A 72,089-nucleotide genomic window follows, 5' to 3' on the forward strand; every position below is an offset into this window, starting at 1 on the left:
TTCAGGCAAGATGGGTGAGGGGATGGGTAAAGGGAGACACTTCTAAGAACTTCTAAAAGTTTATCTTTAGCTATAATGTCGGGGATTTTAAATGAAAAGGTAAAAAAAATATATATTTCCATTGACACCAAATTTATTCATGCTGAATGTTCATAAAGGTCTTAAAATCATTGTCAAAATCAGTTTAAATGGATGACTTTTAGTGTGTCCACTGCAGTGGCTGATGAGATAAGGGTTTAAATATACTTTTCAATTATGTTTCCACTATTTATTAAATTTGCCTGGTACTATTAAACCAACTGACCACCTTAGTCATCCGCCCAGCACTAAACATTAGATTCAGATTCAGATTCAGATTCAGATTATATTCATTCTTTATTGTCCTCTAGAGGACATTTGCTTTCACAGTCTGTACACAATCAAACACTCAAAACAAGTAACGCTCAAAACTGGGTATAAACAAACAAGAACATCACAACAACACAAGTCTGTTACAGTGTGCCCAGGCTATTTAAGGCACTGATTGCTGAGGGCAAAAAACTCCTCCCAAAGCGTGTTTTTTTTTGCAGAGCAGTTGTCTGTATCTGCGGCCAGAGGGGAGGAGGGTGAAGCGTGGGTTGAGGGGGGGGCAGGGGTCGTGTGCTACGGTCAGTGCTCTGCGAGTGGTGGCAGTGTCAATGAGCGCTGGCAGTTTAGGAGTGGGGAGGCCAATTATTTTAGAAGATATGTTAGTGATTTTCAGGAGCTTGTTTCTATTGGTGAGGGTGAGCATGGTGAAATAGCAGGTGGCGCAGTACAGGAGGATGGATGGAGCAGGAGGTGGGGTTTGACTGAGAGAGCCCTAAGTTTGCGGATGGCAGAGAGTCTTTGTTGGCAGCGTTTATGGATGTCTGTGATGTGGTGATCAAAGCTCAGTTTATTGTCCAGGATGATGCCGAGGTACTTAAAGCTCTTCACCATTTCCACTGGCTGGCCGTTGATGGAAGTGGGGCAATGAGGGGTGGTGAGTTTATTGAGGGTGTCAAAGATGAGCTCCTTCGTCTTGGTGACGTTGAGGAGGAGGTGACTGTCTGTGCACCACTGGGTGAAATGGGCAACATTAAAAATACATTAAAAATACATCTTCGAACATCTTTAAACCCCATTTCTCTTGTGTCTGTTTGCTGTCATTCAGTAGGAATTGGAGCTGTTAAACTCAACAAAGATGGCAGAACCAGCCTGTGAAGTTTAATCCCTGTCGATCACCAGAATCCACAGACCGGCTTCACGCAGCGCACTACATGATTACCAATCAAGGTTGTTGTTGTTGCGCCTCTTTGATACTAAAGGTTAATATAAAAGTTTCCTTTGTGGAAACATTTTCTAAGGTCTTTAACACCGAGACATCTACCATTTGCTGACAAAAACACAAGGATATATCTTAGAGACAAATGCTCTTGTCTCTCCTTCTCACTTTTCTGTGCTGTGTACTAATGAGTTTCAAGTCATTGACCTACATTTCTGCAGCTAAAGTGTCTGTCAGCTGAAAAGAGGGGAGCCTGTCAAATCCTCTAATCTGCTTTGGCTTTCCTTCCTGATCAGGACCTCTGGGCCGGAGGTCAGCGAGGAAGATGAAGGGGTGGAGAGGAGGGTGGATGGATGGGAGGCTGGAAGGATATGTGACAGTGTGGGCGGATGGATGGAGAGCTGGCTGGCTGGCTGGAGGGAGGAATTGAAGAATGGAAGGATGGATGGAGACCTGGATGCCCAGATAGCTTGATGGATGCTTGGATGGGTGGACAAATGGAGTGGTGGATAGATGAAAGAGTGCAGGGGGTTAAGGGAGCATGGGGGGAAGACTGGGAAGAGCACATGGAAGGGCACTCTCATCAAGCGAGGTGGAAGTAATTGTCGCTGCATTGCTGAGGCACTCCTTGCACTTAGCTGTATGCATAAACTGTCAGGGACGGAGTGCCTTCCCTACCACAGTGTACATTACTCAGTATCTAGGGAAGCAGCACATAGCAACACAAAGGAGACAGGATACAGTGCTGCTGAGGACTTCAAAGTTTCTCCTTTTTCATTTTCTCTGTTTTTTTTCTGCTACAGTCGGTGTGTGTGTGTTTAAGTCTTTGCATGCATATGCTTGGGTGCATACCCACTTGCTGCACACTGCACACCCAACCAGCGTATACAGGGTGCACATCAGTAGGACATTTGCGACTGGAAGACAACAAGTCCAACCTCAGCGGAAGTACACACAGTTTCTTTATTTTGACAGGCTGACTGCCTCATGTGGGCTGACAACAGGAAACATTACACACGCTGCTTTAATGGTGCACACATCAGTTGGATCAGGCAAAGTGAGTCCTGTTCTACAAGGAGTACAGGGGCGATCAGAAGTTTATTTCTAATGTCAACTAGCATCTGCGCTCTCTGTGTGAGGCCTTGGGCTGTGAACTTCCCCCTCCCCACCTCCCATACCGTCCTTCATCTTCTATCTCTCTCTCCGATCTCCTTCTCTCAATCTGTCTGTCCACACACACACACACACACACACACACACACACACTTAAACACACACACACACACACGGACAAGTTATTATAAGTTTCCACCCCCCTCTGTGTTTCCTATTGCACTAGCTGTAATGGTATGGACCGCTGTTGTGAAACATCAGCGTATGTTCAAAAATAGCTGTAATAGTCCTTCTTATCCCAGTGGGGCGTTTGGAAATTATGGGAAGACACAGAGAGAGAGAGAGAGAGGGGGGGGGGGGGGGGGGGATATCCTTTCTGAGGACAAGGAGTTAATCAGGTACTGGGGTGTGATAGAAATAACTCACATGCATAATGAATAGATTTTTTTCTAGGCTTCCCATTGAGGTTCATGCAAATGTGTTTCAAGACATGCATTTTTCATGTGCCCAAATGTGTATGTGTTCTGTGCATACCAGACTTAACCTAGTTAACTTCATATGTAGTGAATGCACTGCTCATGAATATCACAAAGCACTCACTACAGGAACCAAGACACAATGAGCTCAAATGTAATTATATATGAATTGTGAGCATAGTAAGCAACAATCCTAGAGAAATATTAATATAAGTTATCTATTTTTTAGAGCCACTTATGGTGTTTGCTTTGGTATAGGTCCTCCTTGGGGGCAAAGTTGTCCAGCATCACGATTGGCTGTCACTTGACCAATCAGAGCCCATATTCCCACTGCACGACTCTTTTCGCTTCGAGTGGCAGCCGCTCACTTGTCAGCTACAAGTGAGCGGCTGCAGTGAGAAACGGTAGTTAGTTTATTCTTATAGTTTATTCTCAAATTTGTTATCTATAAATTAAAGTGTAATCAGCACAATGTCACTCTACAATCGTGCATCTTGCTCCCACAACTTGTGTTTGCCTTAGAGCTCCGTAGTATTTTTTTTGCCTATTTTTAAGCGAGCCACTTAAAGCGGCGGTTAGGCTTGAAATAACTGAGGAGAGACATTGTGGGTGCTGTGTGGGTGTATGTGTGTCTGAGTGTGTGTGTGTGTGCATATGTGTGTCTGAGTGCATGTGTGTGTGTGTGAGAGAGAGAGAGAGAGAGACAGACAGAGAGACAGGTTGCCTTGGGTCTTAATTTTAGTTGTTTGTGTGATGCTGTCATCTGCTTAGCCTAGATGTTGGGAATTATTTGAAATTTTGAATGTACAATATATGTACGATATATTTGGGTTTGATACTTTAAGCTGTTCTGGTGGTCAGCTTCACAGACAAAACAGGTGGTGAGCTTGAAATGAGCACTAAGCTAATTTTCACTTGTTTTAATGACAGAAGGGAACATAGACTGATAGACTGGATGGACTGGATGTCAGTAATGAGGTTTCTTCTTCTAGGAAACTTCTTGATTTGTGAGCAGTAACAACCTACTCGGACTCTTCCATGCCCTACAGGCTGTGCAAGGAAGTCCAGACACAGAGCCACTGGTGAAGTAATTTTAGATTTGGTTCTCTCAGGTTGTAGCGCTAAAACTGTTCTCATTTAGTTACTTCATTTTATAAAGGAATCAGTTCTGAACATCGGGCCCATACTGGTTTATGTTTTGGAGAAATTGCCACGGTGGTATGTTTCTTGCTGTAATGGTCTTCCTGCCAAAAGAATATATGAAAAACACTGCCCTGTACCTCCTTAATCAAATTGAAAAAAACAAAAAAGAACAAAACATTAAATATGATTAATTTTATTTTGTTTTTCCTGCCTGCACTATACATTTCAATTGACTTCACCAAGCAATTTTGTTAGGTGTGGGAACCATTTGAGCAGATTCATTTCAGAATTTGAATTGAATTGAAAGGAAACAGAAAACTGCATGTCAGGCTGCAGAATGCTCCCATGATCTATTTCTCATTGGACGTCAGCAGTCCATGTTCACTCATCTTGAGAGTGCTCGGCCTTTCACTGGACTATATTTCACTGAACTGAACTGGGCGTTCGTAGAGGCTTTACATTTATAGGATTTCATTGATTGTTAGGATCTTGATGGGTTTTTAAGCCTATAATGTTAAACTCTTCAGGCACCTTTGTGATAATTTAGACAGTCAAAAACATTGTGGATTGCAACTTTAACCCAGGTGCAGACTGTAAAATGTACTGTGAATGTGATGCAGCAAAGGCAGATAAAAAAGCACGCATCTAGCACCTACAGTAGCCTATTGTTGGGTGGTTCAGACACTGGAGAGCTTGAATATAGCCTAATTAACTGTGATAGCACGTACCTTTAAGATATTATTTAGCTATGAATATTGCAGTCAAACTACCTGGCATACAGGTCATTTTCAGCTGCCCCTAGTGAATCTCATGTTTGACATTGACTTTTTTTAGAGTGTGGTTAAATTTAGGAAAGAACAAAAACTGTAGTGAGAGTTAGGGACGAGGAAAGAAGAACATTTTTACCTTGGGAAATGTGATTGAAAGTTAAAAAGGACCTGTTAGCAGTTGAAACGTTACAGAGATATAAAAAAACTCACATGGTTATTTCCAGTTCCAGAGTCAACGAACCCATTAAGATGTTTATTTTCAGTGCGTCTCATATTCCGAGTTTGGCACATACAGTAACATTTAACATTAACGTCATTTATTTTTATTCCTTTTGATATAGAGCTAGACTTTAATCAGTTTATATTGTATGTGGCCGTGAGTAACAGTGCCGAATATTTCAACTCTGTAACTTTTTAAATATGTGATTCTTTACAAATCTCAGATATTAATATAAGTGGAAATCAAAACATGATTAAAGAAATATTTCATAAATTGTTTGGAATATGTATAAATCATTATCTAAGAAATACCTCACACTATTTCACACGTCCATAAGAAACGTGAAATGAAAGACATTTGTTCTAATCCACAGCCAAATTATGTGTTAAAACACATTAAACTTCTGCTTGGAAAGCCATTTCTAAAAGGCTGGCATTGCTTAGTGACTCTCACTTTGATTCATGCTGCCACTAATGTTAATTCAGAGGATTAATGCTCATCAGTCCTCTGTGTTTGGGATACGAGCCAAGATTAGCACAAGTTGGTTAGAGCCTGGTGGTATAATGGATCAGGTTTATAAATAACAGCATTCACACAGTCCTCAATGGTTACTGATTACTTTTGGCAACATATTAGACACGCCATTAATATCGATCATCAACAGTTGCTTTGGCACAACATTAGGCAACGCCTTTTTTCACATTAGCTGTTAGAGTATCCTCACTGTGAGGACTCCTTATGCCACATGCATACTCAATGAACACTGATATTGAATGTGTGTATATATTAATAATCTGTTCCTTTCATTTCAGGGCGTTTCATGTGGCACATTATGTTTTGCATCACAAACATTTAGATCTGAATCCTGTGTGTCCCAGCCTTTTAGACATTTGAGACAGAGCCATATGATAATTTCACTGCAGTTAAAATGCCTGCTGACAGTTCTTTATGACGCAATTGGACCTCAATCATAAAACAGCATGCAGCAGTGACAGAGGCTCATTTTGTGCAAAGACGGTGAACGATTACCTGGAGAAGAGAGAGCGGAGAACAGCAGCAGCAGAAAGCAGAAACAGGATATTTTGGTAGGACAGATTATTGGACAGATTATTGGTAGAGGCCTCCTCAAAGAGAAGGAGGTTCTTCTCTAGACATGGAGTGCAAAGAACAACTCCACAATGAGGACACCATGGATCCCATCGAGCTAACCAGGAAGCTGAAGGTGTGTGAGGCAGAGAAGGCGGGCATCCAGCGCAACTATAAGGACCTGCTCTCCGAATACGAGGACTGCACACATGAAAATATGGGCCTGCAGCAACAAGTGAAGGGACTCAAGAAACAGATGGCCCAAAGCAGATGCGGGCGGCCTAAGACAGACAAGGAATATGAGTTCCTCTGCCAAGAGAAGGAGGAGCTCCGCGGGACAATGAAGGAGCAGGCCATGAAACTCCAGGCCTGCGAGAAGGAGAATATGGCCCTCCAGAATGAACATGTGCGGGCCACTAACCTTCAGGCAGAGAAGGAGTTCCTCTGCAGAGAGAACGAGGAGCTCCGCAAGGGAATTAAGGAGTGGAAAGAAAAGCTCCAGAGTGCCCATGAGCAGGAGAAGGCACATCGGCAGGAAATGGAGGAGATGAAAATTCTCCAGAGAGAGATTGCCTTGACCACTGAAAAGCTTGCAATCAGGTTCAAGGAACAGATTGAGGAGAAGATGGCCCTCCACCAGGAGAAGAAAGCCCTCCAAGAAAAAATGGAGCTTAAAGAAATGCTCGATAAAGAGAAGGCTTTGAGCCACCATGAGCAGACCATGAGGATCAAGGAGGTGGAGAGTCTGGTGGAGGCACTCCGAACACCAGCTGAAAAAGCACCATGCAGAGGAGGCCATGACCACCCAGAACCTCTCCATCGAGCTCAAGGCAGAGAAGAAGGAGAAGGAGGCCCTACGCCAAAAGATGAAGGACCAGGTCATCCAGCTGAAGGCCAAAGAGATGGAAAAGGAGGCCTTCAAGTACAACAACAGAGAGGCAGAGGTGAGAGGTTTTTACATTCAAGTTCTCTTTTCAGTCCAGTGAACAGAACTTAACTACATTTACTTCCTAAATTCACTCTCAACACAGGATTCCAGCTGAAAAGATGTTGGTATCACATGTCCTTCATGGTAGCAAGGACCATGGGTGATCAACTCTCCAACTAAAGAGATTTCTGTGACTAGCAGTTTGCATTTTGCCTTACTACCCAGTTTGGTAATTAAACAAGCAGACCAGACCGTGTACAGACCCATGTACATGTGCGTATGTGTTCAATTCAATTCAGTTCACTGCACTGAAGCATTATGACACGGTCATCGGTTAAATAATTTCACTAACGTCACTTACATACCACAGGTAATAACGTGACCTACCGTTAAGGTTTGCAGGACAGCAGAAGATGTGGATGTCTGTAAATTGACGGTGAAGAGTGTGGCTCTGTGTGAGATCCAATATGGCATTATCAGTATGGGACTGAATGTGGCATTTAGCCAATAGGCGAGAGGCCATCTCTTAGTCAAAGACGCCCTCTAGAGGCTGTCTCACGAAGCGACATCTTACCTGACTGACTGACTGACTGACTGACTGACTGCTTGACTGCCTGACCTGAATTTGCCCTGTGATGCCCTTGGCTGCACTGTGGGAAAAAAAGTTACTTGATGATAACAGCTACCTGCTCTCTTCATGACTGGATTTCTAAAACACAGTGTCAAATCAAGCCCTGATGCTTACTGCTTGCTTTAGGAAAAGCGTTAAAAACATCATGACAGCTCATCATCATCTATATTTACAGCGATGTCAAGGCGATTCAGTTTATCTCACATATCTGCCTGCTATTTCCCCTACACATAATAAACAGGGTGATACACAGACAGAGGCTAAGTCATCCATTTTCTTGAATGTGCCATGTGTTTGCCAGGTTTTCAATCACTGGCCTATAGGATTGAGTTGATAGTGTGACTTTGTCCTTCACACAGCTTCAAGACACTATCTCAAAGTGAAATTAACTGCTCTCCTTTAAGAAAAAAAAAAGAGTTGGCTCTTTGACATACATATGGTGATTGCCGCCTCTATAAAAACTTTATTCGTGTTAGCAATTCATCCTGTTTTTTTTTTGATGAAGACAGCAATAGCATCTGCTCATAACTCTCTCATTAATTCTGTGAACCAGGCATCAACATGAAGACAGATCGCAGCAAGCAGTGGTGCTATTTCGGGGGTAATTTATCTGTTCTGAGTTTGCCTCTCAGGCAATTTATCCAGTTTATTGTGGCGCTGGAGAAAACTAATCGCTGGTCTGTAGTTTGAGGCTCCCTCCTCATGGACTGCTTGTTAGATTTTTTGAATAGAGCTGAACTCCAGATGCGAGTTGGACACTTTGCATATAGTATGAAACATTATGTTAATTAAGATTAGTTCATATACTGAACTGACTCCTTTGCGACAGCACTTCGTGAGTTGGATTACAAGCTTAAAAGCTTATTCAGGCAAATCTTATTTTTAACACACACAGCTCCTGACCCTTCACAAAAGATTTTTTTATCGTTTCAAAAAACTGTAATGCCTAGGAAGTCAAGTGTGTACAATACATACACAAAGTAATCATTCAAGTTAATGATTGCAAAGTGAATTGTAAAGTGTGGGCTCAAACTTGGGTCTTCCACCTGGGAAAACACACACACACACACACACACACACACACACACACACACACACACACACACACAAACACACACACACATATACACACACACACAGTTGGATGGTCCTTTACAGTCTTACACAATAGGGCTACACTGCTACACTGGCAGCATGCAACATACTTCCCCTCCCTCCACACACACTGCCTGACCTGTCAGAGGTCGTCTGGGACCAGTGGTATCAGTTGAGCCTTAATTGGCCTGTCTGTCACCCTGGGGTTTCCATTTGGTTTCATTTGGTCAAAATGGGTTTCCTCAGCCCAGACTGGTGTACTGGGGACCACAAGATCCCAGCGGGGCTCTCCGGGGAAATTAAACCCCCCTCACATGGCCGCTTTGATGTTCCTAGACCGACTCTATCTCTCTGATTTTCTGCACTCTTTCTCTCAGTCCCTCTGTCTATCTCTGGCTTTCTCTCTCTCTGTCTCCCTCTCACTCCCCTCCCCTCTCTTTTTGGGAGGAGGGATGCTTGTCTACCATCACACTACCATCAACCTGCTCAAGTGATTGGGAGTGAAAGTTCAAAGAAGCCAAGATTTCATTCCTTTACTGCCTCAAGAGCCCACAGTGATGGCTGCTTCAGAAGAAAATACAGTAGAAGGATGGAATAGACAGTTTAATTATGAAGGTACAAATTGGCAGTCCTATATTTATTACAGTTTTAATAACCCTAATAACAATCATGTATTGTAATGACAATGTACTGTAACTCATCTTTGGTAAAGGAAAAAAACATACTGGGACAATTTTGGGCAATGATGCTGAACACTTGCATCAACACTTGCATCCCTTGCATTGTTTGTTTACCTTTAAATAAGTAATTGCCCTGTTGTATTGTCCATTTTATTACAGCCTTGCAGCCATTACCCCAGCCTTGTTACTTTGCTATTGAATTGTGGAATTGCTTAAATTGCACTCTTAGCTAACAAAGGCTCAGTTAATCTGAGGCTGGTTTTACTGGCTGGTGCTGTATGCCATTTCACACAAGTTTATCAAAACAAATCAAACTGAAACGAAACAAACTCAAAATGAACTCAACTTTGCCATGCTGGGCTGTTTACCCATTCACTGCAGTTTCAGGAGCTGTACAGTATGAAAAGGAATCACCAGTGCCAGCACAGTATGGGTGCAGGTCATCCCTGCTATGTGTAAAGGTGAAAGCGAGGATGAGCTGTCATGCTATTTTTATCTCTGGGCTTTGCGTCCTGACAGTACCGTACCTTCAGAAAGTGTTCAACTACCTTGACTTTCTCCACATGTTGTGGGGTTGCAGCCTGAATTCTAAATGGATTATATTAGTGTTGTTTGTCTATAGACAATAACCCATAATGTCAAAGTGGATTTTTTAATTAAAATTTTTAGCCCCGTGTCAGCAGGGGCTCTAAGGATCGCATTGTCGGTTGGTCGGTCGGTCGCACTGTTCACCATTTTTGGTCACGTGGGAGAAAGTGTGCCGCTGGGAGTTAGATTGCAGACTTAATGCAATGTCATGGGGCTGTTAGACTCTTAGTCTTGCTTATAAATGAATTAAAAATGAAAAGCTGAAATGTTTTGAGTCAATAAATATTCAGCGCCTTTGCAGTTACACTCCAAACTGAGGTAAGGAACATACAAATTCCTTTGGATGTCTTTGCAGCATCTCTACAACCTCATTTTAGAAAAGTTGTTGCCAAACAGCTCACTGCTGTTCTGAATGCACACAACATTCTTGATAAGTTCCAGTCTGGTTTCCGTCAGAAGCATTCCACTGAAACAGCTCTTCTCAGAGTCTCCAATGACATCATGATGTCTTCTGATGTGGGTGAATGCTCCGTTTTGGTGCTGCTGGATCTTAGCGCAGCTTTTGATACTGTAGATCACTGCATTCTGATCGAAAGGCTTAGGCAGTGGGTGGGTGGCTCTGGGAGCGCCCTGGACTGGTTCTCCTCCTATCTCTCGGATAGGAGTTTTTCTGTGTCGGTTGGTCCCTACATGTCTGAAACTGCTGCCCTATCCTGTGGTGTGCCCCAGGGTTCTGTTTTGGGTCCTATCTTATTTGCTTTATATATGCTTCCCCTAGGACTGATTATTAGCAAATTTAAAGGTATTTCTTATCACTGCTACGCTGATGATATTCAGCTGTACATCTCTTTTAAGCCAGATAAGACTGACAAACTGTTGTCTGTTTTGCACGATTGTCTGATTGCCATTAAGGACTGGATGGCCAACAACTTTCTACAGCTTAACACAGACAAGACTGAGGTTCTTATTATTGCTTCAGACAGTATTGTTTCCAAGGTTGCTCAGTGTATTGGGTCCCTTTCCTCAACTGTACGGTCTAACCATAGAAATCTTAGTGTTATTTTTGATCAGGCTATGTACTTTGATCAAAATATTAAGTCATTGTCCCGTACATGTTTTTTCCATCTTAGAAACATTGCCAAACTCAGGTCTGTTGTGTCACAAGCTGAGTTGGAGATGATTATTCATGCCTTTATATCATCCTGCCTGGACTACTGTAATTCCCTTTTCACATGCCTCAGCAAGTCATCCCTGGACCGTCTACAAATGGTCCAGAACGCTGCTGCAAGGCTGTTGATTAGGTCCAGCAGGCTCACATCACACCCATCTTAGCTTCCTTACATTGGCTTCCCATCAAGTTTAGGATTCAATTTAAGGTTCTTGTAATCACATATAGAGCCCTGCATGGTCAGGCACCTGTGTACATCTGTGACCTACTCCATCCCTACATTACCAGCAGGTCACTTAGGTCTTCTGACCAGGGCTTACTGGTTGTCCCTCGCTCTAGGCTCAAAACAAAAGGTCATCGAGCCTTTGAAATTGTGGCACCTAAACTGTGGAACGCTTTTCCACTGGACTTAAGATCTGCGGTCTCTGTTGACACTTTTAAAAAGCAGCTAAAGACTCATCTGTTCAGACTGGCCTTTGTCTAGCCTCTTGTGTCTGTATTTCTGTGTGTTTTTATGTCCTTTGTTTTTATGTTTTATTGTTTCTTACTATTTGATGGTCTTATTTTAACTATTTTACTCCTGTGAAGCACTTTGTGACTTTGCTCTGTGAAAGGTGCTATATAAATAAACTTTACTTACTTACTGATTAGAGTTCGCCTGTGGCCAATTCAATTGACTGGCTGATTTAGGACAAATCACATACAGTATGTCTATATAAGGTCCCACAGTGCACTGCAATGCAAATTGCTATGGGTGACAGAAACAATCGAACACAATCTTTACCTTGAAGCAATAGTGGTGGCAGCATAACTCTGTTTGCTTTTCAACAGCAGGGACTGAGAGACTTGTAAGGATAAAGGAAACATTGAATGGAGCCAAATACAGGCAAATTCTTGAGGAGAGCCTGCTTCAGTGTGACAAAGACCTTAGTTTGGGACAATTGACAATTTCTGTTCCAGCAGTACAATGACCCTAAGCATAATGCCAAATCAACACTGGAATGGCTTCAAAACAAGAATGTGAAAGTCCTTGAGTGGCCCAGCCAAAGCCCAGACTTGAATCCCATTGAAAATCTGTGCAATGAGGTGAATGAGTGTTTACAGATGTTCCCCATCCAATTTGACCGAGGTCGAGCAAATCTGCAAGGAAGAATGGGAGAAAATCCAGGTGTACCAAGCTGATACAGACATATCCAAGAAAACTATTTGCAGCCAAAGGTGCTTCTACAAAGTATTGGCTCAGGGGTTGAGTTATCATTTAAGTGAGAAATTTTTGTGTTTCATTTTCAAATATATTAACAAACAAAATTCTAAAATCTTGTTTCACTCTGTCATGATGGGGTATTTTGCGTAGACTGTTGACAAAAAAATCTCAATTTAATCAATTTTGAATTCAGGCCGCAGCAACACAAAATTGTAGGAAAAAGACAAGGGTATTGAATACATTTTGAAGGCATGTAGCTATTATTCCACATCAACTAATGGGAAGACAGTGTCTGTAAGAGGCCAAAAAGGTTCTCTGCCTTGCTTTTGCCCAGACAGCACCCATTTGCATATTGTTAAAGGTCTTCCCATTAAGAAACATGACCTTCTCCTCATTTCTCACTCCCTTTATCTAAAGTTTAGACCTTCAGCCTTTTACAGAAAGGTTCATTAATTCCCTTCATCATCTCTTGTCTCCCTCTCTTTTTCTTTCTCTCCCTTCCCCTGTCTAACTGACTTGTTATCAGTATGAATTCCAATCCAGAGGTATTGAGTGTAACCCTCTGCTGGATATGAAATGAGAGAAAAGCGTTTGAGACGACTGCATCATGCTTCTGTAGGAACTATGGGAAGCCTGCTCATTCCTTCCCTGACCTAAAGGTGTTGACTGTGCTTAACTTGCACTTGTGATGAATGACGAATATGACTTTTTACATTTCAAGGAGAGGGCAAAGACAGAGAGAGAATATTCTGGTTGTGTGAACTGTACCTGGGAATATCTACCTTGGATTTGATGGCAGGTTGTCATGAAAACAAACAAGAAATCATTAAAAATACAACTATCTTTACCTAGAGAGTCCAATGTGAAGAGATACATTTTTCGTTAGTCTATACATGGCAAGGCAAGGCAAACTTTATTTATATAGCACATTTCATACCCAAGGCAAATTAAATGTGGTTCACATAAAGCACAAAAAATACATAAGTTGTCTAGTAAAATTACATTAAAAAAGAAAGAGAAAGAAAGATAAAAAATAGCTAAGTAAGGATGAAAAATAGAATATTACCTCACAATGATCAACTCATAAAATGACATTAATAAAGAAAGAAAGAAAGAAAGAAAGAAAGAAAGAAAGAAAGAAAGAAAGAAAGATGATACAATCGGTAAGGATAATAAGAAGACATATAAATAGAAGACATAAACATAATAACACCTGTTACATGTACACAAGTCCCTAAATCCAAAAGCCAGCTGTTATGTAACAGCATGCAAAGATTGAGGATGTGGGATTGTCTGCTGGACTTCCTAATGAGTTAATGATACAAATCAAGAAAAAAGGAAAATGGAGGCAACACTCCACACCACAGAGCTTGGGCATCAAATTGCCTCCACTGTACTGTCTATGTAAAGCTCTTTAATGTGTGTGCTTGGTGCTATGTACTGATGGTGATGCTGTTTAGAGATAACAGCAGCATGGAATCCAAGACAGATTTACCATGGCAACATTTGTTTGAAGTTTGCTAAAAGTATTTCATGAATTCATCCATGCATGAAATACTTTGTCAAAAAAACATTAGCGAATCATGCAATGTATATAACCCTCTATTTCCCAGCAAAGCCGCACCAGTGTCATTTTCCTCTCTAGTGCATCATTCTGATATCCAATTGTCAGCAAATTTATTTTTAAAAAACTGGTAACACTTTACAATAAGGTACACAAAATTGTGCGTAGTTACCAAGGAACGAGTAGGGAACAAATCAGGAACGAACTGCTAGTTAACAAGGAGTTCCTGAAGAACTCATAATCAAGTAGGCCTACTATAATGATAATACTTAAGAACAGATTGTTAGATACCATGTTAACGAACCAGTATCTAATGATTAGTTCCTGGATAATGATGAATCCAGTTAATGACCACTTACTTAATGAATCGTTCCTGATTAGCTCTGAATAAGGTGCTGAACGGCATGTAAACAATAACAAATCATTACTTCCTTATTACCCCCATATTAGTTACTATTTTTGTGTCCCCTCAAGTAAAGTAGTGCATCATACTGAGTTGTTACTTGGAATGTATCATTACTTCATGATTATCTTACCGTTAGTTACCATTTTTGTCCCCAAGTAAAATTGAGCATCACCTTATTAATAGAATAAAGCACCAACTGGTCCTCACCAAAATAATGCAGTCAGTAAATCGTGAGCTGGATAAATTTAGAACTAATTGGTTACTAAGTCATAACTTTATAAAACCAGTTGTCAAGTCTAATTGAATTTCTTACTGTCAACAAATCCTATGAAAATAACAAAATCAGCAATGATTTTGTTATCACACAGGAGTTTACCAGAAGAACAGGCACACTGTCCAGCGACAAAAGGCACTACACATTCCGCTCTCTGTATGAGCTGAAGGAGGTAGGTGGTCAAGTATGTGGTAGCTGCTGAAGAGTGAAGACATAACATTGGCTGAATTCAGGAGTTTCACTGACGAGATGATTTGTCTGATTTTCGGTTGGAATTTGCTTAGTTTCCAAAAATAGGAGAGCCTGGGTGAAGAGAACAGGACTGAGGCTGATGATAGCAGAGAGTTTGTCGATTGAAGGAAATGCTTCAAATAGATGCCAGGAAGAGGATTACCCCCAGTGAAGTCCTCGCCCATCCATTTATTACAATGAGCCACCTCAACGGCTCCCGCCACAGCTCTCAGTAAGTGTGTGTGTGTGTTTCTATGTGTGTGGCGTACGTGATGATTGATCAATTGGTTCATTAATTGACATACTTTGTTCAGTGGTAAGCCCTGTTTCCTGAGTATAACAGTGTGAGTTTGCTGTTTGGTAGCAGTGAAGCTCTGCCCCCTGCTACCACCATGCAGAGAGACATTAAAGACATGTATGGGTTAGTAGTAGTAGTAGGGTTAATACTCCTGTCAGAGCCCCTGACCAAGGCACTGGCAAAAGAACTGGAGTTGGTCCCCGGGCGCTGTACTACGGCTGCCCACTGCTCCTAGTGTGTGCATAGGATGGGTTGAATGCAGAGGATAAATTTTCCCACGGGGATAATAAAGTATACAAATACAAATACAGTGAGGCTGTGGATGAAAAGCAGTCTCAGCCTGCAGCACTGCAACCCAGCAGGAGCCAGGCCCAGACCAGATCCCAAGAAACCAGGAAGAAGACCAAGGCTGATGATTGGTAGGTGTTGGTCCATCTTTCCATTTGCCTGCTGGTGCTAGAGGATTGTGTGGTAGAGGCCACAGCTGCTTTATTATCAGATTCAAACCTTTTGATGTTGCTGAATCTAATGCTGAATTGCTGAATGCACCTGAACAACAAATTTGAGGGAGCAGTATATGTTAACTATGTATTCATTCATCAGCACTAGGGGAACGTCCACAACACCACAGCCAGGTGTCATGTTAGTTCGCCCTATGTCCTCCATGAGCAGCATGCAGGAGGATGGGGCTACGGAACAGCAGAGTGATAACCACCAAATTAGGTAAGATTATTTCCTCTGGTCACTCCACTCATGCCTCAGATAAGGGTGGAAGAGGAGGGAAATGGTCAAGTTAGGCCCTAATGTGAGCAGATCAGGGAGTATGTGCACTTATGCATGATTGTTATAGGGCGTTGTGACAAATAACATTTGAAGGAATAGTATGCTAACAGTGCAGTTGTTTTGTTCACCACTATCAGGGCAAGCATGTACACTAACAACAAGTTACTCCTAACAAGATGAGATCATTTTCCCTCTACTCTGGTATAGTGCTGCTCTTTAAAACTTCCAACAGTGACAGTGTGTGTGTGTGTGTGTGTGTGTGTGTGTGTTTAGCCGCCAGGCAGTTCTGAACAAGACCTCCAGCTGTCCGGAGATTGTGGATGATAGCGGTCTCACGTTGGAGTCTCTCAGTGAAACTGCCATGGCTTCTGCCATAACTGAGGCGACTCCCTCACTGAACGCCACAGAGGTAGGAATCACCGCTTGCTGAGCATGATTTATATATTAGCATATTGTACAGTAGAAAAATGGATTCAACCAATAATGAATGTGATTATTGTTAATAATAAGAACTTCCTCTCAGGTCGGAGCTGCAGCTATTCCAGCTGTGGACTCTGCCGCTGTGGACACATCGGTTGCCCTGAGCAGCCACCTGGTCAACACAGAGTCCTCTCACACCACATCTGGTAGGAGATATTCACCTCAACTTGTGTCTGATTTGTCCAGTCCATCCACACTGAAGTTAATTCCATGAAGTTAGGCTGAGGCATTGACTGTGCTCTTTTGATTTTCAGAGCTCAGTGAGTCCAAGGAGAAAAAGAAGAAGAAGAAGGGGATCCGACGCTTCTTCTCCAGGATGATGAAGGCACTTCGCCGCTGCTGTGTGCCCAAGGACCAACATGTGGAGTGAAGTTTTCTATGAAGGTTTTTTTAGCTACACACCTGAGAACTTGCATGACGGATTTTACACTTAGAAAATATTCACATGGGGCGTCTCTCTTCACTATAGAATCAAATTAAGGCAAAAATGCCCCAAAAACCAAACTGTTAGTGTTGTAAGGTTTTAGAGGCAGATATAACTGTGTTGTCGGCATAACTGTGAAAATGTATGTTGTGTTTGCGAATAGTACGTCCAAGTGGAAACATAAATTGAAAATAAGTAGCCAAGGGCTACGTACACACTGTTATGGATAAATTGACGCATCTGGTTACTGGTGTTACTGGTGTCCAGTAAACTGAAAATACAGGCAATGGTAGCTGCCATATTGGTCTGAAGTAAACGTTACTATGGTTACAGACATTCTTTACAAACACCGTGAGATCGGAAGAGTGGAGTGACTCCTGTTATCCGTACATACACAGTCTGGTAATTTTACTCCGCTCCGCTCCAGTGTGTACCAGACATATGCAAATTCACTCTCATTCATAAATTCGGTTGTCACTACCGAATTCGGGCAGCGTGTACGTACCCCTTGTTAACAGTTCGTTCCTGATTTGTTCCCTGGTAACTACGCACAGTTTTGTGTACCTTACTGTAAAGTGTTAAAACTTGTTAGAAGACTGAGTTAAGGTCAAATGCTTAATTTTAATTATACTTGTTTTATATTGCTGTATCCGTGCATATGTATTTCACGCACACTTTTGTTTGTTTGAGCTTGTCCTTAGCCTTTTGATATGTAAGAATCATTGTTTACTGTACAAATGTACAAAGTAGAAAAAGTAGAATGGTGTGCACATCAAACCCAACTTGGGTACAGGTGCAGGACAAAATCAGCAACTTACAGAGAGATGGATGTCCGCACACTGAATATAAGCTCCCGTACTTTGAGAGCTTATATTCAATGTGCAGACATCCTTCCTTGTCTCTCTGTAAGTTACTGTACAAATGTGACTTATCTCACTAATATTTCTACTTGTCTTTCATGCTGTGGTCCATGACAAACTGGACCTAATTTTTGATTTTATTGTATCCTGGTTTTAAACTTTGTGCATTTGTTTTGGATGAATATTGTGTTTTAGTGGGATCACAGGAACTGTTAAATTAATTCATCCATTCATGAAATATGCGATGTATATAACCCTCTATATTTCCCAGCAAAGCCATCTCTTCCCAGCCATCTTGACCTGCTTATTCTCTTTCCAAGCACCAGTCTAAGCAGCTGATATCCAATTGCCATCGAGAATATTTTCCACGCCAATCTCATGCTGCGGCCGGGTCACCCAGGCCTGATTAATATACAGGAACCTGGATGGCTGTTTGGCGAGCGCTGCAGCATGTTACTGGCCTGTATTATAGACACCAGATGGGAGAAGCATGAGAGGTCCAGGGACTCCCAGTGGGATGACTCCCGCAAGCTTGTTGCTATTCCATTCAAACCTATTTTAAGCAAAAGTACATGCGATCAATTTGTCATGTGTCGCCTTCGACCACCTGGTATATAACCTTTCTCATTATTCTGGTGGGGTTGGTGTTGGAAGACGGCGTTCAGAGGCAAGAAATAGGTCAAGGGAACGAGGGAGAAAAAAAATGGATGGGTAGATTCACACATCTGTGTGACCTTTTCCTATGTTGTTAACCTGCGTCCACTTACTGCAATGTTAACACAAATTTTGAAGATGAAGACTTCTGAAGATAAAAGCCTTATTGCACGTTTCAAATGAAAATATGAGGTGTGAAAATGTGAACGACAGAAGGCAAAGACCATAAAGAAAAATAATCTCTACTGGCTTAAATTCATAATTCAACTAAATTTTATAATAAATAAGCCGGTCCTGATTTTTATTACTGTTGTTTCACTGAAAAGACTTTTACAGATGGTGTGCAAGCAGTCAGGTAATACATACATTGATATATTTTATTGCTATGTGATATTTTTACACACATAAAAATAGACATCATCATTATAACACAGAAAATGCTCCTTTGTTCATCTTAGTCTGTTTACCTTTGGTAAATCCAAAAGATACAACCTGCACCAATCTAATAAACTCTTTGCTCTTGGCTCTCCTAAATCCCACAGTGTATTACATTGTTAAGGAATCTGTGTGGCAGTGAGATTACAAACAAACCGCAGAAACTGTTGGAGGGATGGCACCTTCCGAACTTTGATAAAAAGAACAAAAAGGTGAAAACACAGGGTGAGGAGAAACAGCACAACTCCCGGCCTGAATTTGAGGTTGGACGTGTAAGGACAGTCAGTGGTAATTTGTTGCAAGACACAGACTGTGTAGCACTACATGTGTGGCTGCGGAGGGTTTCGTGCACCTTGGAGGAGCGACCTCCAACCCCGTCTCCAGTCCCTGAGGTGCAGCCAGGGTTAGATTCATTAGCTGAGCAGGCAACGGGGATGATGAACGAGCTGCGTTTGCTCTGCTCCACATAAAATAGACGAAGACACACACACACACATGAAAACGCACACATCGGCTTGCATGTACACAAGCATACACAGACACACGCGCACACAAACACACACAGGCTAGCCGTAGTCAAGAAGATAAACAGAGCCTCTATAAAATACATTCCGGAGCTGAAAATAGAATTAAACTTGCCAGAGAGGCAAAAGCCGGTAAATACATTTTTTTTTTTTTATCTGTTTTTGTATACAGTGTTCTATTATGTAGGCAGCGGAAAAGGTGAAGATGGGAGATGTGGAGCAGAGCCAAATTCATGTCTTCACAACCCAAGCCACTTTGTGGACAGGAGCAATATTTTGCTATAATCTTTTGTGCATGTGGATACAGGAGGAATATTTTATTGTAATCCTTTGTGCATTTGTATGTGTGTGTGTGTGTGTTTGTGTGTGCGTGCGTGCATGTGCAGACGTGCATCTAATCAAGCATGCTGTATGTACGCGGGTGTGCATATTGTGTGTGTTTATGTTCCTTACTATATGGTTCACATAATCATATATGTCAGCTATACTGTATGTCTGTGGGCTGACTTCAGGCTACAAAGCACAGTGTAAAAAGACTTATAGGCTGTCAATCTGATTTACAGTTATGTTTTTCACCCTTTGGGATTGTGATGTGTGTGTGTGTGTGTGCGAGACTCATGTGTGGTGAGAAGTAGTACTCTATGTTTCATGCAGCCACTGGGATCAGTTGTTTAAAACTGTAGAGGAGTGCCAATGGTCCATAGGGGAGATATTTTGAACAGGTTTGCTATTGGAAAAAATATATATTATAAATTAAATCCCGACACATGGACTGCATAAGCTCCATAAAGGCAAATTATAACAGTGTATGTCTTAGTATGGTTGCTGGATTAGCCACTATTCAAGACCTCTGCTTCCCTTATTCCAGAGTGAATTCTCTAAATGAGGTTGAATTGGGCAGCAGGGTGTAGAGACCATAAAGCTGCTGGCTCATTCTAGGATTTCAAGTAATGAGGGATTTTTTAATTACGTCGCTTATCTGTGTAGTTTGCTGCACAAACCTCAAGTGACATAGATCTCCATCCCCAAATTGCCCTACAGTGCCCCAAGCATCTTACTAAATTCAGTAGCACTGTGTGACACTTAAAGTGATGCTGAACTTTGGTAGTACCTTGGGTTATGTAGCTTCCTGGACATGATATAACCCCAAAATTGGAGATTCTCTGTTATCTGTTGCTCCGGTAGAGACTACTGGAGAATTGCATTTTTCTCTCTCTCCATTCACAGGAAACAGGTCTCAAAATCACAACGAACGCGAACAAACCAGATTCTGACAATATATAAAAACAAGACTAGGTAGACCTAGTGCAAGCCGGGCCTCCTCTTGGCTTTCACACCCTAGTATAATACGTGCTCTGTACTGCCCTTGACCTGCTCTATCATTTTCAGTCACATTGACCCCTGGAGACATTTTGAGTTTAATACAATGTTGGAAAGATTTATGCCCCTTTATGTCACCAAACTATGTTTTTGAGAAAACGGGCCTCAAAGTTTGCAGTCTATTTTGAGACAATTATTCAAATATATTAGAGATATCATTCAAACATAATATAACATACATTTCTTGTCTTGAGTGCCCATACACACAGACATGTACGCACACACACACACACACACACATACACATTTTGAACTTCAACCACAGTTAAGCCTCACTTGTGTATGGAGATGCACTTGCACACTCCACGTGCACGTGCACATCCACGTGCACACGGATGCGAGGAAGAGTCACCGGTGTCACTCTCAACAGGTCGCACATTCACCAGCACCGGAGTTAGAAAGTAGACTATAGCCTGAAATTAAGTCAGTCCACTGAGCCTCAGTCGCGGCGAGATGGAGTTTAATATTTGAGATATTTCTGCCGGGAATTAATTTCTATGTTGTTTAATAGTAATAATTTCACTCTGTAATAGTCTATCACTGATTTCAATTCAACTTCTCTCGATTCGGTTTCTTTCTCTCTTGCTCTCTCAGGTTGTGATGCCTGACAACTACGTTTTCCGCGGAAGAAACATTATGATTGGACAATAAAGTGAACGATGACACACCTGTTGCTATGCAGATGTTCATTCAGGATTTGAATGGACACTTGTAGTAGCGTGACTCGCCGCCTCTGGAAACTCCCGAAACTCGTATACGAACTTTTAAACTAACTGTTGTCGATGTAAAATGAAGACAGATTCAGCAACTGCATGGCTGATTTCTCGCCTCAAATGTTTTCAGAAACACATTTCGGTGAACCACTTTCGTAATATAAGAGAAAGTTTCCAAACAAGCTGCCATGTTTTTCCAGTTTGAAACCCGGGGGCAGAAACACACCATGACAGTGCAAACAACGCGATATCACGTATACCACCATAACTGTGTAGGTCTTGACGCCACTTCATGCGCGACTTTCAACAATGGGGAGTCAGTCAGTCAGTCAGTCAGTCAGTCAGTTAGCTACTTTCACTCTTCTAAGCCGGTCCCAGAGGCCTGGCAAAAACGAATACTGTCACTGAATTGTGGTTAAGTGAATCGCTTTCTTTATTTTTATTAAACCTTTCAGTTTAACATGTGATGTGTAACACTGAAATCTGGTCAGAGGAAACTTACGAACGAAGAAAATAGTATGTTTACCAATAATTGTGAATAGGCGAAAAAAGGTGGGTGGCAGGACTTTGACCAAGGAGATTCTGCCAATATATAAAAAACAAGTCTCTTTTTCTTTTTTTCAAGTCACTTTTTTCCCCCTATTTAAAATTACTGGCAAACTACTATAGTACTATAACGTACTACATCATGGCCAAGAAGCTACACAGCCCAAGGTACTACCAAAGTTCAACATCACTTTAAGTGTAGGTCTGAATTGAGGCCGACATGAGAAGCTGTTTGTTGTTAGGAAGACATCAACCTCCGTCTCTCTTGCTCCAAATGTTGGCCCACAGTTGGACCATAAGTTGGATCACAGCAATGGTGTTTGCAGTCAGAACACTTGTCCCCCCTAAAGCTCCACCGAGGGGGAACCAAATACTTTCTTTCAGGGACAATGATAGCCATGATGACTCCCCTTGCTTGTACTGTAAGACCAGTCAATTACTGCAGCCTGCCTCCAAACACACACACACACACACACGCATTGTGTCTGTGCCAGTCACAAGTGCTGCCCCGGCCACCTAAAGCCGATAAAGCAGATTCCGTGTGACAAGATGGGGAATTGATCACTTTTGTAATCTCTGCTGTACAGTAGATTTACATCCTGAAGGCTGACCCACTGCTCTTTACTCACAACTATTTATTCTGAATGAAAATAAGAAGAAACAGCATCATCCAGATGAAATAGTGCTCCAAAAATGCATATATACACAATGTTTACACTCACATACATAAATTAATGTTATGAATGTTGTAAATAAATGTCAGATTCTGTATTAATACGTAATATAACAATATGCATCTTAAGTCTATAATGAATGCTGTTTATGCATTTTGTGTGAACTACTCAGCTAGAAATATGCTAAATAACTTATTTAATGCAGAACACTGCATGGGTTTCAGCTACCAAACTTTGACCAACAGCGTATGTGATATCTTGTGATATTATAAGACATGGTGTTTAAAAAATTGATGAGGGGATCTGATAAAAGTGGTTTGTTTCGATGTTGTTTCACTCACCATTCCCATTGAAGACAAGTTTTATGTCTTGAAGAGAGGTTTTCTTCTCAGAATCGTCTTTTCCTCGTTTCTATGACAGGACACTGTCACTTTCACAGAGAATTACATTAATATGGAAAAGAAGGTAGATGAACTCAGCTGGTGTAATACAGGAGCCCTTGAACGGTGATATTTATATTTCAGTTGGGACAGACACACGCTGTGCATTTCAACACCAAGGAAAAAGCAAAGGAGGAACAAAGTAGACAAAACATGTAGCGAGACACTTGAGTGTGTGCTTTAAAATCACAAAGAAATGGCATTTTGAGTGCATCATACTTCCACAATTTCACGTATTTGTGGTTGAAACTGATGTTGGGACGGGGAACATAACATGGAGGGATTATTCAAAAGTGTCAACCAATGGTATATCAGTTAGGAAAAGAAAATCAGTTTTATTTGATTGGAGGGGCAGAGGGGTGGGAAAGTTGAAAAACTGGTGATGGTATTATTGGTTAGAATCTTTATTTACGCCTACTGTTACACCATGAGTCAACCACTAAAGATGCACTGTTGTCCAGGAAGTAATGCGATTTTGACATAAAAATATAAGAAAACTTTTTTTTACCATTTATTGTTAAATAGGTGTATAAAGGTGAAAAACATATTATTCATTTCATTGTGACTTTAAAATTGTCTATGCAGTAAAGGCAATGCATGAATGCAAAAGCAATTTTGCATTCATTCGAATTTAAAGACTCAAATAGATAAATTAGCTTAGATAGGTTCATTAGGATGCAGTTGAGTTTGCATTGTATGCTGAGCTTCTTCATGAACACTTTATCTAGATAAGAGTCCACTGGCCTTCTTTTTGAAGACGTGTTCAAGCGCCGTCGCCCCAGGTGGTACATAAATATGGCCAATTAGTGTAATGTATGAGCAAAATTGTGTGCATGGTGTGTGCCCGTTGAAACTGGCTGCTAGAGTTTCCAGGCCAGACTCTCTGCAGGATCCTCAGTCTTTGGGACTTCACAGACAAGAGGAGGGACTTCAGAACCGTCGGAGAAGCTGCAGAGAGGGTCACTGGATGGCTGCGGATCAAGAGGAGCAATCTGCAGATGCCCATGCTATGTGGACACAAGCCAGACCCGATCCTCCTGCCAGGTCGTCTGGACAAACACGACACCTGAAACAACCAGCGACTTCAGGGTTCATCACTGACTGATGTATCTCTACTTTATGGACTACTATATACTTTTGTCTCAGTACGTGTTACTGTATAATCAAATAGATTGTCTATAGAAAAGATATTGTGTTATAAAGAAGACACTTGTCATGTAGTTGTCCATTATTTTGTATGCTATATATCCTCTTTGTAAATAGATGTACAGAACCTGGATAAGGACTCATAAGGTGTGGCTATGTATCATGTGACTATGTTATCCTATCATGTGACTGTCTTTTACCTGTATAAGGGGTTCTGATATTGTAACTGGTAAGGCACTGATGAAGATGTTGTATCAAAACGTTTGTCTATTAGTATTTGCACTTTTTCGGCCTCCTTCTTAGTCTTTTTGAGGTGGTGTGCAGATTCCTTGCCTTTTCTTATGAAGTTCATCACTGACATCCACATGCAGCTGAAGATGTACTGTATGTAAAAACCAGAAACGTTATTGAAGACTATTACAGATCATTAAATACTTGATTAAAATTGCAGTCACTGAAGTAATTTGCTGAATTAGACTAATGTTTAACAGTATCAAACCCAGTTCTGAGAAATCCTCATCTACTGTATATATAAAGATGTTCATTTCCAAAATCCCATCCATTTTGGGAAAAAATATATTGGAGTATAGTTTGTAGTGTCATTTTGAAAACAAAGTCCTTTAAAATTACTGATAATTTAATTGCTTGTTTAATTTTGTGGTAGTGTTAGTGTAAAAGGTTGGATATCTCATTTTAACATAAAACTCTTCATATACATTTCTTTTTTTCAGAAGTATCTGATTTGCAATTTAAGATAAAGATTACAACTATTTGTGATAATATGACTGTAATCCTGTAATACATTACTCTCTAAACCTGCTTGTGTATTGTAAATCCTTTTTCTGAAATAGGAGAAAAATCTGACACTAGAGGAATCTATTTATCGAATCAAAGCATTCTGTATTATATAACAACGCATCTTTGAAAAATATGTTCCTGGGTCAGTAATGAGATGTAATCAGGACAGGGATATCTGGAATCCATTCAACAGAGGAAATCCCTAAAGAATATTGCAAAGTGTCAAGGCTCGAAGGAACAACATATTCACAGCAGATTCAACTGGTGCAAAATATCCCTTGACATGTAGGCCAGTTAAAATGGAGATGCAGCAATATAACAAAATTAGAGGTAGCACTAAGTATAAGAGAGAGTGGCTTATAAACAAATAACAATTTTCATCAGAATAAGTGGCTTATTAATCTGAAAAAAGTTCTGCTATCATGATCACATCCTAATTGTCCATATTAGAGAATGTGTAGAAACGAATCATTGTTAACTGGTTTATATCACATCTTTCTAATTGGCAGTTCTCTGTAGACTTGCTGCCTTGACATGGCTTAATTTATGTGCCTCAAAACTCTATTATAGGTTCTGTTCTGTTCTCTACTTGAATGCCCACACACTATTGATCATGTTATTCATCATAGACATATTGCTTTTCAAAGGGCATTACATTCTCGAGAGATGAGTGGACATGTGGCTGGACATCAATTCTAGGTATGTCAGCTGCACACAAAGGAGGTATTCAAGCCATTGACAATATAGATTCTCATTCCAAATATAGCAAGAATTTTTTATGGAAATGTTTACACTAGCCAAAAGCACTGCTGGCTATTAATCTCCTGGTAAACAGAGTGATGAATCTCAACATGAGAAATGAATTTCATGCACATGGCACATGGTTTGATTCTTTGGTATGATTACAAGACGGCAACACCCATGGGTGAAATCATTGACAGGGACAGAGGGATGGGACTCACACTGTGATTCATTTGCAAAGTCTCATCTGGCTTGCAAGGTTATTAGGACAGTGCATGAGAATGAGAGAATTCGATAATTATACACAGCTGTTACTGGAATGTTCGTAAATTAAACTCCATGGCAACACATCAGCCCTCTGAGTCGCATACAGTTCATGAATGCTTATTTCCATGACAACATTATCAAACATTAGCTACCTCATCTCAACTGCCACATCTTTAGCTTTTCTTCCTCTGCCTACGCTTTCTTACTCCTCTCCATATGCAAAATGTGTGTTATAACTATTTTGAAAGCGTGACCAATGTACTTGTCTTCCATGACATTTGCCATAGTCTGACTCACAAATCAAATATGCAAATAAGCTGCACAGTGCCAGCAGGAAGAGGCCTGCAGGTAGACCGAGCAAATCAGTGTACATACATACTCAATACTAAGATAAGATGAAACTTTAATGATCCCCGTGGGGAAACTGGGCTGTTGCAGCAGCAAATAGTAATAAGGGCTCTTAATGTATCTCTTTGGCTTGAAGGAAGTGAAGGACGAAGTTGATATCAAAAAGGTCTAAACTGGATTCCTGCTTTCATACTTAAATAATTACTGGCTCAGATCCACCTACAGTACAACTACCATATCCCTTTACAGAGGCAGACGCTATATTTGGAGCGCCAGTCGTCCGACCTTGAGGCCCAAACTGCTGCAGCCGCCCGGATCTCCAGTCGTGGCAAAGTCATAGTTGTTGATGAAAACATCCTTTTCTTCTTCTCCAATCTATCTTAGCACCTTACTCCACTAAATGTAATGTCAATCATGATTACAAATACACCTTATAAACATCCTCAAATTCTTGAAATTCCTCAAAAATGTGCATACACTTTTGATTTCCACCTAATATAAACAGCAACCAACATACAATAAACTAAATCAGATGCAAAGAAGATATGAGAACTATTACAATCAGGCAACTGTATGGAGCATTTATTACCTTTGTGCTGAGTGATTGATGTTGTGTTGTATGGATATATTGGATATTTTGACCTGAGCAAATCAATTCTATGAATCAACTATATTGAATCTTTCCAATACATGAGTTTGTTACTGATTAATTGATTAGAGCTTGGTATTCATTTTGGCCCCAATTTGTCCATCTTATCTTATCTAATGAGGAATGATGAATTAAGAATGAGAATTAAGGTTGGGATACAATGGACAACACTGAGTAGACTTCCCAACCATAGGAAACAAATTGAGACATAGAGGAACTAATGCCTTTGTTTTTTGTTTCATTTAGTTTATTCGACAGTTTTTGAATAGTCAGAAAGATTATATAACATAAAACAGTGGAGGCTGGTAGTATAGCAACAGCAGGGCAGAAGAAGCAGCAGCAAGTGGTACCAAAACAGTTTCTCAAGCTAAGTAGGGACAATGGATGAACTGGGAAAGTGTAGATAGGAAGAAGCTTAGTTGGAAAGAATTTAGGAATATGGAGGTGTCTAGGATTAGATTCAGCAACCTATGATGTGCTGCCATCTGAACACTTCAGTAAGTGGCTACTGAAACACATTCTCCATTGCTATGACCCAAAACTAAACATACATTAAAATCTAAATTAAAAATGAATGATTAAATGACACCCATCCCCATTACTACTAATTGGTTGCTGGCAAGGAGTAAAGTTAATAATTAGCTAGTCATTTCCCAAGTGGGTAGAAATAAAAATGAAATACAGACTGCACATGGCATATGGCTTTTTGGCTCAAACCCGGACAGAATTTCTGTCAAACCTAATGGGAATTTGTGAAACTTAACACTGAATGTAAAAAGGAAACTGAACCGCAGATTGGGATTTGTGAACCTTACAGTTCTGGGGCCTCATGACAGAAAAAAAGTTCTTGTCCTATCTTAAGTTTCAGAGATAGGACAAATCTTATTTTGCTATTACAGAAGCAAATCCTAAACTCATGGCTGTGTCCTATCTTATCTCAGACCTCCTGGCTTAACTTAAGTAAGGAAATCCTAACTATTTTTGTAAATTCTAAATTTCGCTACAAATCTGGCTACAAATATTGGTGATAAAAAGAGAAGGGCCTTTAATTTTAGACATGATGAGACAGAGGCTTTAGTGTGTGCAGTGGAGGAGAGGAAACATCCTTTTTTGGGAAGTTTTCCTCTCACTCAACTGGGCAGGAGAAGGCAGCCTGTAAATCCTAATCAATATGTCGTCTGGGAAGTTAAGGACATCATCCTGAGGTTTCATCAACCTCTCTATCATTACATTTCTGTGTTTCCTCTCTTCACTGCCATTTAGACCCAGCAGAAGTAGTCTGGCTGCCATTTTTATCGTGTTTTTTTTTTATTATTTAAGACTGGTTCAGTGCTATTCTAAAATAGGATTCCTAAATTAGGATATTCTCAAGTTAGGACACTTCTGTCATTCTTATCTTAAGATAAGATAGGATTTTTTTTCTAAATGTACACTACCAGTCAAATGTTTGGACACACCACATTTTTCTTTATTTTTACTATTTTCCACATTTTAGAATAATAGTAAAGACATCAAAACTATGAAATAACACAAATGGAATTATGCAGTGACCAAAAAAGTGTTAAACAAATCAAAACTATCTTATATTTTAGATTCTTTAAAGTAGCCGCCCTTTGCCTTGATGGAGAGGCAAAGGCTTGGGAAAGAAATTCATACATAGGCATCAACTTCACTATTTCTATTTGTCTAAGAAACAGATTTCAAACATTTAAAGCATAAGCCTTTAGATCAAAATGGCTTTAAGAGAATGAAAAAGGTGTGTCCAAACTTTTGACTGGTAGTGTAGTTAAATGTAAAAAACTTCCCTGCTGATCAGCCAGTTGTGCCCAGAAATCACTGGCTGAATCACTGACGCCGACTCTCCATGTTGAATTGTCTGTTGGGTCTGTGCCAATTCTGACTGAAGACCAACTGAGGCAGAGTATCTTCAACTGTTCCTGACCTTCAGCCACCAACACACTTCCGATTATAGGTGGCAGACTGGCCGGAGTATTTTTCTATTTAAAAAATCCCCACTGAGTGAAGCTCACATTTAGAAGCTTAACTGCGTGAAACATCTAAACCTACTTTCCCTCACGGTGCGGTGTGACAGTATTTGTTTCTACTCTTGAAATAAAAGCTAATATAATAGCCTGTGTTACATTTTATTTCTGGCTCCGTATGGTGGATTTCACACTCCTCTTCCTCCTTGAAAGCATCGGGGAGCTGCAGTGACACCTTTACCTTCGCCGTCCCACCTCTTCTCTCATCGCTGTCACCTTATCCTTGTTTTCTACTTTACTTTTTCATTCCTTTCAACCTTTTCTCCTTACCTCCTCCTTCATACCTTTTCCTCATTCTTTCATCACTCTCTCCCTCCTCTGTCGGTTTGCCTCCTCTCCCTCTCCTTCGCGATCTTTGAGGAGCAAAAAAAAATGCAAAAAATGCAAATCAGAAGAATGGCGCTCACCGGTGTAGTGTGACCTGTGGCACTTCTTCATACATCACAAAGTCCTGCCAGGCGTCTTCGCAGTTTGATTGGGCTTTTCATCATCTACCATAGTTTCTGTACGGCACTTCTCCCATTCTTCATTCCTCTTATCCCTATGGGGGAGCTCGTTTTAAAATAGCTTGATGGAAAGGGGGCTTTACGTATTATAAATTGTGTGCCTGTATCATTACTGAGCATTTTAAAGCTTTTAATTTACAGCCCGTTTTTGCAGAAATTCATTATTTTTCTGGTTATCCCGCTGTGACACGGCATTAAATTTGCACATCTATAAGGAGGTCAGCGCTCTTGTGTCTGCTGAGGAAAGCTTTGAGGCTCAGTGCTTCGCTGAAGGGATCTTTGGTGTCTGTGGTTAATGTACTGTAGAACACAATGCACTTGAACAGAACAAATCTTTATCGCTATGGAACATGGAATTCATTGTTTTTGTTGTCGTTGAGTTTCTGGCGTTTTACTTGCCTTGCCCAAGGGCATACAGTGGTTCTTGTGCAGCATCTCAATTATCTCAGCGCTCCAGTCTTCCAGAGGGGAAGATACTGGTGCGTCTCTTTCACTTGTTTCAGAGGGAACCGTCGCTGGGTGGGGTTACTGCTTTGTATCAGCAGGCGGTGGTGTCAGCAGTCTCCCAGACCCCAGTTTTTCCTCACGGCAGCGGAATCTGAACCAGGGACCTTCCTGACACAAGTTTGTCTTCTCGAACCAAAAGCCCCGCTTATTATTACCGCGGTATTACTGTACATGTAATACTAGCCACTCTCCAGACAGGCTCACATCCAGCCTCTGCATTACTTTTGGTGAAAGAGCGAGCGTCCTTGTAGCCTATAGTTGACCTTGTTAACAAAAAAGGCCAAACAGCTAAAGTTTTTTAAAGCCAGTTAAGTGAATTGGTGGAAAAAAAGAGTGAAATAGAAGTCCAGAAAAACTTAAAACTGCAGACCAAAACTTGGAGAGACCTACTTGTAGCAGCTAGTATGAATCTTGTCCAACAGCAGGCTACAAAAATAGAGCATGGCAAAAGAGAAATATGACAGTATTATTAGAATAATATTATCTATTGAGGATGATTTATGAGCAAGTATACCTCAGTAGTAGTCCTTCATAACAGAAAATTGACTATTTAGTCTAGTTATTGACTAGTTGCCAGCTAGTTAGTAGTATCAAGTAAACTTTATTGGAGGCTGCTATTCAATCAAAAATTATGGCACTATGCCCAACCAAACTGAACTGTGCTGTGTTGACCTGGGTACAGATGAACTACATATGTTTGGATAGTGAAACTATCCAGTCCAGTTCATGAACAGAAATAACCAGCACAAAACAGGTGCAGGCATGCCTTGAGAATTTGGCCGGTCACCATAAGAATAGAAGAGGAGGTGGAGGGGAGAACGAGGTAAAATGAACCACTTTTTTTGTGTTACTACAACAAAATAAACGTGTATTTATTTCGAGCAATAATAGCAACAGTATCTATTTTTAAAGTCATTGGGACATCAGAACATTTCCTGTTGCTAATGCAGTTTTAAAAGAACAACCCATTAAAAAAAAGTTGGTCATTTGGCACAACTTTCCCCAGGCTAGCGGTAAGTTGAACATAAGGACGGGGCAAGTTGAGCGCTATGGGGGTAAAATGTTATACAACTTAAAACCTTTTTTTTTTGTCCGTTTCAGTACTTTCTCTGGGGCCTTACCAGCATGCAGGGCTACACAATCTGTCTCTCCATTCTGCCTCTTCTGAGAATCCCATTCTGACAACTTATGTTTACTTCAACATATCATGGTGATAATTTCTCTCATTTTCAAAAGGATAACTATGCACAACTTGGCTCAACACAACTGTCTGTCTGCCTGTCTGTCCATCTGTCTCTGTCTGTCTTTGGTACTTCTCCTTTGTCGATTTTCTCAGTACATCACTTAATTTCTCTTCAGTGTCATTCTGTCTATCTTCTGTTCCCTTGCCACTGATCGAATCAATTTTCCGTCTGACACTTCCTTGACTGCTTTTTAGATCCTCCCAGGGAGCAGAACGCCTGTTTGTTTTGCGTTTGTAGTCTCATGGCATGATATCTGCTCTGTAATATAGCAAAATACCACTTGAGCACATTTAAATTAACAGCAGTTTAACAGAATGGAAATGTGATTTAAATTGGGGTCAGCTGAGCTATCGGCTCTCCTTCATCACAGGTTTATGGAAATTAATTACTATTCTACATCTATGATCACATGATTAATTGTGTGTATGGTTGCCTAGATACAAGGGGCGGCTCATCTTGCACACAGGCTCAACCCACTTTCCCTACTGAGAATCGAGGGCATGGATGGTTTTATACATCTCCTCAGAATAAGCCGTTCAAAATATTTTTTTGTTAGTTTCCAGTAAGATGGATAATGGAGTTGACAATTTCTAACAAAGTAAATACATCCAAAGTAAATTAAAAACATAAGTATATGAGCAAATTACAGATGCAAATGTCCCACAGCACATCATTACTTTCTTACCATTCCAAGCATTTAACTGTGTAATACAATGAAAGTCAATATGTCACCCTGATATTTCTAAATACATTTCAGTGACACCTATTATCACCGTCAAATAATTAAAATCTCATTTTCCACATTGCCTTGCTTCTGTTAGCCAGAGAAAACATGGTGCTGCGGGTGCTGTGATCACACTGAAAAGCAAACTAAGATTATTTTTAAACAATTGACAGTTGGTTACAAAGTGCTGAGACAACATGGATGTCTGGATGTCTGACGCAGTGACACGCATCTCCGGTTTTTTGTTTGCATTTCACATTCATTAAAACGTGTTACACTCACGTTTTATCACACTCTCTTCCCGTCTAGACCAGGTTTCCACACAGGCACTCACCCTAACTTAACAGCACAAGCCGTTACATCAGATCCTGTGTGTTGGTACGTGTCTGTACACAAGCCATTACTCTGTCTTCCCACTCTGGTCGATGTGTGGAAATCCCTGCTGAAGCAAACAGACCTTGGTGACCAGAGAGCTGTGACCTCCGAGTCTCTCCCCAGCCTGTTAGTGACACTGCTGTTTCTGATAGCATTGCATCATGCCTCCTCTCTTAAGTAGTAACAGTGCCTACAGCTACCATATCTTCTACTGTTGGTGCTACTGCTCCTCCTTGAATTTAAAAACAATAACAAAAAGGAGAGACTCGAGTACACATGGTGATAGTGCTACTCCTCGTGTTTATGTGGAAATAATCGGACATTTTGGTCGCAGGACTTTCATCAGGGTGGCTACCGCTACAGCCACAGCTTTGAAATGCCCTCCAGCGAAAAAGAGTGCTGGCTAGATAGTGTCACTTTCCATTACCGCCGTCTCTGCCTTCCTAAAATTAGAGAGGACGCCTCTGTAAACATTGCAGGGGACCTTGGAATGACTGCCAGCAGGCGCTTCTTTCAGAAATAAAACCCGCTGAAAGAAACCCTTCGGAATAAATATAAATCTAAGGACTGCAGGTTGGTGGATGGAAGAGGAAACAATAAATCAAATTAAGAGACAATAAATGTTTGGTTGCTTGCTCGCTATTTATCAACTTGACCTTACATGGGCACAGAGAAGGTTCAGATCCTGGAGACTAATGAGATGAGCGGAATTGTAAAGAGTTCATTCCCGATCTACATGGACATGATGCTGTTGCTCTCTGCCTTGACTGATAGGACCATTGTCATTGGAAAGGGGAGCTAACTCAGTAGAGCAATAGGGTCACTAGACCTAAGCTAACTTAACATGGCTTTTAATTAGCTTATGACAGAGCTGTTGAAACAGCCCGATAGTGTCCGACTGACTGACCAACCAATATCGTATTTGCCATGCCTGGGAGTAATGGAAAGTGCAGCAAAGCGAATGGCCAGAGAGAGAGAGAGGGGGACAGTTAGAGAGAGAGGGGGGGGGGGGGGGGGGGGGCAGTTATAGAGATAGAGAGAGAGAGAGAGAGAGAGAGAGAGAAACTTTTGACTGTGCAGCCGATATCTCTCTCCCCGTCCCCTACCCTGCATTGTGCAGCGTTGTGTGCTAGCGGTAATCAATGTTTGGCACTAGTTATTTGTGGAGTCACATCCTGAGTGCCGGCATAGGGAGATTCCAAGGTCAACGCACAGTGCACATTGGGTTACACCACAGCCGCTCATGTACACACACACACACACACACACACACACACACAAGCGGATGCATACACGCACACACACGTACGCACGCACTGTAACAGGATCACTTACGTTGCAATCTCCAAATCTGATTGGCTGATTGCCGCCCTCAAGGGATGGGTCGTCATGGTTTGCTCGATTTCCATAACAGCACAAAGTGGAGATGCACTGTATCTAGATTTTTCTGTCCTGACAGAGATATGTGTTGACACTCTTTTGGTGGAAGGGAGGGAGTCGCAGGGAATGCAATACACACTCCAGGCATACGTGCCGAGTGAAAGTGTGGCGGTGATAGTAGTGGGGAATACACAACAGTTGCAGGAAACGTTGTGTTTCTACCTGTCTACCACAGAGCCTTTTGCAGGATTAATGCTGCACTTCTTTTTCGCTTTAGGTTGAAAACTATTGCGTGGCATTTCTCCTTCTTATTCTCCTATTTTCTTCTTGTTCGTGGCTGCCGGTGATCCCTGAAACTCTTTCACCCCATTAAAGTGTCGTTTTATCTGATTAAAATTTTGAATCATGTTTCAAAAGAATTGAATTCCTCCCTGCACAGAGCCAAGCATTGCTCTCCTATTTTGTATATAAATCTGAGTGCTGGCCCTCCAACAGTTTACGCCATCACATCTCTGTAAACAAGACTGATTTAATTCAGTGCCTGTGCCTCTCAAGTGGGTGGAATAGAAATAATAGCTTAGAGTGAGTTATTTTTAAGTCAGAGGTTTGTTTCCACTCGGCCTCCCCTGTCACACATGAGCAGACGCTTGTTTGGTTCGACAGCCATTATCTTTTGCCCAGACAGTCATCCACAGAAACACATCAAAACCATTCAAGGGAAACACCAGGGCTCACTGGCTTTACAACAGTGTAGTCCAACTGAGAGATTTTTCCTTTTCACCTTGTTTAGATAGGCTCCAACACAAACACAGACCTCTTGTTCTCCTTCTAGAAAAGTTGTTAATTTTCATTTAGGCATGGAGTTAGTCAGCATGCACGCCTCAGCTTTAAGATTACAGCTATTCTAGTCAAACACTTTTTCCTACTTAGCAACCTGACAATTTGATCTCACCAAATGTGGAATTGCGCGTTGCGAGGATCAAGGTGACAAAGTTATGCCACCGTCCAATGCAATGGCAAAAAATTTTCTCTTTCTCAATTTGCGTTGTTGTGCGTTCATGTTTAGCGTAATACGTAATGGCCGAAGTATGATTCCAAAACAAAAGAACGCAAAGACAGAGGACGGATAAAAATTCTGGAAGTTTACTTGCCAGGCGAGGAATCGGATGCTGAAGAGGACGAATAAGAAGTTCCAAGATTTACAACACATCACATCCAAACAGCGCTATAATCTACTGTACAGAGCTAGTTGAAACAGCTGGGAAATTGAACAGCTGTGGGTCTTAATTGATTGTGCGCAACGTCGAGCACGCAGCCCATCTCAAACTGTGTGGATGCTTGTCTGTGCTTACTTTCATGAGAAGTTTTTTCGCTCCAAGACAACTTGGGAAAATTGCTGTCAACAAGGACAAACCTGGTCTCCCGAAAAATTTGTGAGATAAGCACGATGTCTTAAAATGCAAACATGTGTTCCTTGCACAAAAAGTGAAAGAAATACCACCACAAAAAAGATGATGTGAAGGAGGCACAACCAGAAATAGACTCTAGTCTGACACTGAACTAGCTAGTGGAAAGTAAGGGTGTTGTGGTTGGGCTGGTGGACGGGTGTAAACATTTGCCAAACTCCAGCAACGCAGGTTCAATTCCCAACTCCTGCCAAGAAGCTTTCTACTGTGAGGGAAGTTTACATTTTCGCTAAAGTTTCTTTTTTAATCATGACCAAAACCTTACCCTAACCTTTGTGCTACCTAATCTTAACCCAAGGTTTATTTGCCTTACACTAACCTTAAGCAAAGTTGTTTTACATTCTTGTATTATCAGGGCACCTCTGTCTTGACCAAAATGCGGCAGGTAATTTGCGCTGGAATTTTTACTTTACAAATTACAGACATGGCAGATTTACACAGGATTACAATGCCCATGTCGCATGCAAATAGGGCTAGCACTTGGCTGAGTGTCATTAATTGATGTCCTAAATGATTCAATGGGGAGAGCATGGTCCCACATGCTGAAGGATGTGCTTCTGGACATGTTAAGACATTCATAGCATGCACCAAATGAAATATGCCTGCTGTTTTGGCCTGGCAAACATATTCAGTGCACTGCAGAAACCAAATGTGCTCATCCGCTCCACACCGAAATTCTTCATTCTCATAATCCTCATTATCATAGTGTTTCAACCTGAGAGCTTATCTCTTTTTATAGATGTCCAAGAGAACAAAAACAAAAAAAAAAACAGTTGAAGAGTTTCACTCCCAAAGGAAATATTAACCAGTTGAAAACATGATTGGGGAAAGTGATAGATATTTCCTACAAAATTATTGATAACATTCAAGTAAACCACATTATGGATTGCTATAAAAGTAGTCTTATGGCCTGTGCTTACGAAAGAGATATGCTTTGGAGAATGGAATCATCTTTGTTTTGATATATTGACTGAATTTCATATCGCAAAAGGTTTGCATTAATATTTTATAATGAAATGTTTCAGTTTTTCTGGGTTCACAAGGATAGGTAAAAAAGAAAATAAAATAGAAAAGGTGGGAATCCATATAATGCACAAAACAAGTAGGTTATTTGTTATAAATAGTGCTAAAAAATACAAGCACTTAAAAGCAATAAATGAACACAAATAAAGGCTTGGTTTAGCAGCAACTCAGTTGGCCAGGATAGTTATCATCGCCTTTACCATTTACATTTTAGGCACTGAGCTCATGTTCTCATCCAGAGTGACTTACATGTTGATGGTCATACTTCACATTGGCTGTTAGCTGTCGCTGGGACTGAACCTTTGACCTCTCCGTGATGGGACGGCCTCTCTAATCAGCAGATCACACTCCCACCCCAAATGTCATTAGGCCATGGTCATGGCAGAGTTATGGTGTCATCTACCTCCAATGATTAGAAACTGTTGGAAGAGTGGGACTGATAATCACATAACCTTGTAATGCTAGATAAGCATTCAGATAATGAGTGTTTTGGTACAGCAGCATGTTTAAGTCCCACCCTTCAGGAGATAATTTATCAAAACTATCTGTCTGCCCACCTTTAAACCCCCCTCACTCCCCTCTCTTGCCCTCTGTGTGGCGGCAACGACTCTCCGACTCCAGGAGCATGTTTTGGTGTAATTATTTGTGGATGGATGTTACAGTAGCATTAGGATGTGGTGCGTCGTCTGTCTGTAGTAAACTGTGGTTAAAACTACCAGCTTAGAAGAAGATCCCAGGCCGATTTCACTCTACAGGAACAGGATGGGATTAAAACCCCAACAAGCATATTTATAGAAAATACAGAGAATTAAGTTGAAGAGAGAGAGAGAGAGAGAGAGTGAGAGAAAGAGAGAGAGAGAGAGAATTTGGAAAAGTAAAGCAAGTGAGAATAAACATTTTGTAAAGTAAGTTTTAATTTAGATTAAGACTATAGAAATCACCCCATATATAATCAAATGTGCATTGTTGTCTATTCACATTATCAGATCTACAGACCATATGTGCAAGATGTTTTTTTAGGAAATGTTCAATTCTCTAGCTGAATGCACCATGCTTCCTATATTTAAATTCTCATTACAGATTGCATTTTGTAAATCAGAAGTTCACTGCTGCATGCAGGGTCCCACAACCAATACAAGAACATGAGGGAAGAGAGGAATAACTTTTTCCACAGAAATGAACCAATTCCACAAAGTGTGCACTAGCCTGGGTAGTTTATTTATTTTTTTCACATATACACGGGGGAAGTGAACGTAGAGAATTAGTGATGCTGATAAAAAACAACCGCAACCATGGACTGCCGAGAGTCTGCAGGTTTTTATTCCATCCAGAGACAACACTATCTGATTTGACTGATTAACACAACTTCAGAGAAGGGGAGTTAATAAGTCAAATCACCTGCTGTAGTGTTTGGCTGCCTGTCCCTGGTCCATAGTATGGATATTCCTCCTTGTTTGGGAGTGTGCTGCCAACATCCATATGCAAGACAGACCTATGGATTTTCCTATCTTCCTATTTTGTTGATGAAACAGTGAGCGTATGGCGATCACAGAAGGCTTTCTCATGCGATGCAGTATGCAGGGACCTCGCTCCAATCTGCTTCTGTATTTCCTATCCTCCAAACTTTCACGTACAGATGGACAATTAAACAAAAAAGAGAAAAATAAGAGACAGCAGTGTTTTTTTTTATTCATGATGAAAGATGTTTGAGACTCCTAAATAATGTATTCTGTCTCTACACAAGACTCCTATATGACCTATAAATAAAAAGTTGCATGTCAGAGAAAATGTATATTTTCTGCACTCAGACAAAGCAAATCTTAAACAATCCCCCAATGCTCAGGTTGTTTTGGAGGGAGGAAAGTGCTAAAAAAAAAATTAACTATCTTAAAAGATGTGTGTACAAATGAATAACAATTCATATTACAATCACAATTTCCCGCAAGCGAAACCACAATATGATGTTTTGTCATTTTTGCTTAGCCAGATCTTCATCCCTCCACCCTTCCCCAACTTCCTCAACAATAATCAGTGATCATGTCACTGCCAGGACACTGTGCAGCACTGTGTGTATGTGTGTGTGTTCTTGCGCATGTATGTGTTTGTGTGTGTGTGTGTGTAGGTGTGTGTGTCCACGTGTGTGTGTTTAAGGGCAGTTTAGAGAGCAGAGGGAAGAGGTCTCAGGACCAGTGAGAGAGGTCATGCAGGCGGAGAGGCCCTAGGCTCTGCCACTGTAGCAGAAGCACCATCACAGATCAGAAGAGCTATTTTTAGTCTGGGTTAGATTTTCCCTCACAGGTCACGGCACTTTGCTGCCACTTCACACTCTCATTTCACAATCCAGACCAACTCTGAACTCCCCACTTGAATATCTTTCCAATTTTCTCAGTTTTTCCATCTATCTATCTATCTATCTATCTATCTATCTATCTATCTGTCTATCTATTAGGGATGGGACAATATATCGAAATTCAATATATCATGATTCAAAAAAGTGACAGTAAGTATTTTGGGGCAGGAAAATGAATCGTGATATTAGCTACATTTTATTCTGCTGTAGTAGGCTAATCACAAATGAGACGGCTTGCCCATCACAATTTCACAATCTCTCCATCAAAACGATATTATTTACACTCTGTAATGACATTTTTTCATTCTGCACAGTCAGACTTTGTTGTCGCTGAAGTTTTATTACATCGTATCGTGGTTGTATTGAATTGTGAACCCCATATCGTGTATCGAATCTTATCGTGAGTTAAGCATCATCCCATCCATGCTATCTATCTATCTATCTATCTATCTATCTATCCTTTCTCTCACTCTCCATCCTCACTGTTAAGACATTATTCTCCTCGCATCCTTGCTCTACTGTATTCTCTCTTTTCCGTCCCAACAGCGGCGGCATCAACAGGAACCATGCCGTGACAACTTCAATTCTGGACAGTGACAGTTCTTTTCGTTTTGCCGGGACGGGGCATCGCCTGGCGAGGCACAGGCGGTCTTAGGCAGCCTTACATCTGCCATGTGCTTCTCTAATGGCTGACAGAAGCTATTAAAGGTGCTGGTGACATGTAATAGTCGCGGGCATATTTTTCTCTATAGCTTTCGTACACGACACTAGTTCACAGCACCGAGTTGTAGGAATATTCATCACCTTTGATGTGCAGTCACAATGGATCAAACTGTTTTTAGATACCTCCTGAAAGCAGATAATGACAGAGGTGAAGGGCTTTGTTATTTATAGACTGGTGAAATAGATCTCAAAGAGTAAAAGAGGAAAAGTGTGTCATTGAGGTCAAGGCATCTGCTGCTACAATCATGCAAACTCAAACCTTGTTAAGATTTGACATCCTGTACTCTTTCTTTCACTTTAAGATCCTATTTCGAGAAACTGAAAAAAGTCCAATATATAAATCTTACAAACCCCGCATGATTACAGAGTTTGGGGATATATGTTCATCAGTTTTTAAATTTTAAGAGAAACGTTGAGTAGCACATCCTCACACTATTATCGAGTGATTTATTGCTTTGAAGGCTCTTTTACTCCGACTGAGATTCTGATGTAACGGCTCACAGTTTGTGACAGCTTAACATGCATTTTACATGTGTAGGTCCCTCTAGTGTTGGTAAACACTGAGGTGGCAGTTTGGCCCCTAGCCAGCTTTCTGCCTCTGCACACGTACATCCTCGTTTGTCACTTGGTCTCTAAAAGGGTCTATTTTGAGTTGATCTTGTGCAGCCATCTTGAGCTTAATTTTGAGTTAATCTACATACTATTACTCCTCCTCCTACAGCTACTACTACTTTTATTAAACCACTACTACTGCTATTACTACTTCTACTACACTACTAGTGCCTTACAAACAAAAGTCAATAAGACTAACAAAATAATGCCATACGTGAATTAAAAACAGCATTACAGAAGAGTAAAAAAGGTAAATACAATGAGAATAAAAAGGTAAAAAAATTGCATGAAAGCATGTCTTAAGAAGTGATTTCTAAAATATAGAGGCTCGTGCATCAAAGGCCTAATCACCTTTGGGTGTTCAGGCTCGGATCTTGTTCCGCTAGCTCATGTGGGGTTAAAAGATCTGAGGTACAGCGAGGATCAAGTAAAATCTTAAAATGAATTCTAAAACAACAGGCAACCAGTGAAAAGCAGTGAAAATAAGAGGTATGGTCCCATGGCGTGTTCAGAGTCTTTGTCAGTATTCTGGCAGCAGACTTTAGCCCGGCCTGGAGCCTTGCCACAGCTTCTCATCTGAGACAGGAGGACAGGGAAAGGGCAGTAGGATATAAAAGCGTTTATAAGGTGCAATTCTCTGAAGTTCGTAAAAACATGCCTGGAACGGCTTTTTAGTATGTTGTTGAAGGTTTACAGATTATTTTTTGGCAGTTTTTCCTTTTTAATAGTGTATAGTGAAGAGAGAAAGGAAAGGAAGAGGGGGATTATATGTGACAAAGGTCCCAGGTGGGATTCAAACGCAGAATGTCGTGGTTACGGTTCACGCCTTAGACCACTGAGCCACCAAGACGTCCCATTGCTAAAGGTGTAAACATAAATTCAAGATATCTCTTAGGTCATGTAAGATTTTACATTTGTATTTTTTGTTAAAAAACAAAGTCAAAATTGTCCAAGAAAAAACGTATAGCAAGAATGATCCAACAGATTCCAGACTGCATTCATAATAAAAGTTAAAAAAAAAAATATCATCAAGACATTATTATCTCACTGATGAGCAAAATGGTCTTGGGTTACACAACATTTGTTCAAGATTTCTTGGGACTGAGAGAGCGTGAGAGAGAGAGAAAGAACAAGAAGCAGAGGGAGAGTGAGAGATAAAGAGAGACGGTGAGTGAACCTAAGTATTCACTTTAAAAATGCATACATGTTTCTCATGGGTGAAAACATGCATTAACATTTTACTGCAAGGCTCATAATTTTGCACTGTAAAAACCTATAGAAGCTGTGTGAGATATTCACAGAGACAGAAGAAAGAGAGAGACAGATAGTTAGTTGAACAATATTTGTGCAGTATTCATCTAAATCGTGCCCTCTTGTACATGCTGGTGAACGGCCCAAACTGCAGAGGCATCTTAAACCGCAGACATTTTGAAAACAAACAAATCCGTCCCAGAGATGCCTAGCTGGCTCCACAGTCTCCTCTTCCTCCTTATGTAACGTAGGTCCCGTCATAGTGAGTCAGCTTCAGGAGCTGAAGTTCCCAGTGCAGCAACATGGCTCTTGTTAATGCTGACCCAATTTAACGGGCAGGCAAGCAACAGGGATGACGACTGGATGGCTGGATGATGTTTTCCTGGCCTGTTGGACTGACTGGCTGCTATTGGATGGCGGGCTGGATTGACTGACTGGCTGGTTAACAAATTTCCCGTGTGACCGGTGGACTGGCTCGCTGGTTGACTGGCTTAAAGTCACAAGGAAACCGCATTTTGATGGTGTCTTGCTTTCCGGAATTCGACAAATTTCCGGTTGACAGGATGTTGAGGCAGGACGTAACGCGGAGAGGGACTGCTCAAAAGTATTCAAAAGTTCAAAAATGCTTTACACAATATCCTGAGTTGTCACAAATTCTTCAGAATGAATAAATTCCAGCCACAGGAAACAGGGTTTTCGGGTGAGCACTTATACCTAGTGGTACGCCATGAAGTAACCACTAAAGACACACCGTTTTCCAGAAAGTAAAGGTAACAAGATTTTGATATAAAAATACAAGATTTTTTTTTCTTTTTTTCTGACATTTATTGTTAAATAGATGTAAATTATGATATGGAGTATTAGCTAACCAGGTGAAAGCTTTCATTTCATTGTGACTTTAAGTATTTTCTGGCTGCATTTCGATGGCAGGTTGTATCAAGTGATTGATTAAGAAAAATGACTGCGTAACTTGTGGAGTGGATTACTGGCTGAGCAGCCTGCCTACAGTTGGATGGGAATAGGGAATTGCTGGCTGCCTGTTTCACAAATTAACTGTGACTTGTGAAGTGACTTGTGAACTGGCTTACTGACTGATTGACTGAATGACGGCCTGGCTGCAGTTGGATGGCAGTTTGGATTGCTGACTGGTTAACAAATGTCTTGTGTGACTTGTAGACTGGCTGACTGACTGAGTAAAAAGCCAAATGTCATTCCTCGTCACTTGTTTCTGAACTTGTATGACTGGCTGGTTTATTGACCGACTAATTGACTAGGTATTTGGATGGCTGACCATCTGGCTGACTGATTTGCAGGCTGGTGTTAGAAACAAATGTCGCTCCTCATCAGGGATGGTGTCAACAGCTGTAAGATTTATGACTTGGTCCACCTGGTAATTATGGAGAGTCGCTTGTTTGGTGAAACGAGGTGACATGACAGCTGCCACAACACTGGCTGGTGGAGAGAGAGAGAGGGAGGGAAGGACTGCGGGTGGGAAATTAACGGAGTGGAAAGGACTTAAAGGGAGTAATGGAGGGGCGAGAAGAAGTGAGGAGTGGAGGAGGAGGGATAGGCTTGAGCAGTGAGGAGAAGAGACTGACAGAGCGAGAGAAAGAGAGAGAGAGAGAGAGGGAGCTGGGGAACAAGTGTGTGAGAGAGAGAGAGAAAGAGAGAGATGATGATGAGGCACTGAGGAAGTTCTCTCTCTCTTAGCAAATACATCAACAGATTGTCTCATTGTATCAAAATAGCATTATTATACTGCCCCTGACATAACTGTCTTCCACTGCACACATATACACACACACACACACACACATCCATCCACCCACACACACAGAGCTGCGTAGTAGCATTTCAGCATGTGCACTGCACCCCGAGACTTGAATGATTCATGCGTTTCACACAAACCATAAACGCAAGAAACCCTTGCATTATCACACTTGAATTATGCAAAGGTAATAGATTTAAAGAAGATATTCACTGTCTTCTTTTCAGTGTATCTGAGAGATTTAAATAAGCATGAACTATGCATGTAGTGAGTTCAAAAGGGCTCTGCTTTATATCCTTGTACCTTCATCCCTGCAGGGCTTCCCCAAAGTCTAATTTGACCAAAACCCTGGCTTATGTTTTGCACCCCCAAAGTGAGGAAAAGCTGATGCAGGGTGATGGATTTTAATGTTTTTTTTTATTACATTGTCTTAAATCTGGGTGAGGAAAGAGTAATCTGCTCTCCTCTCTCAACAATTATTGATGACGTGCCGTTGAACACAACAAGTCCTCCAACCCATACGACCACATAGGTCATTTGTTCCTACCCTCTAATACGACCCACAGGAGCGTTTCCAACATGATCTCACAAAAATACATGAAATGAAAACAACTTGGGTTATGGTTATGGTTAGGCAACTAAAACAACTTGGTTAAGGTTAAAAAAATGGTTTGGTCATGGTCAAATTAAAAAAAATTAAAATGTGACTCACGGTTGTATGTCCTTTGGAAACGCTGGGAATCGAACCCCGGTCGCCGACATTGAAGGCAAACTTATATGCCCATCCGCCATCCCCAACCACAATGACCTTACTTTCCACCGTGCTAATTCAATGTTGAGAGAGAAACGTGACAGTCACGTGACGTGGACGCAGACCAACATAGCACATTGTCGTTATTTACACAACCGCTAGAGGTCACTTAACTTTAAAACGTAACTATAGGTCGTAATAAGCTGCTTGTACAAACAACCTATGGGGTCGTTTTTTGGGGGAGGACAGGCTCCTTGAACAAGGCAGTTAACCCCAGCTGCTCAACTGCCAGCAGTAGGAGACAGAACCGAGCAACTTCAGGCATGAATCTGTATTGCTGGAAAAAAATTAAAAAAACATGTGTGCTCAGCAAATCCTTCCAGGATAAATACAGTTATACTTCTGTGCAGTTCATGCACAGGTCACACTTCATTTGGATAGTCCAATGCTGAATACTGAATACTAATTATCAAATGATAAAAATGTGCCACTAAAAAGTCTACTGAGCACTGTTGCTAACTTGCCAACTTTGTCGCTAGATTCAGTGACTTCTCAGACCCCCTGACGACTTTAATTCTCAAAAGCGATGAGTGACAAATCTAGCGACTTATCCCAACCATGGGGAACAATGTGTTGAATCCTAAAGTATTTGGCGACAAATTGGCACGGCTGATGCCAATTTGTGCTACTTGTTTGTCTAAACCAGGGGTCCTTGAGGGGGTTCCAGGGGGTCCTCAGCAAATTGATGAACAGTTAAACATCACCATTATTTCATTTACAAGAAGTTAACACAATTAGAGAATGCAGAAGAATGATTATTTTGATCATAGTCAATCATTATTTCTCTACCTACAACACAGATAGTCATGGAACTCTGGACAAAATCATATCTAACAATAAAAATATTCTCAGATTTGGGTCCGAGAGACAAAATCTCATCCGTGGCTAGCCTGGTTCCAGACTCCTGAATTGCGTCCCGCCCACTCTTTGGTCGAGCGATTCAGAGAGTCTGGTGTTGCTCTAGTCAACGGAGATTTCTAGCTTGGAGAAACGATCGAGCCAATCAGCGCCTTTGTGGGCGGGACTGAAGTTTGAACCGTTCGTGCGAAGGTTTTTCATTGGCGTTTCGGCAGAATGATGTTGAAATAATTCCTTATCCAACATATTGTCTTTGCAAAGACAATATTTTTGTCAAGAATGACTGACATTCTTGATGAAGTTAGTAAATACGCCCAGCTTCAGTTTAACTGAAAATAATGTCAGAGCGGCAGTCACTAGTGATTGGTTGGAGGAAAATCAAACACCTCCACACAGAAAACGGCTAACATGGAGGCAATCTCAGGCTGACTAATGGAGTGGTAATGAAATGGCCATTCAGTCTGAATATCAGGCTCCTCCGTGGCCCTAATGTGGACTAAATTAGGGGTCCTTGATATGAAAAAGGTGGAGAATCACTGGTCTAGATATTCAGTGTTTGGGTTAGAGCTGGGGTTAATCTAACATCGGGGTTAGGGTTACATAGTTTGTAATCAGTTGACAGTCGTCATTGGACTGTACAAATAAAATGTTACTGGGATCTTTAGCAATCCCTCTGTTTCTGCTCTTTCTGCTCTTCAAACTGACATTAAAATATGGACAAATTTATGTTCTACCACTTATTAACTACCTTACTTCTGGATCAGTGTAACACACACATACAGCATGCACAAACACAAACACACACACACAGACATGCACAAGCTCACAACCCCGCACACACAGACGCCACTGTGAAGCATGATTGTGCAGCGCTTGGTCCGTCCCATGGAAATATCTGATTGGTTTGGAGAGTGATGGTGGGGTCCGTTATAAATAGTCCTCCCTAAAAGCTAAAAAACACTATCTACTATTGATTACCTGTCAGCACATGTTAAAGCTCACTGTCACTGGTCACAGTCTGCCCCGTTAGCCTAAGCCCTCTCTCTCTCTCTCTCTCTCTCTCTCTCTCTCTCTCTCTCTCTCTCTCTCTCTCTCTCTCTCTCTCTCTCTCTCTCTCTCTCTCTCTCTCTCTCTCTCTCTCTCTCTCTCTCTCTCTCTCTCTCTCTCTCTCTCTCTCTCTCACTCCCTCCCCATGTGAATATACATACAACACACACACACACTTATACATCCACACCGACAGGCAGACACATGGCAGCATTTGCTCTGCGTCCCCCAGACTTGAATGATTCATGCATTTCACACTTCCACCCTGAATGCTAATGTGAAATCATTGGTTTATTTAAGCGGCAACGACCATGTGGCATTATAAGTGCATGACGCTCTTAAAGGACGACACCAACTTTTTGGGAGTTTGGCTCATTAGTCACCTTAACCCATATCTGACCAGAGGATGGACACTAAAATCATCTCTGTGTCTCTGATAGTTAGCTCTGTCTGGTGCGCATGCTAACGCTTTAGCATACAGCATGTAACCTTTTCGTGATCCAAACTTGGTATCGGTTTTGATTCTATCGCCTGTAGATTCATAACTTGTGGAACCAAAATCTCAATCTTCATCGTTAGTGAAGTCCATTATGGAATCAATAGCGCCAAAACTTCAGCTGTCTGCAGGAGCGTTACTAGGATTTCAGATCATTTGGGGTTCAAAGATCAATATGCCATGGCCTGGGTGAAAAGCCTCATCTTTCTGAATGGCTGAAGGATTCTACTATGTAAAATTAGTAAGTAAGTAAAATTTATAGAGGCACAAATTTAAATTTTCATTTTAAAAACATTTTGTCACGTTTATGGGAAACGTCAAAGGGTGAAAATAATATAGTCGTTTCATGTGATGGGAAATTGTTTTTATGCATTTAAAGATCAGCAGCCCCCATAAATAGAGCTGAAAGGTAGGATAAACCTGACAAGACCGGACTTTAGTGACTAACTAACTAGCTGGAAGACTGGACATACAAGAGCTAACACTAACAGTGATCCAATATTGTATTGACTGCAGCAAATCACAACGTCTTTAAAACATTTGAAAAGCCATTTTGCGTTTGGAAACTTTTTAGTTATAGCTTGCAGGCATCTAACCATGAAACTATCAGCCTCAACTGTCAATCCAAGCTAGCTCTCCAGAGTCCAGTGTCCATCTGGCCACTACCAGCCCACAGCTGGATTTCTTTTTTGCTGTCTCTCCAGATTTGGATAATCAATCACTTGTTTAACCAAACGTATCGCATATCCTACTTTTATTGTTCTTCTGAAAAAGTGGGGAAGATCCATATCCTTGTCTTTCTTGACGCAGGAATGACCGATTCAAATAATCTACAGTATAACATACTCCTTTAGTTCACCTCAAATTACATGACAGGGACTGGCAGAGCCCGCTACCAAATACACACACATACCAATTGTAGACAGGCCAGTTCGATGGCATGTCCTGGCAGGTACCTCGACTCAACCAAAACAAGATTTTAAAGTTTGCTCATGTAAAATAACCAGCCCACTCTGACTACTAAATCGAACTTACCCCACACTCTTGTCCAGGGCAAATCTCTGTAGACAGTGTAACAATGTAAAACTTGACTATATATATATATATATATATATATTTCCTGATCGAAAAATATTCGGGGCTAATCTCAAAACATTTGGGCTTCTGCCCGAAAACCCAACTTCGATGGCTTTTTGTTCTTTTTCCTTTTCTTTTTTCTTCTTCTGGGATGATGCTCTTATAGGCCCTTTGGGTTTCTTTGTCTCACCTGCACAGTTTGCATTTGTTTTTGTTATGGACACAGGTGGGACCCAAACGCAGGACACGGACAGGGTGGTGTTGGTAAGGAAAAGGTTTCATTGTAAGGGAGGCTCTGGATGAGGGGCTGATGGCAGGGAATGGGAATCTGGTGGCAGCAGGGGTGAGTGATGGTAGGGAGGAGCGGGGCTTGGCGTGAGCGTGGGATGAGGGGAAGCATGGCAGGCAGGGGTAGCCTGGAGGCTAGGAGGTTAGAATAGAATAGTATAGATTTATTTCGAACGTGTTAAAAAACAAACAAAAAAAAAATACATATATATATATATATATATAAATATATATACACACACACACACACACACACACACACACACACACACACACATACATACGTAAGAAAACAAAAACAAAACAATAACCACCAATAAAATTAACAGTAAACGTATACAACAAATTCTCAATAAACAACATAAATAAATAAATATTACATGTCCGAAGAGTAGGAAGAAGTAAAATACTTATTTGGTCCTACCCCTTTGCTAAGCTTAATCAATGAACTTACTGTTTATAGTCCAACTATCCACCCCAGTGTCCATCATACACAACTTAAATAATTACTTCTATGTTCATCGTCTTTATACATACATACTCTATGTTCATCCTCTTTATATATAATCAACTTGTAGGTGCCCATCCGGCATGTCCCAACACTCACAGAGAGAAAACAAATAAAAAAAAGAAAAAAACCCCAAAACAAAACAAAAACAATAACATCATCATCAGCGAGCGTCACATTCTTGAGACAAACAAGGCCCCTTCCTCATCCCTGTACCTCGCGAAAATCATTTTTTTTGTACATCTTCTTAAACTGTTTGATATTCTTACTCTGCTTGAGTTCTACATCAAGACCATTCCACAAAGTCACCCCACAAATTGTAATACACATACTCTTAAGATTGGTACGAACACAACGTTTTTTCAGATTCAGTTTTCCTCTTAAGTTATACCCCCCCTCTCTGTCTAAGAACATTTTTTGTACGTTGCCAGGAAGTAAATTATTTCTTGCTTTGTACATTTTTTGTGCAGTCTTAAATTCCACCAGATCCATGAATTTTCACAGCATGTTAGTGTGTTCACGATATCCTACATTGTTTACTATCCTTATGGCTCTTTTTTGTAATATACAAAATGTGTATAAGGTGCTTTTGTAGGTGTTACCCCACACCTCCACACAGTAATTCAGATAGGGTAACACAAGTGAACAATACAGAGTGTGCAACGCTTTATGATCCAAAATATGCCTTGTTTTTCTCAGAACTGCAACACTCCTTGCCAACTTTGCTCGCACATATTTTATGAGGTTTCCAGCAGATTTTGTGGTCTAATATCACACCCAGAAATTTATTTTCATATACTCTTTCTATATTAACATTATCTATGAGCACTTGTACGTGTGTGTTTATTTTACGATTTCCAAATAGCATAAGTTTGGTTTTGTTCAAATTTAATGATAACTTGTTTGTGTCAAACCACCGTTTTAATTTACTCATTTCTGCCGTAACCACCTCCAAAAGCTGCTGCAAATTCTCCCCAGAATAAAAAATATTGGTATCGTCCGCAAATAAAACACATTTCAGTATCTTTGATACCCTGCATATGTCATTTATGTACAAAATAAACAATTTCGGGCCTAATACTGACCCCTGTGGGACTCCACAAGTAATATCCATACATGTTGATTTGTAGTCACCTATCTGTACAAATTGTTGCCTATTTCCTATATAGCTTTTCAACCAATTCAGCACAACCCCTCTGATACCATACCTTTCCATTTTATTGAGTAATATATCATGATCAATGGTATCAAATGCTTTTTTTAAATCTATAAATACTCCCACTGCATACTTCTTTTTTTCTATACAATTAGTTATTTCTTCTATTAACTCAATTAATGCCATAGATGTTGATCTGTTTGTTCTGAATCCATATTGACTGTCATTCAACAATTTATGCTTCTCAATAAAACTGTCTAACCTTTCAATGAAGAGTTTTTCCAATACCTTAGAGAACTGGGAAAGTAAGGACACAGGCCTGTAATTAATAAAGTGATGTCTATCCCCAGCTTTATATAATGGGATAACTTTAGCAATTTTCATTTTACCTGGAAATGTGCCCGTTTTGAAGGACAAGTTACAAATGTAAGTTAGTGGCTTTACAATGCCGTCAATGACTTTCTTGACTAGTGTCATATTAATTTCATTCCAGTCAGTAGACGTTTTGTTCTTACACTTACTAACAATATCGATAAATTCCTGTTCTTCTACTGCTCTTAGAAAAATTGAGCTTGGATTTCTATCCCCATAAACATCAACAGCCCCCCCCCCCCCCCCTTCTGGCTGTGGGCCATTGATTTCTTCTGCCAATTTTGGTCCCACATTTACAAAAAAATTGTTAAACCCATTAACCACATCATTCTTATTGTTTATAGTCTTATTATCAATAAAATACTGAGGGTAACTTGTGTTTGTTGATCCATTTCTAATAATGCTATTTAATGCACTCCATATGCCCTTGATGTTGATTTTATTATTCTCTAATATTTTATTATAATATTCCTTCTTGCATATCCTCATAATATTAGTTAACTTATTTTTATATTTTTTATATGTATTTTCTGCATCTATAGTTCTATATTTTATGAATTCTCTATATAGGGTTTTTTTTTTTTTGCAGGCATTTTGTAGTCCCTTTGTGATCCACGGCCTATCTGTATAATTTTGCTTTCTGTTGTACTGTTTTATTGGACAGTTTTTGTCATATGATTTGAATATTTTTAGAAATGTTTCATAGGCTTTGTCAGTATCATCTTCTTCATATACTCTTTTCCAGTTTTGTGTTAGTAATTCATCTCTAAATGCACTCATGGATTCCTCCTTTCTCACTCGCCTGTATTTAAATTTATTGACATCCTTATCCTTCCCATCGTCACAGTCATAGATCACAAAAACTGGCAAATGGTCACTGATGTCATTCATTAGAAGCCCGCTCTCTTCCATAATATTTGTAAATATATTATCTATTAGAGTGGCACAGTGTGATGTTATTCTGCTTGGTCTAGTGATCATTGGATATAAACTCATACTATACATTGCATCAATAAACTCAGTCATTTTGTGCTTATTAGGATTTAACAGGTCTATATTTAAATCTCCACAAATGAACATAACTTTCTGATTTGTCTTAGCAAACATTCCCTCCATACTATCCTTAAATATTTCAATGTTGGATCCGGGTGCTCTATATACACAACTAACAATTACATTTTTCTTTTTTTTTCCATACAGATTTCAATGGTGACACATTCCAGCACATCATCAATAGTAGTTGTCATACTTTCCATTACCTTATAATTAAAGCTTTTATCCACATCGAGAGCCACACCCCCTCCTTTTTTATTCTCCCTATTCATGTAAGTCAATTCGTATCCATTCATCTCAAAATCCACACCCTTCTCAGAGTTGAGCCAGGTCTCAGATATAGCTATGACATTGAATGGTTGCTGGCAGGCAGGCAGGGAGACAAGCAGGAAGACAGGCAGGCGGGTGATGATCCTGGGATACAAGAGAGGCTGGTTAGTCACAGGAAACACGAAGAGACAAAGTCGCTAGAAGTTCTAACTAGATTGGCCTTGAAGCGTAACTACCACTGAGGTTGAAACAACAATCTGATGAAGAAGGGTTGAAGAGCCGGGGTAGATATACTGCAGGCAGATGAGCTGATGAGAGGCAGGTGAGCAGACTGGGAGAGGTGATGAGCCGATTGCAGACAGGTGTGCAGGATGAGCAGAGCCGGGAGCCAGGAGAACGAGGAAGGGAGACCACGCCCACGCCAATACACACACAAACAAAACATAGACAGAGAGAGAGACAGACAGGGGAGCACTGGGAACACAGGGGAGGGGAAACACAAGGAAGCACTAGGGAATCTTCTGGGGGTACGGCCACGGCCGTAACAGTTTTAATCCTTTTGCTCTCATTTCTTGTTTCTTCAGATAGCAAATCTAATAAACCTAACCTAAGTTTGGAGAAGAATAATTATAGTTGAAAATTTGCTGCTACACAAACTTCCAAGAATATTTAGGGATGTAGTGACAATTGAAACCTGGAGAGTTGCTTATATAATCATGTTTCTCCTCATAAATACTGTTGTAGCCTGTTCTGCCAAATGCTCCAGTGGAGTTACACAGCGCCTCTAGATGACTGTTATTGTACTAGACAGCTTCCAGGTGTTAAAGTGTGGGACTGTGTGAGTATGTAGCAAGGTGTTGCTGACTGGTGTAGTGGTAGTTCAGGTTGTCAGTATATTGTTGAGGTGGTTTAAACTGTAGCCTCACCTTCCAAGGAAAGGCTTATTTATGTTTTTGTTTTATCATTTATAAGGTAATTTCTGAAAAGTATTGCTAGAGAGTACAGTTAGAATTACATTTGGGCTATTGCTAATATGAATCTTCAGTACCAAAGATTGTTCCTTGAATTAATGGGTAATAAAGAAGGTGTCTCTGAGAGCGTTTACATGCACACTAATAAAAAGATCATAGTCCGACTAATGTAATTCAAAGTCCAAAACAACCAGCAGGAAGTTTGAGTTTTACGTCACTTCCTTAAGGAGAGAAATCCAACTATGACTGAATCATGTAAACAGGGGCTTTCCCTGTTATTGCATTATTAGAGTGCATGTAAACACATCAATCAAATTATTGCAATGAATATTCCCAGTTACCGGGTTATTAGTGTGTATATAAACGTGCTCTCTAAGAAACTCCATCCTAAACCTCTGACAACTACAATGTAGTTACTTGAACTGCTGAGCAGGGTCAAGGTGTTTTAAGTAATTCTGTTTGTATTTACCAATTAAGTTTCAGCTGTAATTACTTGGTAATGTGACAAATCTTACCATGTATTTACCTGGCAATTACCTAGTACGTAGGATTAAAGTAAAAGTAAGGGTTACCCATTCCAATTATATATCATATCATAATTGTAGGTAGACTAGATGGCTATAGTCTATAGTATATGCCCATAGCTAGTGGTTGGTATTCTCTGCACTCAACTAAACTGCTGGTGTTAGGGGACAAAGCACTAGACATCAATTAGTTATTACCACCACCGAGACTACAGTGTTGGTGTGTGCATGTACATTTGCACCTGCGTGTCTGTGTGTGTGCGCGCATGTGTCTATCTGTGTGTGTGTGTGTGTATATGTGTTGTCTTAAACGTGTCCTCTAGGACATCTGGTGCCCCTCTAACTAGAATAGTTTACGCAGGACACAGGTGGTCTGAGGGCTGGCTGGTTAGAGAAGCAAGGAGTAAATAACACACTCGTATTTTAAGCTGAAGGTCAAGCACACACTCACAAGCACTTCAGATCAGCCTGGGGCAAAGAGTATTTGTAAATATATTTCATGGTTTGTTTTAGCCTACTTGGAGGTGCCAGATGGGTGGCATTTGCCACATAGGACTCTTGATAGATATGGTCAAAAATTGAATTAATGAGCAGCTAGAGTTAATACGTCATCAAAAACATATTCACTTTACAGGCAGTTTCAGATTGGCTCCGTCTCATTCGGAAAGTAACTTTCTACTTTCTTGATACCTAACTAGGAACGTTCCTGGTAGGTCCCGTGTTTGGCTGTAGGTAGCAGAGAAATACATTGTTTGAGACAGTTAACATTACAGTCCGCCAACAGCCAGTATGATCAAACTGCTTTTTCAAAAGAAATTAAAAGAAATTATAAAATACACTGGCTAGCTTTGTGTACTTGTTGGCTATTGTTGGCAGTAAGCCTTGAATAGGGTTAGGGCTCTGCTGCAGTAGCGACGTTATCGCTAGCTAGCTAAACTACGCCAGGACACCTGACCACTAAAAGTCATTTCAGTTGTACTAAAATGAAGTAATATGATGATATGAAAATATTAGATGTATGCTATTTTTTACCGTCATATGTTCGCTTTGGAAAACTTTTGTCGAAGCAGGGACCTCCGTCCGCCTCTAATTGTTATTGTTGGGAAAGTTTATTCTTTTTCGCTAATATTGCAAGGTGTTGTGGGAAATTTTTAATATAACTCCTCTGCCCCACCTCATTGTTAACTTGGCTGTCATTGGCTGTTGTGGTCTCCACTCTTGGATTGAATCTGTGATCCCCACACACTTCAGGACCCGTCCAGCCATCGGGTCGTAAATATCAAACATGCTTGATATGATCAGGGCGGCTCAGATCAGTCTGCGAGTCAAGTTTAAGTGTGTGGTTAAAATTGAATCTGTAATATTCTCACACTACACGATAATCTGCGCTGACCATCGGTCCTGACCAAGCCTCAGATTGGGGATTCCCCTCCCGATTGTCGAGGTGTCCAAATATGCTGCTAATCATCCTGATTATCCTCTAATGTGTTCCCAGTTTAAACGGGAAGCTTCCTTGGGTTTGAGACAGAGCCATTAGCTCCATTTAATGCGTCACAGCTGGAATGTCATCTTCACTGACAGTCCTTCAGTCAGGAGGGTTTGCAGCATTTAAATTGCCACTTCCTCTGGAGTGCCTCCTCTTGGCAGGTTTGCATCAACTAATTTGGGAGGACAGGTACTGTATTCCAATCAGGATCCAGTATTGTGACTGTTGTGTGAGAATCTATTCTTCAAATGGATTCTTAAAATTCAAGAAATACCCTATAAACTATAACTATATTAATTATTAAACATATTAAATGATATGGGGCACATTTTACTTATCTTGATAAGTAGTGCATTGGAAAACAAATTCATCAAAAGTGAATAATATGGAATCTTTAACGCAGCACAGGTTTGACAGAAACAATAGCTGATGCATTAAAAACAATACTTTATGCATGCAAATCTTTTAAAGTACATCCATATCTGACCCTAGCGTAGCCAAAATATGTAAATTTATTGCACAAAATATTTTTCCCCTCCAGCATTTAGACAATGATTTAGGCAACACAGAGTTGACCTTTCCTTTGCTGTCATGAAAGACAAAAACACCTATCTGATTTTGGGGGATTTTTTCCTGTTAAAGCCTCATGGAAATACCTGGCAGTCCACCAACCTTGGCTGTACTGTGTAATCAGTAATGATGGAACTTGCACTATCATTACAAATTACAGTAGCACTTTATTTGGATAGTCCAATGTTGATACTCAACTATCAGGTGACAACAAGTAGATGTTCAATAAAGTGTCACTTTTGTCTATTTGGTGCATTTGACTATCACTATATAACCCTAACCCTGACTTTAGCCTAACCCTAACCATAATCCTAACATTAAACCCAACCCTAAGTTAACCCTAGCCCAGACATTGAATATCTATAGACTACTTTTCACACAATTATTAGTATCTCATGAAACTCAATAGACTTTTTAGTGAGATGTTATAGTCACTTGATAGGAAGTTGGGTATCAACATGGACTAGCCAAATAAAGTGTGACACAAATAAAAATTTCAATTAGCATTACAAAATATAATCTATGGTAGATGTCAGGTTTGAATTGGATATCAAAAGCAGTGGGGTGGAGAAATGATGAAATGTGCTAATAGAAAGCAGCTCACAGTGGCTACAAAGTAGAATAGGGCGTCTCAGAATCTCAACGCAGAACCTTACATTGATTATCATCAACCAAAGATTTTAGGAAAACAAGAAAACAACAACTTCCATGTGTACCATCTAATTTATTAGTTTTGAATCACTCAGCCACTTTATACATATGAAGCGTTTCATTTCAAAATGATATACATATATTTGCTACCTGAAATTCACCTGTAAGTAATAGCTCAAAAACACAGATGATTCTATTGTCTAAAACAACCTATTATAAGAAATGGTCTTAAGATGATTCATAACTTTAATAGTAATACATAATGTGCCTCTCTGTCATACAAAGATATCTCATTTTGGAATTAAACTCCTATATCCATTATAGAAAAAAAAAATGAGATAAAGATGATGAAAACAAAAGATAGAAATTGTTGATTTGACAGTTCCTTGATGTTTATAAATGGAATCCCAAAATGTAACCAGGACAAACATGGTTTCAAAATTTGTTGTATTAGTTGTATTTTGCATGCATGTACAGACTTTGGCGTGTTTTGCACTTTCATTGTTGCATATGTACACATGATCCCTCTGTAATTGTCTCTGTACAGTATGTTTGTTTGAGTTTGTTCTCAATACATCTATATATAAGCACATTGTATGTGCATATGTACATGCCTGCATGCTTGTGAAAGTGTGGGTGTGCATGCAAGTGCATGGGGGTCTTTGCGTGGGCTTTATACACCGGTGCCTTTAAATAGAAGCAAAGGCTCAGGTGAATGTCAGTGAAAGTGAACACAGGCACCATGGTTCAGTACGCACCATCTGTTTTACTTGGGTTTTCCAATGAGATCCAGAGCCTTTACTAACACACATGATGCAAGGATAACGAGACCTGACATACTATGCAACGAGGCAGTGCAATAAGAAATAAGAAATTAGTTAAAATTTTGAGCTCTAACCCTAACCTTGTTAGCCTGGTGTTCATTTGAGCTGGGTTGGCTCCCTTTGAAGGGGCCTGTGTCCCAATGTTTGCAGGGTTTGTGCCAAGCCCACCTAAAAGGAAATCAGTTTTCAGGGGGGAAAAAAAATCTGTTGATTAAAATGTTAATTTAGTTGAATTACAGTAGGACAATAACTATTGTAAAGTGCAGTACATGAAGCAGAGACAGATCTATATAGGATCTGTGCTCATCAATTGGCAAGGACATATAGTAGAAGGACAGTATTCACAAATATATATTATGAAGCTTTTATTTAGGTGTTATGAATTGTTATAAACCAGAGTTCAAGTTATGAGGATATAGAAATCTTGGCAATAAGTATGCGGTCCCCTTCCGAATATTTGTGTTTAGGTATCAGACCTGAATATGCCACAACCCAGATTCTCCATAGTCAAGCAACTGACACACACACACACACACCTACACACACACACACACACACACACAGAAGCTAAAAACATTGATGAGAAATGTTCATATGCTTTAGCAATGCTTTGACTTGAAAAAAGGACAGACAGAGAAGGAGACAGAGAGAAAATCAAAAGTCTCGATGGTGGGGGCTGAGCTTTTTTAATGAGAGACTGTAGAGAAAATATGTACTATGTATGTATGCCCTTTGTATATTCCAATGTATTGATTATCATGTGCTTCCATATGAGGGTTTATGACTGTCATACATAGAAAAGATGCTATTGTTCCTTAGACACACTGATACAACATCCGCACACATACGACAGTGTTAGGATCATGAGACGATGCTTTGTCTAGGGGGGGTCGGCTTGCAGGTGGCTGTCCTTGTCCTAGGAGATATAAGCCTGGTTATTCTGACCCTCGTTAGAGAACTGCACCATTCCCTTTGCTATGATGCACTTCTCTCCATGCATGTATCATTAAAGAAACCACTAAATCAACGGACGGCGAACTTGTCTTTATTATAAAATTATTCATCAGAGACCATATCACAGTCCTGGACCACTTCCTCTGTGACAGGTTGATGTCACAATGCTGTCATGCATGCTGAGGGTTTGTGACATCACAGTGATCTGCCCTCCAGGCTGACCCAGTACAACGGCCTCTGAAAGGAGATCTGGGTGACATGTTTTTGCTCAGACTGTCTCTGTCTGTTGTTACATCAGTGCTTTGGTAAGACTACAAAATATTGAGGTCAATGTGCCGTCTCAGGGTGTGATCGCACCTATAGTTCGTTTTCTTTGGTCCGAGCCATACTGGAAAAGTTTACTTTGTTGCATTTTTGCGTGATCAAAATAAAACCGATTCCAGTCCCTGTGACTTTAGCTAAGCATGATGGACTTGTCTGCACTCTTTGCCATAATTTACCTTAAAAGCACATGAAGAAATAGATGGATATGAGCGTCATTCGAGAATGTGGCTTGACTATGTTCATAGTAGTGGTGAGCTGATCGTAACATTCGTAACTCGGTACTACTTTTTTTCAGTTATTTTTTTTTCCCAAACAGCAACTGTACCCAAAGAGACCAAATGAACACACGTGTATTTTCTCCGAACACAGGCCCAAAATGATCGGATGACAATCATACTGCGAAAAAAAACACAATATCCATACTGAATTCTCGTTTTGCCCGATCAATCAGCCCACCACTAATAATGTACTTTTGTTGATTGATTGAAATTGGCACACTGCTACTCCTACATCACAAATGATATAAAGGTTATATGAATGTCTAATGGAAGCTGAAATGAGGATTGTATCACTGTTGATGAATATTCATGAATGTGCCATATATGTGTTATGAAGCTTTTATTTCGGTGTTATGAATGTATTAGAAACAGAGTTTTTGTATTGCCTCATTATTTTAATTTTAGCTCATAATTTTGTCTATTAATACTTGGTCAGAGTTGAATAACATTTTAAAGAGAATGAGCTTTTTGGTGCTGTTTTAAAGTACTTTAGTAAGATAGAATGCTTTGTGAATAAGGGTGCTAAAGATTAAAAAAACACAAACTCTTAACACTCTTCAAAGTGTTAAGACTTGTTTTTATCTGTGCCATAATTACAGATATGTTAATTGCTGTAACCCATTCTTGTCAGATAAACCCACATAAATCAAATCTGTTGCCAGAGATATCATCATATTGAAGTCATTTTACATTTAGAGAGCTCACAGAATAGAGAGGCGTATTGTCAAAACGTGTCTGACTCTGCCCAGATTGCATTGAACTCCAACTGCTTTCATACTCCCAAACCAAATGAAACGTGTCCTTCCTAAATTAAATGAGACCATTTGAAAAATACAACACCAACTGTTACAAAATGATTGAAATTATCGTACCTTTTAAAGACGGTATTACTCCTTGGTTGAAAAAAGGATAACACTTTTACAAGATGGATCTTCTACATGTTAGAGAGATACTTCAGGTAGTGATTTTCTTTTCCCAACATAGATATTTTGCATTTCAGAAATGAACTCTTACAGCTACTACCAGTAGAATTTGAAACTTGATGACTCTGGCGACCCCTTGAGTCCCTTAGTGGGAGTAATTTATGGTAGCTTGCCACTTGCTGCCGCGGTTGCTAAAATGGTTGAAGAAGCATACGTAGCTAGCTAGCTACAATATTAATATTTAGGCAGCCATGTTGTGAACTTAACTGTAAATCCTGTGTATACTGATCTGGTTTTGTAACTTTACCTGTGATAAAGTGAGTGCTGCAAATGCTAATCTCCCATCTCTCCCTCCTCGCCGTCTTTCTTAGGGAATGTAAACATTCTCATTTTTGAGAATGTGTTTGTCCCAGTCCTCAGACAACACTCGACCACACAACATGGGTCACAGGATTTTAAGTTGTTTTCAACTTGAAAAGAGCTTGCCACTTCCAGGTGTTTTCACTTGTCTCCTACCAATGCGAAAGCATTTGGATTAAACTGTCTGTACTAAATCAATTAATACAGCATACAATTATTTACTATAATTTTAAACAATCTCCTCCATACTGAAGTAATTTTTAGGCCTACATGCAGCCAACAACACAGCAGCACTGCCTATTGAGGGAACTTCCGTTTTTTTCCGAATACGATCACATATACGATAAGCCCCAGTGCAAAATAAGCATTGGGGCTTATTTTACGGAAACGGATCCAATTCAGGCAACGATGTGATCAACTCAACCCTACTAGCTATAGGTGCTGGGGAACTGTACAACATCTGTACTTGTTTATGTATTTGTTCACCTATGAAAAAGTAGAGTGAGGAGGTCCTCTTCCTGCTTTGGTTGAGACCCCTGCTTTGTGCCGTAAATCAGTCCTGCACAATTCATGCTTGCATATGGGGCTTGAAATAAAAGCAAACCAATCTGAATTGTGATCTGCTGTGTTAGCCTGGCTGCTCATTCACTGCACCTACTGGAGCTGTGCTGTATGAACATGTGGACAGGAGCCAAGACATAATGGATGCAGATTAGCCCTGCGGTGTGAAAATGGCCTAGACATCCTGACCTTGAACCATGATGACACTCTGTAGAGTAGCCTGTCTACGTACATTATTTAGACGTTTCTACTAAATTTTTATCTTGGAGATCCAGTAATGGCTGAGATATGGCTGATGTTTACAAATGTCAGAAGCAAGTGCGAAAGCAACCAGACATCCATTTAGACATGTCTGCCATTACTGTATATACATTAAATATGGCTGACTACCTATAGCTTTACTCTGAGACGTGGTGTGCTGCAATATGCAGGAGGAGGATAATTATGGATGACTCAGAGTTTTACTTTGACTGCAGGGTCTTGTGTGTTTACAGTTACCAGTTAGTCTTTCTCTCTCCCACTCTCTCTCACAATTACACACACACACACACACACACACACACACACACACACACACGCGCGCACACACACACACACACACACACACCTACACACATCAACTACAGCGACAAGAAAGTGTGAGAGAGAGAAAATGAGACTTGGAGACAGATAGTTAATATTTATAGAATATTTACCTGATTTTGATTATTTGTGGATCTCCAAGAGAAACACAGAATAAATAGAAAGGAGAAGAGAAATAAATTACATTTTCATGGGTTCAATGGCCTCTTGTGCCAAGCGTAGGAGTGTCTGTTGTGGCCGCACCACCACCTTTCATTATTCGTAGGGTACAGCGAATAATAACTACATCACAATAAGCAGGGAAAAACTGAAGACAGTCTACTTAAAAATAAAATTACAGGGTTTGTTGAACACTGCTGAAGCAAACATCAATCACAAAGTGCAGAGTTCAAAATGTGTTTACGTGCTCTAGCACAATCAATCATAGTGTGAAATGTTTTCATTGAAATCACTTTCCATTTCATTTAACAGTTTGCATTTTGCAACAGTCAAATTCAATGGCTGATAGCAAAGGCATCTGGTAAACAACATTGTCTGAATAGATTAAACCTACACCTTTAAGAGCATGAATGGTAAAAAGTGTGTTTCAGTGGGATGTATCTTTAAAAGTAAGTCTATGATGCACTTTGATAAGCATGTGGGAAAACACCAACAAGACAGCAATATTTACCAGTCAGCTATAAAGCTATGTTGGCACTGAAAGTAGCAATAACTGCCTAAATTTTCTAATTATGTTCTCTTATGGTTTTCGGCTGTTCGGACGTGTTTATCATGAATCAAAGCAGATTGCAGATCATTAGAGTAACCAAGCCTGTTTACAGCAGCAAAGCTGTTGGGTTGAGGGAAGAAGGACCAACACCAAAATGCACATACACCATGAATTCTGTCTAAATTAAATTAAAGCATTAGGGGAACCTCTGTAGCTCACTGTGATACCACCTTAAACACCGCAATACCACTTTAAAATAGTGTAGTACCACCTTAAAACATCATACTATTACAGAAGACGCAGAAGTCCATTTTGAAAATAACATTTTATTTATTTAAAGGCTTGAGACTAATGAACATACCTATTTGTATTATATTATATTATGTATAAAATAGACATAAATTAATAAATCAAAACCAATGAACAATCAACCAGGCTATTAAAGTTATCTACTCAATAAATCAAACAAACTATGAACAATATAATAAATATATTTATTTTATTTATATTTTTATATTTTATTTTATTTTTTAAATAAAAAACAAATCAATATGAATTAGCAAATAGCATTCATTTGGGATGGAGCTCATTTTTGTGATCAGTTTACAATTTTCCAGGACGTAAAGGAGCTCTGGTCCCACCACCATTGAGGACTATGAATAAATGATATAATGGTAATGATAAGAAAATATTGAAAAGGCATTTTCATTCTCTGCCTCATCCTTAGATTCGTGAGTATTTATTAATCTAGTATGCCCTCCCCACTTAGCAGGATTTGGGTGTTGTTTCTTCCAGTCACTGCAGAGCAAATCAGATTTTCTAACCAAAAGTCTGTACCTTAACCCACATGTCTGAATGAGAGTCTGCATTGCATTGACTGGTGCTTGTAGGGACTCAGCACAGTTGATCTGTGACAGGGGTTTTATTACCATAGAGATTTTCTGTTCTGGCCACAGTTAAATATTCAAACAGTCTAGGGTAATATTTGGGGTAAACCTCAACATAGACTAGTTCAGCAGGTTCTAACTCACTCACATATTTCAATACTCTGTATTAAGTTAGTTATTGTGTTGGAATTCTGCACGACAGTTTACAATATGATTGCCTACTCTACATCTCAGAATGTGAGCTGACCTGTGACCTCTTGCCCTGGACTGGGATGAGTCTCCCTGTGACTCGCTCCTTCAAGTAAGAAAGGTGGGAGGGTTGAAGAAACAGAAGCCTCCTCTCCTCCTCAGGTTCCTTGGGGATTTGCATGGGGGCCGAACTAAAAATGGCAGTCTGCCTGCTGATATTGATTTGTTGGGTGGACCGTTGGCCTCGGACAGAATAATATTTTAAAATGTAACTTTTACCCTGCGTCATTTTGTCAGCAATCTCTTTCAGCAGGGTCACCTTGGCGGGGGCGGAGCCATCATTTCAGAAGTGAGGGGGAAGACTTAGTCCAAAGTTTTTATTTATTTATTTATTTTTAACCAGCTTTGCAAAATGACCCTGTCCAATTAGATTAACATTTCAGCCAAATTTGTTTGTAACTTTATAGATATCTTGCTAACAAATAGGCAAACATATATACATATACATACATAAACAAAATAGAAAACATAACCACTTTCCAACTTTGTTGGCAAAGGTAACAAATGTTACAAAATGCTTTACAACACGAAAAAAGGCAAAATATCATGAATTGCAAAGTACAAGTGCACAAAAATAAAATTAATTGTAATAAATAAATTAATTAAATAAATAAATAAATAGGACAATAAATAAAACCAAAGTAGATAAAAAAATAATAAAGCAAGCAAATTGATTAGAAAAATACCAAACACAGGTGTAAACAAGCACAGATCTGTACATGTACAGACCCACGGTGCGTGTGCTCAAAGGTAACGTTAAAGTCACCTACCGTTTGTAGGGCAGCAAAGACGAGTTACTGTCTACAAATCCCCATTACTGACTGTGGAATGTTAAGTTTCACTTTTGTTTTCACACCAGGAGACTGTGGATTGAGTTCAATGCTGCTGGTCTGCTTACAGGCATGACGTGATGCACACATCATTTAGATTAGAGATCGATTTAGAGCCATTTCATTACACTGACCAACTTTTGATTTTGTGCCTCTGTATGGAAAACACTGCATCTCACAGTCAAAGACGCCCTCTAGAGGCCATCTGACGAAGCGCATCATCTCACTAAGCGTTACCTGACTGACTGACTGACTGACTGACTGACCTTCTGACTGACTGACTGACCTGAATTTGCCTCGTGATGCCCTCGGCTGCGCCGTGGGAAAAAGTAAAACATGATACACAGTAAAACCATGAAAATGAAAGTGGCAACTATAGAAATGCCTGTTGTGATTGTTCTTTAAAAATTCAAAACACTGGACTTCTATTTAATTATTATGCAAACACTATATCAAGCTATTATTGGGTTTATGTCCATTCCATATTCCCATACAGTATTTTTATAAAGTAATGATCATAAATTGTGTTATGGACAGCGTAGCCCATTCCACAGCTGAGGCTGTTGTGCTACACTGTACAGATATACAGTACAAGGCTGTGTATTTCCTTATATTTTCTGTAGCATCTCTGTCTGTGTGTGTGTGTGAGTGTGTGTGTGTGAGTGTGAGAGAGAGAGAGATAGAGATGGACAGGACAGCACAGCAGATTTCCCCCCTCATTCTACCACACGCTGACTACTCCCTCCGCTCATTTTGTTCCTGGCTGGCAGCCCACCTTTCCTCTCTTCAACAGCCAGTCCTAGCTGTTCTGGCACAGACAGGCACTGATATCATTGAGGAGGGAATTATGCCATGTGAGTTTTGTGTGTGTGTGTGTGTGTGTGTGTGTGTGTGTGTGTGTGTGTGTGTGTGTGTGTGTTCAAAGGATGAGGCATTTTCAACACATCCCTGCGCCTGGATTGAGATACAACATACTGTATGATTTTATTAACATCTAAGTAGTAATACAAATAACAAAGTAACACAAGTGTGTGTCCCAAACTAGACATAATGACATTTTGAATCTATATATATATGTGGGTATGCATGCCATGTGTTTATGTTTGTGCATGCGCTGTGCATTGACTTGGGTGTGTGCTGTATGGACACTCGCACCTTTGCTCACACTCGCACGCTTTTGTCAGCTGTCATATGCAATAAGGGCGAGTGACATCAGCCCATAAGCACTACAGGCCATGAGCTCGCTGACAGTCCATGTGGAGGAGTGCTGTGTGCCTGTGTCTGCTGTCTTTGCGGATCTACCATCAACATGTAAAGCGAAAGAAAATGTCAGTCATGCACAGGCTCGACAAGGTCATAGTTACATGCTTCTCTCTCTGAATATAATATATTTTGAATCCATGATTGTCCCTCCAATAAATAAGAATTATTTGTTCAAAGGTTCAAAATGATGCTCTGTACCAAGTGAGAGGGAAGTCTGAAATAGTAGGTCTATATTATATTCTGAAGTTTTTAGTTCATCTGCAAAAAAAAGAGATTAAAATATATTGAACGTTAAAAAAAACGTTAAACATCTTTCTCTAGGTTTCCAATGCTATCTATTGTCCTTGTCCATGTGCACGATTACCGTGAGCTTGTAAACTGGCCTCTACTGTATAACAGAAAAATCTTCCCCACCTTGGAAGCCAAACATTTACCAGTCAGTCAAAAACGGAGTCCCTATTGCTAAGGGAGGCATCTGAGTGTGCTTGTCAGGAATATCGACCAGTCTCGGCAGGCGAGCGTGCCTCCAACAAGCAAAGCTCTTGGTATGTTTGATATACTGCATCAGTGCTTAAAGGAAGTAGCAGGCCTTTCCTTTGTAAACACTGAGGCGACAGGTGACATTTTCAACACTATTATCCTGCAATTTGCCAATTTACATTCAGTTCAAAGTTTTAGGCTGCTGCAATGTTATTGAGTCTGACATTTTTGTGTTTGTTTCAAGACTCAAGATTTTGAAGTCCAGCTGAGCACCTCGCTCACTCAACCGTGATTTGCCAATGCAATTGGCTTTCCATAGTGAAACCTGGGTCCTGCTCTTCAGCCACCAAAACGCATAGCAGCGATACAATCTTTCTTTTAATGAAGATTCTGTCAAGAGTGATTACACATCAGCAAATTTCATTAGCTAGCCCTTTAACATTCCAGACCTGGAGCCAGGAGGCAGGAGATAACAGACAGAACTGCTTTGCTTTTTCCCCTCTGTCGTTACCTCAGTGCAGGGATGAAAGACCAGGAACGCCATGGATGACAGGACTTGCTGCCAGAGAGGAGCAGTCAAGTGAATGCCTGCTGCACTCTCACTGTCTCTCTCTCTCTCTCTCTCTCACACACACACACACACACACACACACGTTTGTAATACTAGACTTATGAGGACCTTCCATTGGCTATGCTCTAAAACCTAACCAAAGCAGCCAAAACCATGGGTGAATTTTGACGCCAATAAGGAAGTGGCGGCAGCAGCAGTTCCTCTAACGTCCGCTAAAGGCCGGCTCCAAAAAGACTCCAAACCCGGCCCAACTCCATCCAAGACAATGGGACCACGACCTAACTTCTTGCTCAAAATAGAAAGTCAATAAATGTTTTCGACAAGAGGTTATGGCCTCAGCTAATTTCACTTTTTCTAATGTGTGTCTTTATGCAGATTTTCAAAATTATTTTCCTTGTGATTGACAGGTCGCCTGTCCAGTGATCGACAGGTCGTCGATTATGGGCCATCAGTAGGCGCCGCTGCGGCTCTGCAGACAACCTGAATTCCACCCTTTGCCTCGCTCTGGCTGCTCTGGCTCCAAAAAATGTCAACATGGCGGTGACTGTAAATACAATCTCCAGGCTTCAAAACGGCCCTCCAGAAGCCAATGGGTGATGTCACACTCACTACGTCCATCTTTTTTTACAGTCTATGACCTAACCTGACACCTAATCATCACCACTACATGTGTAACTTCAACCCTTATGCTAACCTAAAGCTAACCCTAAATATATGCCCTAATCCTCAAATAGCCCCGTGTAGAAGTGAGAACCAGCAAAGTATCCAAAGGAGGATTATCATCATCGTTCTGTCCTTGTGAAACCATTTGGCCCTGATAAGGACAGAAGTATAAGAACACACACATCTATCATCAGTTAGGTATTTAACTGACACTCTTATCCAGGGTGACTTACAACAGTAACCTTGAATTCCAAGACCACAAAAATTATAAGCAACTAATAGTAAAGAGGGCAAAGCTCAGCTCCAGAGTGCTGTGACGATATTCCTGTGAGCACGATCATGTGAATGAAAATTGCTCGGAAAAAAAAGGGGCTGAGGAGAGAGATAGTAGAGATTTTTTAAACACACACAGACACGCATGCATAGACACACACGCGCACGCCAAGAAAAAAATAAGATGCATCAAGCGTCCAGAGGAGTATGTCTATGACAGCCAGGCTCTGAATGCTCCAGGGTGTTTCTATTGAAACATTTATCCTTTACCCTGGATGGACTCCCTATAGTCTCACTATATATAGAGAGAGGCAGAGCTCTATGCCCTGAGGCTCTTTGAGCCATACCAACACCCAGTAGCACATGAAGCATATGTAGGATAGCTATTACTAGAAACAGGGACTGGCTAAGGGCAGAGGGGTCACTACACAAGAGATCAGAAGGTGATAAGAAGGGCAAGAGGGAAGTAGAGCACATATAGGTAAGCCTTATTTCATAGGAAAGTATTATATCTTTGAGTAATAATGATAAATATAATTAAAATACAATAAAACAGGCCTTTTTTTCCCCATAAAAATGAATGGAATGGCTGCCAGGAATATGTTTCCTTCAAAGTGAGTCAACTGAAACACCCACAAAACAAACGTATGCTTTGCCTTTCCCAACTTTAGTGACATTGGTCTAATTTTGTATTTTATGGTAGTGTAACATAGCATATGGCTAGGTCAGATTATTGTGATATGTTTTAGTCACAGACAGTCCTTCCACTGTTTGCCATTGTAATTTGGTACAGCATAAAATAGCGACTACGGAATTTTAAGGGTTAGTTTCTATGGTAACAACGCAAGTCTGGGCATTAAGGCCATAAAGTGTCACACTTGCTTGAGAACTGTGCAGATGAGTTTTTTGCACGAGTGATTAGCAAACTTAGTCAAACCGCAACTGAAAGCTAATGTTAGCGACGAGGCTAACGTAGCATTATCAAAGACTGTACTTCTCTCACTAGCTAGTCAACATTAGCATATTAGCAATCCATGGCAGCGAGGCGATGGAGAAGCTCCTTTGTCCTCGCTGCAGAGCCTCTCCTCTCAGTGACTTGCTGTAAGTCAGAATACGGAAGCTAGCCCAACCGCCGCTCAGACCGTCCTGGATTGCTGATTTGTTGATTGTTGATTGATTTGAATGGGAATGACCGTTCTATCCATTCAAGTTCTGTGGTTTTAGTCTAATATTACATACTGGAGAGAGTGTAAGAGGTTGGAGTGATGTGTGTGAGTGGTGCTCCTTGAGCGCAGCAAGCCCCTACATTTTGTTGCAGTGGTTTGTAGGTCCTGGGACTTTAAGCAATGCCTTTTACTTTCCTACTTTTTACTAGAGTGTTGCTTTGGTTTGGATTTTATCCACATATATGATTATTCAATGCAGATAGTTTTCAGAATTACTGCTAAATGCTGCCAGTTCAGAAGAGGTCAGCTAATACCATCATGCCAAGCTAGTCGTATGTTACTAAGCCATACTGAGCAAAAACAAGTTTTTTCTCAGTTCCTAAAGAGCCGACTACTGTCATCACCATTATCATCATTATCATGCTCCTCCTCCTCCTTAGCAATGCAATTGTTAGCCCATCGCCAATATCCATGGCTTGGTGACCTTTGTGAAATAGGACATTTGTTTCTCACTTCACTTTTTCATCACCATCATCATCTTCATCTCTTCTTCATCTTGATCAGTGTCATGCAGCTCCTTCTCCTTGAAAATACAATACTGTTCTAGTTTCATCAGCCCCCATCATTGCCAGTATTCCTTACAATGTTAAGGCATGCCGTGTTCATCATTGTCAAGTTGTGAACAGCTAAGCTTGAATCCCCTACTAGCCCATACATCCCCAAAACACCCACGGGATTTACCGTGAGTACAGGGGATACATTTCAAATCAGTGGCCAACAGTTGCCTCTCTCCAGGGCCATTGTACCAGATTTCATATTGACATTTCCCAAATGAGATTCTGTGGTGTTAGATTGGATGGGAACTGAACGTTTGATGCCTGCAGCAACCTGGATGTTGTTGCCTCATTGACTGGGGGGCCAAAGAGCACTGAAATAGAAACAGTTGAACTCTCCCTCACTTTCTCTCTCTCATGGTGTGTGTGTGTGTGCATGAAAATGAATGAGGGAGTGAATGAAAAGAGAGAATGAGAGAGAGACACACAGGACAGCTGACACGTGTGCACTAATGATTCCCCTTTGCCAGTCATTTGTGAATTCAGATATACAGCTTTTAGCATATATGGGCCATTACCATATGGTGTGTCATAACACACACACACACACACACACACACACACACACACACACACACACACACACACATACATACATACATACATACATACACACATGGTTTGCATCATCCAACCCTTTGTCCTCATGTCATCACATATTCAAAATGAGGCTCCTTTTTGCAGCATTTTATATTTTTTTCACCAGCAAATGAAAACAGCTGACCACATCACCAGCAGGCCAGCGTTCTTCATCTATGAACAAGGGTTGGTGACGTTTGCATCACATTGCATAACGTAACATTCCATGACTGGCAGGCTGCACTGCCTACATGGAATAATGCTGGATTCAGCAGTGTTGGCCCCCTTGGTGCTTTTTAGTTTCCTAAACATGTCAAGTCAATTACAGATGTGTCCAGAGCTGCTAACAGCTCCCTCTCTCTAACTCGACCTACCACAGAAACACTGTCAGACTAACACACTCTTTGACAGATTATTTGCTGCATATTGGTCATCTATTAACTTTTGTACAGCTGAATGATATTCTAGGCCGTAAAAATATTATTCCATCAGAATACATTGTTTATGTGTGTGAACAAAGTCAAAGTCAGCATCCAGTACATTTACATTTACATCTTTGCAGAGCAAAAACACAGTTCAGTCTTTATTATAATAAAGACTGAATAAAGATCAATAAGAGCTGGACTCTGTGTGTTCATCAGTGCTGGCAGAGTCTGCGGGTGCATCTGTGAGGATTTCTGTTCAGGATTATAGCCACAATAAGAAGTGAGTGAGTGAGTGTATGTGGTGTTGAGATTGGAAATGTGAGCATGTATATTTTTACTGTGGCTCTTTGCCACTCCCATAATCCCTTGAGCACATTTGTTCATTATCTCTTACCATGTAACTTGAGCCTCCATCTAACTTCCACATCCAATTAGTGGAGTGTTTTTCATGGACTGCCCAGTGAAGCTCTGCGGCACAAGTCAAACAAAGCCAAATGCAACAACAGTAAAATGAATAGGTCTCTATAGCCCTCGCCGGATGGCATTAGTATTTACCAGGTGAGGTCGGTAATTTGATTTTGCCCATGCACATCGGTAATTTCAGTCATGTCATCCAGATGGAAAAATAATTTCCTGGACCGTGGTAATCCTTGGACTCGCCACACAGTAACACCCACAGTACAGCAAAACTGGTGAAACTCTCTTCAAGTAGCTCCATATCTTTGTAAAGCCAGACACAGTAGCTGTTTTCCACTCTTTTCTCTATTTTTCTTGGCACTAAGTTGTGCTATCTGTTTTATCGCTTTTTTTATATTCTATTTGTGTGCTTAAATTCTATTTGTCTTTTTCCCCTGATGAATTCTATCACTTTTGCTGCTGCAACAATCTAATTTCCCCACGGGGATCATCAATCATCTAATCTAATCTAAAGAGTGATGCTGCTCTACCCTGCCACTGGTTATAAGGCCGTTGTAATCCAAGTACCGGGTGTGCGAGTCGGCAATTGCATGAAACACCAGATGTTGATCCAGACAGGTTTAAAATTGCATCAGGATGACAGAGTTAACTCAAAATACAATAGGTAATTTCAATGGCAATTTCTACAGGGGTAGTTGGAGAAAATCACCAACATGTTGCTTCCAGATGGGATAAAATTGCTGAAGCCCTGATGTAAAAAATATCCATCACTAGACCTCCCCTGGTGATACTAATGCTATCCAGTGTGGGTTTATGAGAAAACTTTGATGTACCACATGGACTTTTTAGAGGATAGTTAGTAAAGATGTTAACTTCTAATTATCATTGATGACTGTAATTTAACATTGTATATTGCTCCCAGTGCTTCCTAAATTAATGTTGCCAGGCAATAAATGCATTGCCAGTTAGTAGAAAGAGTTTGGATTTGGTAACTATTGCTCAGCGATAAAGTTAACAGCCCAATCAGTGACTACAACATTGCATTTTACATTGTGTGCCACCAGGTCAGATGTAGGATTTCACAGGAAATCTGCTGGATTGCTTTATGGCATAACGGGAGATTGTTTAACAGGAGAAATCACTTCCAGCATGTTTATCCTCTTTAGAAAAGTGAAAGACAAAGCAAAACAAATGCACGTGGAGCAATAACTGCAAGGGGAGGAGGGAGAAGTAACATCCTCCTTGCAACAGAAAGAAATGGGGTTTATTTTTTTTATAAACACTAGCACTAACAACACCACTGACAGATATTAATCATCTCAATTACATTTCTTTATGGTATTTTACGAAGTATGAAGATATCGCAGTAAATTTGACAATGATGTATTGATGTTTAAAAAAGCTAAACATAGCAACTTTGATCCCACTCAGTTTATGAATTCACATATTGTTATCCTCTGGCCTCAAGAATCTAAATTTATGAACATGAACAACTCTTCCCCAAACCTCAAAACTCGTTTTTATTACAGAGTCATGCACCTTATGGTGCCCAGCCCACATGGGCTTACGAAACACTGTTAATATAGTAACAGTGATCAAACTAGAGTGAAAGTTTGTATTTCAAGTGCACAACTCCCCAACCAACAACACAGCACACAGACGGGCTGTGGTGCTGATTGGAAAGCCATGTTCCCAAATACAGCTACGCAAAACCATCAGTCCAGATTTAGAAAAGGAGCTGGCTAGACCATGTGACTCCAGATTGTTTTGCCATAGGATAATCTATCATTTTTCAGGTATAAACCATAACTCATTCAATTATGTAATGTTATCTAGATGTGCAACCTGGAGCTGTTTCACTGGCAAATCATTTGAGTCTAACTTTATGGTCTCATAGATGCTTGTTTGAGCTTTTGAGCTTCATTGTATAGCAGTGATAAGTGATCTGAACCAGAAAATGTGCCCACATCCCCAGAAGCCCCCCAGGGGGGCTGGCACTGCCAACTTCTTTTCAAAATCATTTTCCATGGAGCTTTAAAGCATAGTGTTTGCAGATGAATTACTCTTAAAAGAGTCTTACACACCAGCATTTTTATGATTGCACCTACATCCTCAAGATATTCCTGATATCATATAACCAATATAATCAAAGAATGAGAAGCAGATGTAGTTAGAAGGTAGGAGATATTGACACTCGTAGCTTGTTTTGAGGAGGAAGCTAGCTAGTCAACTGCATTGTTACCAAGGAGGCCTCTGGACTTATACATGTATTTTATTCATTCATTTTTTGACTGGACATATTTTTCCTTTTACTGACAGATACAAATAAGTGCAACCCTTGGGGAAATTCCACTCAGTTCCAGTAGATAATACCACTGATGTCTACTGACATGGCTCTTAATTGTGTATGTTGGAGTTCTACTTCACCAGTGCTTTGCTAACTGCTTCTACTAGACTCTGCCGCTGTGAAACCAGTTACTTCCCATTAGTTCTGTTTTTGTGAAGTGCCAGTGGTTTCTCTTGGATTCAGTTGGATTGTACTGATGCCTGATCAGTGGACCACCTGTAACCACATCCGAGGACAGTTGATACCTGCAGCTACACTGATTTAATTAGCACCAGTAGAGTATAAATGCTTCAGTTTCTCTATAATCCCAGATGACATTTATACCTGTTTGATCATTCTGGAACCAGTTTAAACTACGTCACTTTTCTACTGTAGTAACCAGCAAGTTCCAGTCCCCACACAAATTTCCTCTAGGACATTTCACATTTCCTGGAGGATAATGCCAAACTCTTAAATGTCTTTTTTGGAGCTTTAATTATGTACAAAGGCTGTCATAACAACAGGGATCAAATTCCAAAAGGAATGCGCTGTCACGTCTACTTGTTTTATTCTCAATTATCATCTTCATTATTTCTTGCACTTGTCTTCTCTAACAATTGTACATTTTATGCTCATTATATTCTGTGGTTCATTCATTTCCTCAATATTCTTTTTTGTTAGAAGGTGCCTTCGCATGCGT

The sequence above is a fragment of the Centroberyx gerrardi genome, chromosome 11 (genome assembly GCF_048128805.1).
Source record: "Centroberyx gerrardi isolate f3 chromosome 11, fCenGer3.hap1.cur.20231027, whole genome shotgun sequence".
Taxonomy (NCBI): Eukaryota; Metazoa; Chordata; class Actinopteri; order Beryciformes; family Berycidae; genus Centroberyx; species Centroberyx gerrardi.